Genomic DNA, 72,089 nt, shown 5'->3' with positions numbered 1-72,089 from the left:
ACTCTATCCCCACAACAATTTTATCACCACAATTTTACCCCTCCTATAATTAACTGGACAAATTTACATGTGTCTCTGTTGGGAAGGATAGCAATAATTAAGAGTATAATTTTCCCTAAACTCACCTACCCTATGCAAATGCTCCCTATAGCACTTAGTAAAACAGACGTATTGAAATGTACTGCTCTTTTTAGTCAATTTGTATGGCAGCAGAATAAAGCTAGAATTGCTAGATGAAGAAAGCCTACCGAAACAAAATGGGGGATTGGACTTCCCTGATATACAGGTCTTCAATAAGGCAGCAATCTTTAGATACACATCAGATTGTTTGGTACATCTCAAGCATTTTACTAACAGAACATTGGAGGAAGAGTATTTTTCCCCATATGCATCGGCTGCACTTCTTCATTTACTTAGGACATTGGTCCCCTCTGACCTGGCACATAATATCTTATTTAAAGATACATATGCCGCATGGTTAACAATAAATAAGAACCTGAATAACAACTCGAAATATACTAAGTACTTACCAATCTGGGGCAACCCAGAATTTATTCCGTCACTTACAAATAAGAGCTATAAAATTTGGAGGGAGAGAGGTATCTTAACCGTGAAAGATGTTTTTGATCCTGGGGGTCTGATTTATATGTTTCAGCAATTACAGGAGATGCATGCGCTCCCACACTCCCATTTCTATTAATATTTGCAGGTGCGCCACTATGTCACAAGTAAACAACAAACTATATGCCAAAATAGTGATAATACCACAAGCAGTCTTGAATCTCTATTGGGGTTCTTTCATATACATAAATTTAAAATCACATTTTTATACAGAGACCTGATTGATACGGATACATTGTCTGTGTGGTTTGGGACTTGGGGGTCCTGGGCACGGGATATACCATATCTCCACCCCCAGAAGGAATACTAATTCATACAGAAAAGATAATGAAGGCACTGCATTCAGCAAGGTTACAAGAAGTACATATTAAATGGCTCAACAGAGCTTACATATCCCAGATGCAAACATGTCAATTAGTGGATTCTGAATCAGGCCTGTGCCCAAAATGTAGAAAAGAGAATACTACATTAATTCTCAATATTTGGACCTGTCCAAGATTACTGACATTTTGAAACAGGGTGGTCACATTCTTAAATTTCACATTTCATCTACAATTACGCCCACATCGTGAGGCATTATTATTTGATTCCTGTAATATTTGGAGAGAATATATATATACCAGATCCCCAGATTATACCTGTATTATTAATATTTGTTACTTTGTCTAAGAAAGCTATTCTGGGCAAGTGGACAGTGCATGCGTAAAGGTGGAATTGTTAGAAACTTTATATTTTGATAGACACTCTACTTTCTCAGACCTGGAAAAAGGGGTTAACATTTTTTATGCCAAATCGGGCACGTATATAGAAACGCTGGATAATCAAGTGCAAACGCATATCATGCAAGTGTTCAAAGGCACAAAATGGTCTGTGTTAAGAAGGTTGTAGATGCTTCTACAAGCATTCAATATCGACAAATAGGTTTACGGTTTAGTCACCACAGGACCGGACTGGCCATCTGCCAGAAGGGCTGATGACTAGATGGGCCGGCCTGACACTTACTGGCTTCCTGGTGGCTGGCTCCTCCCCAGGAACCATCCACCTCTGTTGCTCGACGGATGAGGGCTCCTCCGCTCCCTCCCCCCTTATCCTCACCTCCTTGTTCCCTCTGTCAGTGCTGAAAGTGTGCCGGCACTTCTAAACTGGCACTGTGCCCTGCAATCTGAACACAGGGAGGTGGGGGCTGGCCGGGAGGCCGGTGATGCGAGTCTCTCACAGGGGGGTTGCCTAAGAGGTGTGAGAAAGCCTGGGGAAAGGGGGTGCAGGAAGAGGTGTGAGAGAGCCAGGGGGGAAGGGGGTGCATGAAGAGGTGTGAGAGAGCCAGGGGGGAAGGGGGTGCAGGAAGATGTGTGAGAGATCCAGGGGAGAAGGTGGTGCAGGGGGATGTGTGAAAGGAACAGAGGAGAAGATGGTGCAGGGGCATAGATAAAAGAAAGTGTAAAGGGAGAAACATCTTAAGAATGAGAACGTCAGGGAGACAGCCATCATAAAACACAAGTAGTAATGAAGAATGGGAATGCACAGAGAGGTGTTATGTGCGTATTGTCGCTAACCAATAATGATTGTCGAACCTCGATTTGTGTTTCCAAAGCACAAAGATTTATTCGCAATAAGTAGAATAATATGCTCAAGCGAAGTAATAGTAAATACAGCCGTTACTTATCGCAGGCGCTCTGGATCCAGTGCAGTCATTCAATCCTGAAGTCTGGGGACAAGATGTCTGCACTCTGGATCACAAGCTGCTGCTTATATACACAATTAAATACAGTAATACAATGAAGATGGTATAGCTTGCATCTATTGGTCCGGGTCTCAGGAATGTCCAAGGGGTTGTCAGTCATTGGCTGGTTCATCCTAAGGAATCCAAAGGAGGGGGTCATCTCTGCAGGGGGTATGCTCTGCTCTTCCCGCCAAGATTGCTTAGTCTTAAGTAGTTCATAATTCCCTATCATTCATAACTTGTATATGCACTCTGCGATTCCCTCGCAGAGTGAATCAAACAGTAGGATATATAACAAGGTTCATTATGATACCACTCATGATGTTATTCCTTCAACCCGTTCCGTGTATTTCACTAATATGCATGTAACTCTGTTATAACATATAAATACTACTATATTTCGACATAACTGACTATGTGTTGCAACTACCATTAATGTGTACTATTTTATAAGTATGCGTGTTTATGCGAATGTATGGTAAAAGACCAATTACTGTTGCTGCCATGTGTAGTGGATGCGTACGCCATTTCACGCCGTAGCGTGCCCTTGTACGTCGATGCGTACCGTACGCATCTTTTCAGACAAAGACAACCAAGTTTGCTAGATTTTAATTGAAATGACTTTATCCAATTTGCTGACTTCGACAGCTCCACTCTTTGATAGTGTAATAAACTATCACCCAATCACCGTTTCAAGTTCAGGATTATACAATACTTCTCCACAGACCATGATCTCGGTATCTGGTACCACCCTTTCAGTCTCTTTCTCAGTGTTACTCCTATGAGACCGTTTTCAACACTTCAACACAGTAGGAACACATTTGACAACTAAACCAATTGCTAAGATGACACCCAGTATAAGGAGAAGGAGCTTACCTACACTAGCAACCATTTCCTGTACCCACTCCCCCAGACCGGAGAACCATTTCACAGGGTTCAACCACGAGAACCAACCCGCCACCTTTTCCCCGACCTCATATAACGAAGAATTATGGCTCTTTCGAAATTCCCATTTCAGCTGTAAAATTTCATCCATCTTCCGGTCTATTACCTCTTTAGGGTCATCCGTATTATTAGTAATGTACGTGCAACATTTGACACTGAACTGGGTGGCCAGTGTCACACAGTACCCACCAGTAATAGAGGTGAGATAATTTAGTACCAGTCTATGTTGCACCAACTCCTTCTTGTATGCTTGTAGCTCCCTTCCAGTATACCTGAAAGTGTCATCGTACATCTCGGTGATATTATCTATTAATTTAGCTAGGTCTTGGATATATTTAAAGTTTAATGTTCCCCGACCGGTCCTGGTGAGATCTAGAGCAACAATAACTTGGAAACCAGCAGTTTCACTAATCAATTTTGTAGCTATGGGTTCCTCACCAGGAATCATATTTCTCTTGCCACGGTGTTCATACTGTGTGTGTATGTATGGTGGTGATGTAGTCTTGTGAATATCAACCATTTCTTCATGAGTAATAGTCATGATTTCAGGAACCAGTTTAGCTAAGAAACACAAGCCCTTGGAACTCGGAGTCACCCAGGAATAAGCTTTCCTCCCACAAACAAAATACACACCATCAGGGAGAACATAAGGGGCAGTATGCCCATGAATTATATCACACAGAGTTTTGATAAAACTACCCATGCCCAGTGTCTCCATTTGTTTTAGACACTTGTCGGCATTAATGACATTTTTACATTTATCTGTAGAGACTTTTCCAATGAATACCTTCTTATGTTTGGTTATACGCCCTAATTTGTGACCTCCATCAACATTCCTGCCTAGTAGTGACCTTGTTAGTCTCCCTCTCAAATGAGTGTGGCGAGCCATGGTCTGATCTGATAGGTCAGCCTCCCAATTCTCCAGGCACTTTGCATGAGCTATGTTTAGGCACAGCAAAGATCTGCCTATGGAGTATTGTCGAAGCGTCAGACTAGGGGACCTAGTGTTATTGTACCTCCCTTCTATGGGCCTACCACCAATCAATTCGAGTATTTCAGATATGTTTAGAGGGAATGGCACTAGTCCTATATTATGCTGCCCTTGAGGCACGTGAGAGCACACCCAACACTCGGTTTGGTTTAGCACCTTACCCACCAGGGAGTGATAATCCTCCAAAGGATGCCCGCCTATATTCAGAGTACTGGGGGACTGGCATCGTTGGATGCATCTCTCTTCAACTAGGGAGTCGCAGAACTTGCAGATACAATACTCATCAGACAATAGCCCCTCACACTGCCTCCGAGTTCCTGAGCTAGCAGACCTTTTCATAACCCCTGGACCAAGTTTGATAATGGGCTGCTCTGAGTATCCTATTAACTTTTCTTCAGCTTCCGTTTCATCAGTATCACTCCCAGAACTCTCCTCCGTCCTCCATCCTCCTTCACAAAAATAGAATGTCCTAGAAAGAGTAAAAACAAGGAAAATACTGGAACAAAAGAAAAACCACAACCGCCACTCCATTGCTGGAAAGATAGTTCTGAGGCAACGTCTCTAGTTCAGATGTCTCGACTGCAGGCTTTAGGTCTCCCGGAACAGGCTCACAAGTGACAGATCTATGTCGTCGGTCTCAGTTTTATCTTGCACTTTCTCCGGATTATGGACTCTCCTGCAGTGGGTGGAATGGACCCAAGTGTCTCTCTCTGCAACCTTCAGTGATGTCAGCAGCACTTGGTACGGGCCTTCCCAACAGTCTGTTAAACAACCTGAACGTAAGAAATTGCGGATCATAACATAGTCTCCAGGTTCAACATCATGACAGTTCGTCTCTGGCATACCAGGTGACAGCATTTTTAGTTTTTGTTGTTGTTGTTTTAGCTGTCTACTCATTCTTATAAGATATTGTACAGTCACTTCATTATTACACTTCAAGTCGTCTTGTGGACTCACGATCAAATGAGGCTGTCGTCCGAACAGTATCTCAAAGGGGACAGATTAAGAGGAGGTCTAGGAGTGGTTCGAATGCTATGGAGGACCAACGGCAAAGCCTCAGGCCATGCACACCCAGTTTCAGCCATTATCTTACCCAGCTTGTTCTTTATAGTACCGTTTACTCTCTCCACCTTACCACTGGCTTGTGGTCGGTAAGGGGTGTGAAGTTTGCTACTGATTCCCATGAGTTTACACATATTTTGGAAGATATCACCAGTAAAATGGGTACCCCTATCACTTTCAATGATTCTAGGGATACCGAACCTACACACAAAGTCTAGTACAATTTTCTTTGCAGTGAACACAGCAGTATTAGTGGCTGCCGGATATGCTTCTACCCAACCGGAAAACACATCAATACACACTAACACATACTTTAAATTCCTGCACGGTGGTAATTGGATATAGTCAATTTGTATTACCTGGAAAGGTCCGTCTGTAGGAGGGATGTGGGATGGCTCAGTTGGAATAGTTTTCCCAACATTTTTCCTCAAACAAGTAAGACATGACATTGCTTTCTTACCAGCCTGAGAGGAAAATCCGGGAGCACACCAGTATGCTCTCACCAATTTGCACATACCTTCTTTACCCAGGTGAGTCAGGCCGTGTGCTGCTTCAGCCAGGCTTGGATAGTATGTTCGGGGAGCTACCTTGTCCATCCCTCCAGAGTCCTGAGGACTCTTGACCACATCCCTTTGCCTTCCAGACCGCCTTTTCCTGCAGGGAACACAAATCTTGCATTTCAATCAATTTCTGCATGTCTAATGTCTGAAAAACCATCATAGTCTCGGTCGATACAGTCATAGGTTGCCCTGCTGCCCATTTAGCAGCTTCATCTGCCCTGTTGTTGCCCAATGACACTGGGTCTTCTTCAAAGGTATGGGCTTTGCACTTTATGACAGCTACTGTTCTGGGTAACTGTATCGCTGTCGGAAGTCCTTTTATGTGTTGTGAGTGTGCCACTGGTGTACCTGCTGCTGTCGTAAAGTTACTAAGACGCCAAAGGGTCCCAAAATCGTGCACTACCCCAAAGGTGTACCTAGAGTCAGTATATATATTGGCTGATTTACCCTCTGCCAATTCACACGCTCTCCTTAGTGCTACTAGTTCCGCCACCTGGGCTGAGTGAGGTGGGCCAAGGGGTTCAGCTTCTACCCCATCCTGATCGTCTACAACAGCGTAACCAGTACATAGCTCTCCTGTCTCTGTCTGTCTATGGCAACTTCCGTCTGTATAAAACGTAAAATCTACATTTTCTAAGGGGGTGTCATGTATGTCGGGCCTTGCAGTAAAGGTCTGATTCAGGTGTTCCATACAGTCATGCGTGTCAGTATTCTTGCCTAACTCATCATCAACCAGGGTCTCCTCACCTCCCACCCTTTGTGTCTCTAGAGACACATACGGAAGGTATGTAGCTGGATTTAAGGTGCTACATCGTTTGATGGTGATGTTTGAGGGTGCCATCAGGGCTAGTTCCCACTTTGTGAATCTAGCTGAAGAAACATGTCTGGTTTGGGCTGAATTTAACAGAGCTGATACAGCATGGGGTGTATAGATAGTTGAATTATGTCCTAATACTATGTCCTCGCTCTTACTCACCAGAAGAGCCGTTGCTGCTACACTCCTGAGACATGTTGGGAGTGATCTTGCCACATTGTCTAATTGTGCACTGTAGTATGCTACCGGTTTGCTAGCGTCACCATGTTTCTGTGCGAGGACACCTGCTGCACAACCATCAGCTTCTGTACAAAATAGCTCAAAAGGCTTTTCATAATCAGGTATTCCCAATGCAGGTGCTCTCGTCAGACTATCTTGAGGATTAAAGAACGCTTGCTCTGACTCTTCTGTGTGTACAACACGTTCTGGTTTTGAGGAAGAGACTAGCTCCTGCAATGGTAATGCCAGAATAGAAAAACCTGGGATCCAGTGTCTACAGTATCAACACATCCCCAAGAAAGTACGAATCTGCTTCTGGCTCTGCGGCAGAGTCATGTGTTGTATGGCCTCAATTCTGTCGGTTGTCAGGTGTCTTAGCCCCTTAGTGATGCAGTGTCCTAAGTATTTGACCTTAGTCTGACATGGCTGTAATTTATCCTTTGCCACCTTGTGCCCTGTTTGTGAAAGATGAAGCAACAACAATTTAGTATCATGTAAACATGACATGAAAGAATCAGAGCACAGCAACAAATCGTCCACATATTGAATTAGAACAGACCCATTGTGGGTTGAAAGGATTGCAAACAGTCATGTAAGGCTTGGGAGAAAATACTGGGGCTGTCAATGAACCCCTGGGGTAGTCTGGTCCATGTGTATTGCACTCCATTGTAGGAGAATGCAAAAAGGTATTGGCAGTCAGGGTGAAGAGGGACTGAGAAGAAAGCAGAACATAGATCAATGACAGTAAAATTCAATTTGCTGACTTCGACAGAGGTCAAGTGTTAAAAAAAGAAATCAAGCCTTCATACTCATTCACTTATATTTTCCATACCCCCCCACTTCTTAATTTCCACTTCGACCACTGCCCTCTGTCCCTGCTCCCGACTGCCTGTGTGAGCTGACAGCTGCAGATCACTCCTCGCCCAGCGCGCCCAGTCGGAGAACAGAACACAGGATGCCATAATCAGGTAAGTTCATATATTTTTTTGTGTGCAATGTGTTTTTGACCATCCTGTCTTGAACTGGGGGCACTACTGTGTATGGCATAATGATTTGGGGGCACTGCTATAGCATAATGTGATTTGGGAGCACTACTGAATGGCATAATATTATTTGTGGGCACTATTGTGGCATAATATGATTTGGGGGAGCTATTGTGGCATATGATTTGTGGGCACTATTGTGGCATAATATGATTTCTGGGCACTACTGCATGGCCAAATATAAATTGAGGGTAATACTAAATGGCATAATATGACCTGGGGCACTACGATGTGACATAATATGAACTGGGGGCACTACGTTGTGGCATAATATGAACTTCTGCCAAAGGCAAGTCTCTCATTGTTGAATATGAAGGGGGCCCAAAGAAGTTGCTCTACCGGGGCCCAAAATTCCTTATCGGCCCTGCCTGTGAGTCAAGGGGGTAAACATCTCCAGGTAACTAATCTAAATGTTTCCTATCCAATCAAACTGATAGATCAGATCCAATTATCTCTCACCCACCTTCTCTATCCCCCTTAATTTATATACTGTGTTATTTAAAATGAATAGAAATAACGCACATCATCATCATCATCATCATCATCATCACCATATCCACTTACTGTAGTAAACAAAATATTTTCCTCTGACATTTTCTGTAGATGGAAATACATTTAATGTAATGTAATATGGGTTCAAATGATCATTCGATAGTTATGTTTTTTTCTGATATATTTTTTATCGTTTTATTTTGTGTGGAATGATTCATGAAAATTCTGCCATTACTATTTAATTGAGGGAAAAGGGTACCAGTTAATTATATGTGTGTAAGTACTCTGTTGTTGCTATCTTGTGGGAGATTTGAAAAAGCAAAACATTGGTTTCCTACAGTGGCGCCTGTATAATTGGTGGTATTACTGTAGTATGGGGTGACATGATGGCAATGTTGTAGTATTTGGGGCTTAGTATTGCTAATAAGTAGAAGAGGATTTTGCTGTAATGTGGGGGTGATGCTGGTTGCTGTAATGTGGGTGTGATGCTGATTGCTGCAATGTGGGGGTTAATGCTGGATGCTGTAATGTGGGGGGTGATGCTGGATGCTGTAATGTGGTAGGTAATGCTGGACGCTGTAATGTGAAGGTGATGCTGGTTGCTGTAAGGTGGGGAGTGATGCTGGTTGCTGTAATGTGGGTGGGTATTGATGTAGTATGTGTGTGTGGGGGGGGGGGGGTTATTTATTACTGTAATGTAGGTACTAATAATGTTTTGTCATGGTATTTATTGATGTAATGGGGGTGCTAACAATGTAATGTTGAGGGTCATAAATACCCCCAACACACGTAAAAAAAAGGGATACAGAAATAGCACAAAGCTTGAGATCTTATAAAAAACAATTTAATAGCTAATATATAGCTTGTTAGTGCATGAATAAAAATTGAGACTGCAATACAATCTTGTAAAAGGACCAGAAATAACAATATTATTGACACAATTCTCAATTAGAGAGCCTATTGTATAATGGAAAATATCGAATCCAATAAAAATATGATCCAGCACAATATGATATAGCGGTAGAATGCCAGTTAATCAAGCTGGCTATGGTGACCGTCCACACAATAAAATGTGCATAACCACTTGTAATTATAAATGCAAGGTATGTGAGAAAAGATAAACACTAGTACCATAGTTGGAAATGGCTAGTTCATATCTATCTCACTAGTATGATAGTCCGCACAATTTGAAGTGCATATCCATATAGATTTGTATAACAGGTATATGTAGAAGAGCAACTTGCTCAATGTTAGGTTTAAGAAAATGTTCCAACCTGTAAATAACTCCGATGTAATCCTGCTGGAATCCGCCCACGAGCACTTAGTTCAATATGATGAAAAGGAGGAAGAGTGAAAAAATCAAACCCCGGGGTTTATAAACTGGTCCATAAAGTACTAATTTCCAAAGTAGGCAGCTCAAGTGAGCTGACGCGTTTCTCGGCGTTCACCGCCGTTTCATCAGAGGTAATAATGATCAATCCTCAAGGGGTTTATTAAGTACTGTGTTGTTCCGATCATGTGATGTAAGATAACCAATCCACATTGTGATCGTCATAGGGAGTGTTAACCCAATTAAAGACTAAAGTCATTCATAAAGATATTAACTCACAGCCACACCCAATCATGTGATCGGCTTACACACAATTGAAAACATAAGCGCCCATTTGTGTGATAGATTAGAAACATACAAAATTGTACATAATTATACATGCCGTTATTGAACGGTAAAGGCGTTTTTAACCTCTCCTCTAAAGTATTGAAACAAGCAGATTTATCACTTCTTCAGAAAGGTCTCAAATTTGCTCCGGTAGCTAAACCGAACTTGTTCGATTTATTTGTGGATCTCAATAGATACATTAGAACCCTCAATAGAAAGAGGTATTTTGCGATCAAATCTATTAAAAAGAATAAACATGAGTTTAGTCTCATTATTTTGGATACACTTGATCAAGTAGCTTTGTCCCATTTGGAGTCCTTAGAAACAGAGAGTGGTGGTTGTGATCCTCCGTCTGAGGTGATTCTGTTTGATATTCAGGCTAATAAGTCTGTACGGAGAATCTATCTGAATTTTATCCCCTCCAATATAGGGGTTCGTACATTGAGAGCTTCTATAAAAGCACCATGGAAGACTTCCAGAAAATATGCGAATCAACGTCCCACAAGCCGGGTAGAGACAATCTTACCCATGTGGAGAGATTGGCTCTAAACATGTTAACAAAAGATACATCCATTATAATCAAGCCCGCCGATAAGGGGGGGGGACGACGACAGTGATCCAGAATACATCGGACTATCTTGAGGAAGCTAGAAGACGACTCAATAATGAATTTTTTTATTCTAAATTAACATTTGACCCTGCATCTATTTTTCAATCTAAGCTTCGTGATCTATTAGATGATGCCCTTATTTCGGGCATTATCTCTAAAGAGACTTTTTGGTTTTTACTTTTGAAGTATCCTGTAGTACCAACGCACTACCACCTACCTAAAATCCATAAATCTCTCGTGTCACCTCCGGGGAGACCCATTATCTCTGGAGTGGACTCCCTTACCAGTAACCTTTCCTTTTTTGTAGACACTTATCTCCAACCATTTGTTGTGTTTTTGAGCTCACACATCAAGGATACCACAAGTTTTTTGAAACTTATTCGTAATATAGTCTGGGAACCCACGTTTTACTTTTTGGCCTGTGATGTCGAAGCCCTCTATTCTAACATACCTCATGATAAGTGTTTGGACGCCATTAAATATTTTTTGGATAAGCAGGAGGCTAAGGATCAGTTATTATCAGATTTCATACTTTCTTCTATCAAATTTATACTGGAGCATAATTATTTTTTGTTTGACTCTCAATATTATTTACAGGTTCAGGGGACGGCCATGGGGACCAGGTTCGCCCCGAGTTATGCGAATCTTTATATGGGTCTTTTCGAAGATCAATACATATGGGATTCAGCATTTGGGGCGAACCTGGTCCTCTATGGCCGTTACATTGATGATCTTTTTTTTATTTGGAATGGGGATTTATCTACTATGTCATTATTTCTGTCTCATCTCAATTCAAATACTTTTGGCTTAAAGTTCACTACTAATTACCATTCATCCACTATCAATTTTTTAGATGTAACATTGAAATTGTCAGACAATAGGATAGTATCTGAAAATTATTCGAAGGAAGTCGACACGTTAAATTTTTTGCACTATAACAGTAGTCACCACAAACCCTGGCGGGACAACATTCCCAGAGGCCAGTTCTTACGATTTAAAGAAATTGCTCGGAACCGGAGGATTACGATCTCCACTCACATAAGCTGTTCAAGGCTTTTCAAGAGCAAGGATACCCCAATTTCATTATGAATAAGGCACTTCTGGAAGTCAGTGAGATTGATAGGTCCCATTTATTTACCCAGACTTCAAGACACACTAACAAAGATAAGTCTATCCTTTGTCACTCAGTTCAATTCAGCAGCAGGTGCTATTAAGCAAGCTATAAATAAAAATCTTTCTTTATTAGAATTAGACAAATTTATAGGTCATGACATTAGGACTACTAACAATGTGGTGTTTAGGAGTGCAAAAAATCTTAAAGAGAAGCTTGCTCCAAGTTTCTTTAGAAATCCTACTGTGCCAGATTCTACATCTAAATCTGTTCAATTTGCAGATCGATGGTTAAGTAGACTAAATGGCTTTTACAAATGCGGCAAACTTAAATGCATTACTTGTGGCTTTGCAGATCATCAGATCAATGAATTTCTCTCCTTTACATCGGGGGAGAGATTCCCCATCAAGAAAGTTCTTGATTGTCAATCGGATTTTGTGATTTATGTAGTAAATTGTGCCTGTGGCGTCCAATACGTTGGACGCACTATTAGATCATTAAATGTGCGTTTTTTGGAACACAGACGCAACATTTTGAATAAAGTCAAGACCCACAGTTTGTCGGTGCATGTCAACACCTGCCAGGGTGGAATTTTTTCTGGCCTTAATGTCAGAGCGATTGAACAAGTATTTAAGACCAAAAGAGGGGGAGATAGATATAATTTACTCTGTAAACATGAGGCATTTTGGATTTACAAGCTTAAAACTCAGTCTCCTCTTGGTCTGAATGAGAGTATTGAACTCAATAATTTATAACCCTGCATTAGTTAGATATGATTGATTTGTGGTCATATATATATATCTGTCTGAATACACTTTTCATATTTATATAGCTATAGTGTCAGGCTATCAACATTTTAGCTGGGGAATATTTCTTATCCATTCCCATCTTTAGTCTTTCTCTTTATAGAATGGTAACCTTGGTGTAAATTGTGTTTTCATGTGTATTATAATATTATGTTGTATTAATTTGTTTTAGTGGGTTTATCCTCTAGGGGAGTATGGTGTTGTTTCCATTAGGCATGCATGTAGAATGCAGTTTGTATATTAGTGAAACACCAATTATGAGAATGTAGTCATTCACACTGCTGTAAATGACAATAGTACTAATAATAATTGTCTCACATTGTATAAGACCTCTATTTTTGGTCAATCCTAGATGAGAAGCTTTGTGCATCCCTGAATTCCAATATATAAATTATCAATTAGACACTATCCATTTATTCATATTTGTGTTCTAAGAAGGATTGAGCCGTATAATGGTTTTTGATGATGCAATTAAGAATTTATCTCACAAGCTTTCTGCCCCCTATGCAATGCCCTGCTAACAGTGAATGACAATGTGATAAGCTTTATTGCGTTTGCAAATGCCTTTTATCTGGCTGATATTTATTATACAAATGGGCGCTCATGTGAGCTATTATCTTTCAGCTCGATTTTAATTTTAAATTGATATAAGATCTTATACATTCACTATTAAGTTGATTGGTTATTTTATATCATGTCATCGGGGCAATACTAGATCACATTATAATAATACACCAAGCTTTAACATTATAAGCGGGGAAAGCGTCATACAGCCTATCTGCCTCTGTCTCAATGTTAAGACAGGATTTGGTGAGATCTTCATCAACAATGCTGTATAATTATGTACAATTTTGTATGTTTCTAATCTATTACACAAATGGGCGCTTATGTTTTCAATTGTGTCTAAGCCGATTACATGATTGGGTGTGGCTGTGAGTAAATATCTTTATGAATGACTTTAGTCTTTGATTGGATTAACACTCCCTATGATGATCACAATGTGGATTGGTTATCTTACATCACATGATCGAAACAACACAGTACTTAATAAACCCCCTGAGGATTGACCATTATTACCTCTGATGAAACGGCGGTGAACGCCGAGAAACGCGTCAGCACACTTGAGCTGCCTTCTGTGGAAATTAGTACTTTATGGACCAGTTTATAAACCCCGGGGTTTGATTTTTTCACTCTTCCTCTTTTTCATCATATGGAACTAAGTGCCCGTGGGCGGATTCCAGCAGGATTACATCAGAGTTATTTACAGGTTGGAACATTTTCTTAAACCTACCATTGAGCAAGTTGCTCTTCTACATATACCTGTTATACAAATCTATATGGATATGCACTTCAAATTGTGCGGACTATCATACTAGTGAGATAGATATGAACTAGCCATTTCCAACTATGGTACTAGTGTTTATCTTTTCTCACATACCTTGCATTTATAATTACAAGTGGTTATGCACATTTTATTGTGTGGACGGTCACCATAGCCAGCTTGATTAACTGGCATTCTACCGCTATATCATATTGTGCTGGATCATATTTTTATTGGATTCGATATTTTCCATTATACAATAGGCTCTCTAATTGAGAATTGTGTCAATAATATTGTTATTTCTGGTCCTTTAACAAGATTGTATTGCAGTCTCAATTTTTATTCATGCACTAACAAGATATATATTAGCTATTAAATTGTTTTTTATAAGATCTCAAGCTTTGCGCTATTTCTGTATCCGTTTTTTTACATGTATATGCTTTAGCAGGACCCAGAACCTGCACAGAACAGCTGCAGCTTAATTTCATTGTCCAAGGTCGATTAGCGCCTGCACATTTTGTTGTTTGTGTGTACCCCCCACACACACACACTCATACTACATCATGTTGTACTGCACCAGCAACGTGCACTGCCCCAGCATCAGTGTGCAACAATATAGTGCATGGAGCCCACAACACGTGGGCCTGTGTGCTTTAAATGCCAGGGCTGATTTTTAGTCCCAGTCTGGCTCAGAGTCACGGTTACCAATCTTAAAGATTATTTGGAAGCTAAGATACTGGACCTAAGAGGGATATCTAGTTCCTTTCTCTCTCTCCCACCCCCACCCCTTCCTGAATGCTGTTTAAATGCATGATACAGCATCCAATTTGGTTTGTTATTTAGGAATTTTAGGCTGCTGTCTGCACTGTCTTCTCTACTTCTAATACACTCTCTGTCTTTTGCTCTTCTTATGTCCTATCTCTATTACCTTCTTCAGATTTCTCCATAGGGTTAAATAAAGCAGCCACCACCTCTCCCCAGATAACTATGCATCTTGTCATGTATATCTAGTGTCTTAAGTGCACCAAGAGTGGAGCTGCCACTTTGGGCTGTCTCCTGAGCGCACTGTGCCAAATTAGAGTTTTCTGTCTGGTGAGGCCAGTTTTGACCATATTTAGGTTCTGGTAATTCAGCAGTGTTCAAGTAAGTCAGTCTATCTATATCTTGTACTTTCCCCGTACCAGTTAGTACCTAAAGGTAGAACTGGGCCTGGAGCAGATCTAAAAAGACAGACATCAACATACATGCTCAGATAGCCAAGCCACCTGATCTTTACTTTGTTAGTAACATTGCATTGCATCTTTTCCATTATAGCATGTTGCATTTTTAAACTGTTGATGTAATTTACCTTTTATTGGCATGCACTTCTCAAAAGACTAGCATAAATTGTACAACCTTACAATCAGAGCCGTAACTAGGGTGGTGCGGGCGGTGCCGTCGCCCCGGGCGCAAGCCCGAGGGAACGCAGCAGCCACCCGCTACCTTCCACTCTGTGGCACTTAGTAAATGAAAAATGTTAAAAAAATAAATAAAATTGTGGCCCCTCCCCCGACTCGCCGCACCCCCCCCGCGACTCGTGCAGGGGGGGTCAGCTGCCGCGAGTCGTGGGAGGGGGGGGTCGGGTGCCGCGAGTTGTGATTGGGGGGGAGGGGCTAGTGTGCTGGCCGGATATCAATCTATTTAGCTCTCATACACTGACCTGCAGGAAACGGCAACGTGGACTGTTAATGAAACAAGTGAACACTGGAGTCCTAAGTTAAAATCAGTAACAGGTTAGAGACGATTTGCAGAACTTGTTCCTGTGTCTCTCCAGCTCTTGGAGAACTACAAATCCCAGCATTCCCTGCCAGTCTGGAGATGCAGGTCTTGTAGTACCATATCAGCTGGAGAGCAGCAGTTTGCATACATCTGGTTTGTGTATACTCCTGTGATGAAAGGAAGATAAGGGGTTAATGTATTCCCACAGCCCCAAAGCAGAACTCTGTGACTGTGAGATAGGGCTGCAAATGATCCCATAGCACCTGACATGTCTGTTGCCGAAGGTTGGGCATTCTGTCCCTGGAATGCTGTTTCCTATATATTGTTACATTACATAGTGACAGGCAGTAATCACATGGGGGGTATTCAATTGTCGGCGACATTAAATTGTATTAAGTGCATTAAATATTATAATATCTATCGCTATATATTTTTTGCATACTTTAAATGGTCATTAGGCCAGAGAGCCGGTTGTTAATTTATTGGAATCCCACCACTGTGTTTCCTGATCATCATCTTATCGTATTGGAAGGTTCCATTTGCCATCCAGGCTTGGTACAGATTTCCAGTGTCTCTAGCAAGAACTGTATTCTATTTGGCTATCAGTTTACCACCATCTGGTACGGGTAAAAACCTATCTTTGGAATTGCATTTGCATTTTTAATCCTTGTAATGCACTATGTTGGCGCTCCCTGTCTCTTTTTGTGTTCCAATTACTAGGTCTGACACTTGCAGACAGGTGTTGAATGACCGGGGAGCTGCCTATTACATATAAGTATTATCTTTATTTTTTCACATTATATAACTAAGCGCTCTTGGCTTAAAGATTTTCTTTGGTGTTTGTTGTCACTGTCTGCACTTTAAGCTGAGCTGCTATAGTATATTTCAATATGTTTAGATCTGAAAATATTGAAAATAGAAGAATTGAATATTGTCAAAAGATTTTTAGTGATACTGATAATGTACCTATTGAACATGAATCATTGGACAATTTCTTTTGGAATTTGGAGAAAGTGTTGGCTAAAGAAATTAGGATATGGTGGGATATAGTTGGTCTGGAAGAGTATATAAAAAATAAAAGGGTGCCTAGAGGTTTAAGAATTAAAAAGAACCCTTCGTTTGGCCTAGATAACCCACAATTTATAAAGGAGTGGGATAGAACATTAGATGAATGTTCTATTAATCTTATGAGATTGATTGTCTCTGAGAAACAAAAAAATCTGATGTCTGTTCAATTGGAGATTAAAGATAAAGAATCTAAGGCTGAGATTTTGAAATCTAAGGAAGACTATAAAATTAATGAGAAGGTGCTACATAAAAAATTGGATAGACTTGAGTCTGAGGTGGTAGAAAGGAAAGAGAGGAAATATGTGAGAGATAAAAAAGACTATGCTAATAACCAAGTCTATCGTTGGACTAAGAGACAAATTGTTGAAGGTCTTGAGGGACTATCAAGAGTACAAGGGGATGAAAAGAGCTTTGGCTCTAGATTTAGAGACAGAAATGATTGGATTAATGTTCCCCAAAAACATCGTAATGTCTATCGAACAAGACCACCTCAATATCTAACTCTTAAAAATAGATTTTCTCCACCACAGAGAGAGAGGTTTTGGAGTACTGAGGAGGATTTTTTATCCCCTACTCCAACACCCAAAGAGGATACGGTGTACAACAAGTTTCATCTCAGAGAAAATATAAGAATAGCGTCTCCTATGAAAAGGAGATATATAGAAGATGAGGGACACGAGGGGGATTCAAGAGAAAGAAAGAGAAGAAACTATTAGAAAAATCCCCTGCTCGCCAAGAACCCCTTAGCCCTAAATCATTAGGCATTTTTAATTTGTCCGATTGTAACCTTACCCAAGATGAGCTTCAATTACTCAGTAGAGGTCTTTCCTTTGCGCCTACTAGTGTGTCCAATGATTTTCATTTATTTCTAGATCTGAATAGATTTATTAGGAGACTCACGCTCAAAAGACACTTTTTGAAAAAGGATGTAAACATTGCTGAAGTTGAAAACTGTAAAGTATCAACATCCGGCTTAAAATTGCCTTCTAAATTTTATCCCCTTGAATCCAAGGGTAGTAATGTAGACACATTCTTTCAGTTAGTTAAGAAGGATCTCTGTCAAACTAATGTTACAACGAAATTTAAAAGGAATATTTCCCTTTCTGAGAAAAAAGCACTGGATGGTTTAATGGAAAATGACAAGATTGTCATAAAGCAGGCTGATAAGGGGGGAGGGATTGTGATTTTAAATAGGGATGACTATATTGTGGAAGCTATGCGATTACTGAATGATGAAAGTTCTTATAAAAAGTTAGAACAAGATCCCACAGTCACGTTTGTGGAGGAGTTAAAGCCAATGCTATATGAGGCGCTTAGTGGTAACATAATAACTCGAGATGAGTATTTATTTCTTCTTCAGGAGTCACCGGTCATTCCTATTTTCTATTATTTGCCGAAAGTGCATAAATCCCTTGATAAACCCCCGGGGAGACCCATTATAGCGAGGATTGGTTTCCTTACGTCGCATTTGTCACAATATGTAGATTCATTCATCAAACAATATGTGGTCACTTTACCCGCGTATTTGAAGGATTCCACCTCCTTATTACAACTTTTAGGTGACATAGAATGGGAATCTAGTTTTAAATGGGTAACAATAGACGTACAAGCATTGTATACTTCCATCGACCATGCTAGAGGAATAGAAGCTGTGAATTATTATCTTCAGCTAGATGGGAATTTAACTGATGGACATAAGAACTTCATTTGTAAAATGATTGTATTTATCTTATCCCGGAATTATTTTAGCTTTTTGGAAAAATTCTACCTGCAAATATGCGGGACGGCGATGGGGACTATATTTGCCCCCAGTTTCGCCAATTTGCTAATGGGGAGATGGGAATCCAAATTTATTTATGGTGAGAGTAATCCTTTCTCTACGTATATTATTTTTTATCGTAGATACATAGACGATATTATTCTAATCTGGGATGGCCCCTTTCAACCTCTGGAGGATTTTTTGTGTTTTATAAATGACAACGATTTTAATCTGAGGTTTACATCTAAGATTAATGATAACAATATAGAATATTTAGATCTGGTTCTCGAAAGTGAAGGTTCGGAGATTCATACAAAAACCTTCATTAAAGAGGTTGATATAAATAGTTACCTACATTATGATAGCTGTCATCTTATGAAATGGAAGGACAATATTCCCAAATCACAGTTTAATCGTATTAAACGCAATTGCTCAGATGACAAATCTTTTAAGGAACAATCCCTCATCTTTACTGATAGATTTAGGGAGAGAGGATATCCTGATTCGATCATCACAAATGCACTAACCAAAATAACTGATATGGATAGAAAAGAAATGTTAGTTTATAAGAACAAAAATCAGGAGAGGTGTAAAGATAGTGTACCGTTTATTACAGAATATAGTAAAGATGAGAGGAAAATAAAATCTGTTCTAAATAAACATTGGAAGTTGATCTGTATGGATCCTATTTTGGGATCTGTGGTTCCGTCAAAACCAGACATCATTTTTAAGAAAACTAGAAATTTGAAATCTATGTTGGCACCTAGTCAATTAAAAGAGGTCAAGACAAATAAGGGTACCTTTTTGAAGAACCTGGGTAAAGGTTTCTTTAAATGTAATAGTTGCAATATGTGTAAATTTACTTCTCCGCTTAATAAAGTTTTTTATGATTCAGCACATCAGAAGGAATATAACATTAATGATCGTATTGATTGCCGTACGACGTCAGTAGTTTACCAATTGGAATGCCCTTGTGGCAAGGTTTATATAGGCAAGACTAAGAGAGCTCTTAAGCTTCGTCTTCAGGAGCATGTCAGGGCTATAAAAAACAGATCAGACCTGCACACAGTTTCTAGACACTTTATTTCTTGTCAAAATGCTGATCCCAGCGGTCTTAAATTTAAAGGGATTGAGCATGTGGTGTTGGGATCACGAGGTGGAGATTTAGCTAAAAGACTTACCTGTAGAGAAATGTATTGGGTATATAGATTGGATACTATGGCACCCAAAGGTCTTAATGAGGCATTTGAGATGGCCTCCTTCTTAGTTTAAATTATATTGTATATGAGATCATTAATATTGGTTTCTTTCCTTCCAGGCTATTCCTCACATGTATGTATCTATCTATCAAATTAGTCAATTTGTTGTATTAGATAGTTCATTGTTCCATGTTAATGGTATATTTTTTGTATATTATGTATATACTGGGCGTTGGGTCCAGTTTTTTGTACCTTGTGATTTAAATACTTATATATTGTCACTTGTTTCGGGTTGCTATGGAAACGTTAAAACCGGATGTGACATATCGGACCTTAGACCTCATTCCCTGTGGTCCGGGTGTTGTAATACCTCCGATACCGGAAGTGACAAAACCGGATATGATGTATTGGACCTAGGAGACTGCCACCCTCTGATCTGACACTGCACCTGGATTGGCTCTCGTTAAGAGGACTTGAGTATTTAGGAATCCGCAGTCATGCTGTTGTTATTACTCCTTGAAAAAGTCTTACTGATAAGACGAAACGCGTCGGAGAGTTCTTACTTACCATACTGCTTCCTGTAATCACTGTCGGATGTTAGAGGTGTTGCCGGCTGGAACCCTCTACGGCTGTGTAACGGGCGCAGATAAGCTTGTTTTTACCTATTTTATGTACGGGCATTGATTTTACTTAGAAGCATCTGCTTCCATCTGCTGCTATTAAATTTGAATTTGCCTTGAGATTTTGTAGTCTCTAATGTTATGGTATCACACTATTGTGGCTATATTTAAGTCCACAGGTGTTTCCTGATCATCACCTTATCGTATTGGAAGGTTCCATCTGCCATCCAGGCTTGGTACAGATTTCCAGTGTCTCTAGCAAGAACTGTATTCTATTTGGCTATCAGTTTACCACCATCTGGTACGGGTAAAAACCTATCTTTGGAATTGCATTTGCATTTTTAATCCTTGTAATGCACTATGTTGGCGCCCCCTGTCTCTTTTTGTGTTCCAATATATATATATATATATATATATATATATAAGAATTCTTTCAGTAAAGTGCTAGCCACACCCACACATTAGGTTGGCCACACCCACTTGTCAAATGCCACTCCCACTTAGATGGGGGGCGCCGGTGCCCTGTCTCGCCCAGGACACTAAAATGTCTAGTTACGGCACTACTTACAATGCTTGTTATAAGAAGCTACACAATTGTGCTACTCTCTGTCTTCTACTGTGTGCAATAATGTTATAGGCATTATTTATATTAGCTATTGTAGAGGGATGAAGGTCCTGTGACTTCAATTCCCTGTGAGCTGAACAGGAACCTGTCTTGAAAGCTGTAAAACTTTTACTAGCGTTTAAAGATGTCAGAAAAAGGGCCTCAGCTGCAAAATGAGCATAAAATAACACATATGAAATAAACAATGGTGGTACCACAGACAATAGGAAACTAATAACAGTTTCTACCAAATATTCTGATACAAAGTCCAAATAAAAATTATAAAATCCAAATACACAAAAAAAAAATATATAGAGAGAGATCTTGTGAAAATAAAAACAAAATTTGATGATCTTAAATTATTTATATTGCAGTATATCATATGTGAAGCCCAGGGCCGGATTAAGGGAATGGAGGCCTCTGGGCTAAGGGGGCCTCCATTCCCCTGTGAGGTCTCCAATGTGAGCCGCCCGCCGCCCCCTGTGAGGCCCCCCAAGCGCCTTCCTGTCACTGTAGTCCTCCTTCCGCGGCGCGCTGTAAGCTCCTTACTGAGGAGGTCTCGCGAGATATCCTCAGCAAACAGATTACTAAGCGCCGGGGATGGATGACTGCAGTGAATGTGCCGGACGGACCGATCAATAATGCTGCTGAGGATTTTGAAGGGCCCCCTGGATGCCCGAGGCCCCTGGGTTGTAGCCCAGTTAGACCTCGGGTTAATCCGGCCCTAGTGAGGCCATAGTCTTATTGAAATAACACTGCATTCTGTATTTTAACCGATTAGTTCCTTTTGCGTTGCAGCCCAAAACTTTCATGCGATGAACATAAAAATACAAAATATAAGCAGAACCAAACTATATAAAACAGTGAACAAATGTTACTCCTTTGAAATATACAGTGTACATGACAAAGTCTTTCTGTTTATAGAGGTGATTCATGAACGAGGCATGTATCATGTGCAACAGTATAATGCAAGGGAGTCACATTTGTTCAGTTTTAAATAGTTTGGTTCTAACTATATTTGTTTGTTTTATTGTTATGCACATTATATACAATTTTTGAGCTGGAACACAAAGGGAACGATCAGTTAACGTGCAGAGCCAAGTGCCCTTTCAATAGATTTGTGGCTTTACATATGATTTAGTTCAATAGGATTAATTTAAGATCAAGTGTTTTTACAAGAAGATCTCTCTTCATATATATTTTTGGATTTGGACTTTCTAGCAAATATTATAAAAAATCAAAATTATAAACAATTATTAGTTTCCCATTGTCTGTGTTAGCTCCATTGTTTATTCCATTTGTATTTTATTATTTATTGGTATGGCATTTTGATAGAACCCTAGGAATATTCCGGCAGCCATCACTACAAGTGCTATAGGAACAAAATTCTGTTATTGATCTGTGATTTTCAACTATATTTCTTCCCAATTAGTACAATAAGCATGTTCCTTCAAGTGCATGAGCATGTTTACTGTGTTATTAATGCTTGGCCACATCTGAGCAGCTACAGCCTTATGCAGACATGTGTAAAAAGGGAATTTAGAAGAAGCTAAACAATAAATGGAACATTTTTAATTATGTTGCCTGATTATCTGTGTCACATATCTGACCTAGCATCCCCTTCCGCTTCTCTGCTTTTTATTAGTGTCAGTCAGTATGCTTGATTTAAATCAGATGTGCCCAGGGGTGTAGGAACCAGGGGGGCAGTTGCCCCCCCATGATTTTTGTTGGGTGAGTAAAGACTGTGTATTGCCCCCCCCATGAACTTCTACACAAAAGCCTTCATGCTACTTTATAAAGTCATAGTATCTGTTCTAAGCTTGCAAAACTTTTATAATTGATAGATTGTCTTAGTAAAACTACAAAATGCTCTTTAAAATAAAGTAAAAAAAAAAAAGTTTTTAAAAGTGATGGACCATACTACTAACAGTTGTTTCTTTTTACCCTTGAAAGAACAACGCACGTTCTAATACAAATAGAAAACTACACAGAAATTAAAGGGTATCCAGCGCTACTGCCTGTGTTCACACCTCTCAATGTACACAATTTGAAATTCTTAGTGATATTAATGTGGAAAACCAGTATTAATATTCCCTCTATATTAACAATGTGAACTATTGACTAGAACAATGTGCAATTGATACAAATATATATATAAATTGTGAAAAAATATCAAAAAAGTACTTATATTCGATTGAATAGTGAATCCATATGTCACTGTATCACACATTGCACCAGTTAACCTGCATTTTTGTCACTGTTCTTAGCTATTTCCCTTGGTTCTCACTCCCTGTATTCACTTGCTGGTCTGAACTAAGCATGCCCACAGCTGGTCTTTCAAAAACTTTCTGCATTCTCTTGATTGGCTAATTGCCTGTCAGCTCTGTCTATTTAAAGCACCTGCTTCTCTACTAAGTTGCTAGATCTTCAGGTCTCCTTACCTGTTAGGACACTATTCGCTCTGGCTCCAGTCTGCACATCGGTATTCTGTCTTACCTGTTCCACGATCAAGACCTGTGGTATTATTGCAAGAACCTTGTGTATCATCATCGGTCCCATTCTGTCAGGCGCGTCCCCACACTCACTATCGGTGTCAGGCACGGATGCCTTCCTCTGCCGGCAGCGCTGTCTGTTGCTAGGCAGCTGGACGCTGTCCTTTCTCCTCAGGATTTCCGTGTGCATGTGTGTCTGTTCGTGTATCCATTTCCTAGCAACTGGACGCTTCTCTGCACTTCCTGTCGCCGGTCAGCTGTTCTGGCCGCCGCCTCCACTGCCACCAATCAGGAATAGAGCTCCACTATTTTAACCTGTCTCTTACACTAGGTAGGCGCCAGAGTATCTAGGTCTTCCTATGCTCCAGCGTTCCAGCCTGTTTCCCTGCTCTCTGACTGACCTCCTGTGTACCGACCTGGCTATCCCTGGTTCTGCTTCTGGATCTCCCTTCAGCCTGACCTGCATGTCCCTTGCAGCAAACTCCAAACTCCCTTGCGGGGGTCCCTGGCGAAGACCGGGGGCATGTGTAGACTCCGCGCTTCCTAGTTTAGCAGCGCAAATATCAGCATTGGCCTTCAGTCCCTGTGACTCGTGACACATTCTCAAGCTCTTCGCTTTCCAGGGATCTCAGTGTATCAGTTCTCTGCAGTTCGCTGCCTCTCAGCTGGTATCCTGTTGTAAAGACCTGTAGTATTATTGTAAGAACTTCATGCCTCATCATTGGTCCAGTTCTCAAGCTATTTGCTTTCTAGGGATCTCAGTGCATCAGTTCTCTGCAGTTCACCACTTCTCAGCTGGTATCCTGTGTTACTTGTTCCACGATCAGTACCTACAGTATTGTTGCAGGAACATTGTGCCTCATAATCAGTCCTGTTCTCAGCTATTTACTTTCTAAAGACCTCACTGCCGTTCACCTCAACCTCTACATTTATCGTTCAGCAGTCCTGCACTCCACGGTTCCATCTCACCCTGCTCTAATTCCCCTTAGAGGGCTGCGACCTGCGACTAGAGAGCAGCTAAATCCATATTCTCTTGCGGGGATCCCTGATCAATACCTCTCTACCATTAGACTCCGTACCTCTCTGGGGGTAAGTCTATCTAGAGCGAGACTTCGAGGTCTACTCCAAACTCAGGCTCCGTGACACACTACTTTGTGATCTCCCCTCCGTAAATATTCAAGGTGATGTATAGCATATAAAAAAGAATTGAAAATACAACATAGTGTGATCATTCAAACCATAATACCATAATAACACAAAAAACAATAACAACACAAAAAAATATAAAAACATTCCAAAATAATAATAAAAGTTGTTTGTGTAATTCAATCCAAATAATTTATTTCACCACGGTATCTCTCCTATTTGGCTCCACTTACTAGAAAATCTATTTAAAATCACCTTCACTGCTCAAGTAGATAAATTCCAATGTATTAGATTGGTTGATCCTTCACCACACAAAACCCCTTTAGTGATAACACTTACTAGAGGAAAAATTGGAAAAGGCGTAGTATCAATATATTGGGATCTTTCTCTTCCCTCTTTAATGTTGTTGAATATTTCTCCTCGGTACAATTTCTCAGTATGAATATGGGAAAATATATAAAAAAACAAAATTGATCTAGCGTGATACTGTTTAAAATTGAAAAATACATTTAATGCACATAATATCTGCACATATAAATAAACATATATAAAAAACATTTAAAAACATGGTGTAATATGAGTATCCCTACCAGATAGAGACAGATATGAGAATGATGTAAAGAATCTCCAGAGTTTCTGCACAGTCTCTGCTCCTCTGGTTCTTTAGGTGGTATTAGTGGGGTCCTTCCTGCTCCAGAATTCACAGCCCTTTCTATTCAATACATTTCAACCTAATAACACAGGTCTTTTTCAAGGATAGGGCTACTACAGACTGACTCCCTTTTATAGAAGAAGTCTACCTAATTCAAGTTCATGGGTCAAGAAAGTATATTATATTAATTATAAAACTTACATAGTAAATTTCATATCACCTCACTTAGTTAAAATATAGATATTAATAACCTATACTTTAGCCTCTTTAATTTCATATACTTATACACATTGGTATATACCTAATTTACTACCGATAGTGATGTCTATCCAATTCAAAGAAAACATATATGTATAAACGGCAAAATAATACAAATATTAACTTCAATTAAATTGAGCTCACAAATTTAAAAAACAGGGTGTTTATTTAAAAGATTCAATATATAACTTTTGCGGAGCTTCATCTGTATTTCAACCGCTACTTCCTGTTTGAAGTTCAAGCCTCAGTGTGGATGCTCTAAAAGATAAAACCAGAAGTGGTGGATGAGTCTTGCGTTCCACCACCACTACATTTCAAGACTCGTTGCAGATCTTTTCAATCAAAATTCATTAACGAAACACGGAAGGTGGTAGGTGATTCTTGCGTTCCAACATAATTCCTATTTTGCATTTCAGCACTCGCTTCCAAATATTTAATTCGGCACTCCTTAATATTGTTTGATCACTATGTGTATAATGAACAATAAATATATCCATACAATAAAGCAGTGGGTATAACTACCGTTGATAATATTTATAAAGAACATAGTAAATCAGTATAACAATTCAACATCCGGCTTGGTACTTTTGCATGCCCTCGGAAGTGAAAACAAGGAAAAACATCATTGTTGTGTCATTGAATCTCGCGAGTTTTGGATTCTATAAGTATTGACCTCCACGGCAATCTGGCGCCATTTCACAGAGAGACACAGAAGGGGTAGCAGGGTTCTTGGCAGTCTCTAGTTCAGTTGGGCACCGTCATATCTAAAACAGAAAGAGGAGGGGTGGCAGTTTTCTTAAAAGTCTCCAGTGACATTCTACTGAGTTATAGCTCACACAGAAACAGGAGAGGTCTTAGTGTTGTTGCCAGTCTACAGTCTACGTGCCATTGCTCCATTGCTAATTGTCATTGCTGAAATAGAAATAATGGGGCTGTCAGTGTTCTTCAAAATCTGCAGTCACAATGTACTGTTATTATAGCTCAAACAGAAATAGGAGAGGTGTCAGTGTTTAGTGATGAAACAGAAATTCAAATAATAGGACTGGCAGTGTTGTTAAAAGTCTCCAGTCACATTCTACTGTGCCATAGCTCACCCAGAAATAGGAGAGGTGTCTGTGTTTAATGCTGAAACAGAAATTCAATAATTGGTCTGTCAGTGTTTTTAAAAGTCTCCAGTCACATTCTACTGTACCATAGCTCATACAGAAACAGGAGGGGTGGAAGTGTCCTTGTCACTCTCCATTCCCCAGTCACATTGTTCTTGTCACTCTCCAGCACCTGCAATCTACACTGTCATCACCCTCATACAATTCTAATTCATCCCTACTGGAATCCACCGTTACAGAAGTCTCTGTACTTTGATGTAATTGCCGGTAATGGCCTTCCCTGTGGAACTTGTAGCTCATTTTACAACAGAGATGTCACAATTTTTGGGCAATTCTTTTACACCAGACCAAATGTCAAAATGTTGTGCTGACTCATCTGCATCACCACTGGGTGTCTTGGGAAAGCTAAGTTTTTTTCCTAGTAGCAGTTCCCAAAGAAACTGAGGGAGGGTGAGTTGTCGTATCATGTACCACTTGAACTGTCATCTTGCTGACCAGGAGCTCATTGCATCTCTTGAGATCTGGGTCAGCTGGAAAGAAAGAGAAGACATAGTTCTTAAAACTAGGATCATGCACAGTTGCCAAAATGCAGTAATCTGATTTCAAGATAATGATAAATCTCGGATCCTGGCGAAGCAAATAAAGTACTTGATCTACAAGTTCTACATAGTTAGCGGAATTGCTTAGTTTCATCTCCTCCTTCAATTTCTCTAGCTGCTTTTCCAAAAGTCTAATTAGGGGAATCACTTGACTCAAGCTAACAGTGTCTGAACTCACTTCACATTTGACTACTTAGAGTGGTTTCAGCACCTTGCACAACACGGAAAGTATTCTCCATTGCACTGGACTAAAGTAAATTCCCCTAAAATGCAATTCTTCTTGCAGCAGCTGCAATCTCCTACATGCTGTTACAAAATAACCCTAATTATTTCTGCACACAGACAGCATCTCCTGCATGTCACTGTCATTTTTTAAAAAGCTTGGTACCACCAAGTTGATTGTGTGAGCAAAACAGGGAATGTGATGGAATTCTCCCTGCTGAAATGCTCTCGCAATATACAAACAACATCATCCTCATGAACATCCTCATTAGCGCCATTGTCAGATACACAAATATCCCCCACACCCTGTTGCAAATACAAAGTGGTATCCTAAATTTGTGTATCAACGGCTACACTAAGAGACATACCGATGACAACCTATTTGAAAATCTAAGATATGTCATTGCAACATGACTTATCCCGTTTGGACTCTACTGAGGATATGTCATTTATGATAACGCCAAAAATATTGTGAGAGCATTACAGCTGGGTGAAATCCATCGCATTCCCTGTTTTGTTCACACAATCAACTTGGTGGTACAGAACTTTTTGAAAAATCACAGGTACGTGCAGGAGATGCTGTCTGTGGCCAGAAACATTTTAGTACATTTTCAGCATTCTGCAACAGCATGTAAAAAATTACAGCAGCTGCAAAAACAATTTATTTTGCCCTGGCACCAACTGAAGCAAAAGGTGGTAATAAAGTGGAATTCCACACTTTACTCACTTCACAGTTGAGGATGGAGGAACAGAGAAAAATCCATCCACGCTTACTCCACAAACCATGACATTGGGAAAGGAGGGGGAATGTATTTTAGTCCAGTGCAGTGGAGATTACTTTCTGTGTTGTGCAAGGTGCTAAAACGATTCAAAATAGTCACCTGTGAACTGAGTTCAGACACTGATAGCTTGAGCAAAGTGATTCCTTTAATTAGACTTTTGGAAAAGCACCTTGAAAAATTGAAGGAGGAGATGATACAAAGAAATTGCACTTAGTATGTCAGACTTGTAGATCAAATCCTTTAATCGCTTTGCCAGTATCGAAGAGTTATCAACTTCTGGAAATCATATCCCTACATTTTGACATCTATGCTTGATCCTAGGTTTAAGAGCTATATCTTTGCTTAATTTTCCACTGTCCCAGATCACAAGAGATGCAATGAGCTCCTGGTGAGCAAGTTAACAGCTGATGTTGTACCTGACATAAAAGCGTACCCTCCTTCAGTTTCTCAGGCTACTGCTGCTAGGAAAAAACTAAGCTTTTCTAAGAGACGAAAGGATGATGCAGATGATCCAGCAGAACATTTTGACATTTGGTCTGGTGTAAAAGAATTGCCCAAAAATCATGACATCTCTGTTGTAAAATGAACTACAAATTCAACGAGGAACTGGCATTTAGATCAAAGTACAGAGACTTCTGTAATTGTGGACTCCAGCGGGGAGTAATTAGTATTGAGTGATGATGATGGACACACTGATGAGGATGATGACAATGTAGATTGCAGGTGCTAGGATCTTGCTGAAAGAAGGAAGCTAGCAGATGCTGGAATGCTTATTAATATTTGAGTAAAATGACATGTTGCTAATTTTATGTTTTTCTACAGTAAAGTTTCACCTTTGTTAAAGATGTGTTTTTTTCTTTAAAAAGGTAAAAGCCTTTTTCTTTTACATTTTTGTTTTTGGCATTTATGTTACAGAGACTTCTGTAATGGTGGTTTCCTGCGTGGTTGAATTAATATTGTGTTAGGATGATGTACGCACTGATGAGGGTGAGGATGAGGCTGAAGATTATGATGACAACAACACCTTGCAACTGTAGAGTTAATCGACAGCACTGCTACCTTAGCTGACTTAAGCCCATTGTTACCTTGTTTTGTGGGAAGCCCAAACAAACCAAGCACTTCAGCCACAAAAGTGGCACTGCTTGTCACTATAGTGCTTGGTTTGTTAAAGTGTGCATGTCCTTTTTAAGATCCATGATAAGGTGGGTGGGAGGGTCCCAAGGACAATTTCATCTTACACCACTTTTCCTTTCAGCTACCGCTGTGTGAAATGTTACTTACATGTGCTATAAGTGCTGAAGTTTGTTTTCAATCATCTTTTCCATTGCTTCTCTCCCGTACGTGTGACCACATACTTTGTTTTTCACTGGGTTCACCATCTCCAATTGTGTTATAGGAGTGCTCTGGGTGATGGCGATCTCCTCGTCTTCATCTTCCAAATCTTCTTCTGCGGGGGCCAGTGACAACCCCCTTTGTTTTCTCAGGTCTCTTAGCGGTTCTTTAAACTGGACATATTTATCATCATGCCTCAGGGTCTCCTCTGTATTATTCTTCTGAAGCGCAGTGTGTCTCTCGTGTATAAGCTCTCTTAAATCTGGGATCGCCTCTAGTGGGTCACGTTTTACTTTAAGTACGATCTACTCAACTGCATCTATATATTGGTTTAAATCTCTGTTCAATGCAGCGTATTTCAAGATGACGGATTCCATGCTGCCCACATGTTCCTTGTCACAATCTGTCTGAAGCAGATATAATGCCACTCCAGTTGTAATATCCACTCCTGTGTCTATATTAATTTGGCAGTTCTTCAGGAATGAGAGGGAGGTATCCAGAGAGGAGAAGGAAATTAAAGATGCAGCACGAGCAGAATTGGTTTAATAATGTAGAGTTCATTGACAGCACTGTTGTGCTTAAGGCAGCTAAGCTATTGGTAACTTGTTTAGTGGGGGCCCAAACAAACCAAGCACTTCAGACCAAAAGTTGCACTCCTTGTTGCTGGAGTGCTTGCTTTGATAAAATGTACATGTCCTTTTCAATATCTTACATAAGCCTGGGTGGGAGGGCCCATCTTTCACCACTTTTCTTTTCTGCCACTGCTGTGTGGCAATGTTTATTGAACTGCAGTTTGTTTATGTCATTGCTCTGCTGCTTAGCATCCAGCCAGGTCGTTGCAGTTTTTGTCCGAAAATGGATGAAAATAATATTATGACCTGTGAGGTGGTCAAAATTGACTGGAAATGACTGGATATTAGTGTTATTGAGGTTAATAATCATTTAAGAACAAAAAAAGAGCAAAATTATGTTATTTAGCTAAAAAATACAGATCCAAAACCAAAACACGTGAGGGCGGTTTTGCCAAAACCAAAACATGAACTTAATACAGATCCAAAACCAAAACATGGGGGTCAGTGAACATCTCTAATTACAAGTAAAAAATTCATTGATTTTATAAATATTTCCTTTATATGTAAATTCTTGAATTTCAGAGATATTGTTCTTAATTGTTTTGCATCCCACACAATCACCACATCTGAAAAACACTTTTGTTGTGATGGCATTCTTTACTGGATTATCTTTTAGAGGACTTCTTACTAATTTATTTTTCAAAGTGGGCGCCCGTTTATATGTAAAGGATGGTTTTTCTGGTAATATTTTTCATAATACACAATCCTTGTACAAGAGGTTCCAGTGTTTTTTTACATGCTTTTTTCAAAATCTCTATAATATTTACTATGAGTGGTAACTGCAAATTCGATTCTTTTTTGATCCTTCTCTTCCGGAACCTCTTTGTTTGTATCTTTTTTATCTCCAAGTAAATCTGATCTTTCTATTCCCATCATTTTAGTTCATGCCTTTTTTAATTCTTCCTCTATATAACCCTTATGTTTAAAGTCTAGTTCCATTTCATCTAATTGTTTTATTAAAATCTTTTCATCTGTACAGTTCCTTTTGACCCTTAAAAATTGGCTATACGGTATCCCCTTAAGCCAATTCTCATGGTGTTCACTGTCTCATAATAAGTAAGAATTGACATCTGTTGGTTTCCTATAACACTTGGATTGAATTTTCCCTTGTTTAACGTAGATATTTAAACTGATTCTTTACTGATAAGGAATGTAAATATAATGTTATCTTCATTATCACTGATATACTTACAGAAGGAGTCTAAAACATGAGAATCTTCTCTCCAAATGAAAAATACATCATTGATGTAATGATACCAGGACACCAGGTTTGCCCCAAAGGGGTTGTCAGTCCCTAAGAAACAATGTTCTCAGCTAACCATAAATAAATGTGCATAGCTAGGGGCAAACCTGGTGTCCATTGTCGTTTCTGTTTTTTGAAGATAAAACTTTCCATCAAAATAGAAATAATTATACTCAAGCATGAAACGGATATCTTTCAACATAAATTGAGTTAAACTACTAGAGTAATTTGCATTTTTCAAAAAGAGTTCCACAGCTTTAATGCCTGCATTATGTTCTATAATGGTATATAATGCAGTTACATCTGCTGTGACTAATACAAACTCGCCTTCCCATGTGATGTTTGATCATTTATTTAAAATGGCACAAGTATCCTTAAGGTAGGTGGAAGTTGTCACTACTAAAGTTTGTAAATATGAGTCGATCAATGTTGATAAATTAGTTGTAACACTATTAATACCTGAGATTACAGGTCTCCTGGGGAGATTGATTGTACTCATACACTTTGTTCACATTGTTAATATAGAGGGAAAATTAATACTAGTTTTCCACATTAACATCACAAAGAATTTCAAATTGTGTACATTGAGAGCTGTGAACACAGACAGTAGCGCTGGATAACCTTTAATTTCTGTATAGATCTTTAATATAGAGTGTCTTTAGTATAGATTTAATACAGATTGATTTATTTATTTAAAAACTCTAAGGGGTATATTTGGATAACTGCAGGTTTTAGTGGAGATGTTGCCTATAGCAACCAATCAAATTTTAGCTACCATTTATATAGTACATTCTACAAAAATTATAGCTAGGATATGATTGGTTTCTATAGGCAACATCTCCACTTTTTCAAACCCGCAGTTTAGTAAATAAACCCCCTAGTGTTGCATTCATAAACATCTGAACAATAACCTGTATTGATGATGAACAACTATTCACTTTACTTTTAACCTGAATTTTGTTTGGTGTGTTCAGTAACAAACATGAAATATAGCCATTTTAATTTATAGCACATACCATAACCAGTGAGGCAGTGGCTATAGATTTAAAAATACTCCCAATCAAATGAGATTTGCCTGCTAACGAAATCTGAATAAAAAATAGATTAATGACTGAAAAATGTAAATTTTAAAGATAAACAATTGAATGTATTTATATTCCTAACAGCCATTGTACTAATTGGTAATTAATATTAATAATAATAATAATTATTTAATAATGTATACATTTTTGACCAACTCCTGAAACACTGAGAAAAAGTAACATAGGATTGGGAGTCTTTGTATATTTACAGCTACTGTAATTTCACAACTGTTATAAAATTAGATACCAAACGCAAGAAAAGGGTCTCCAAGCCCTATAGTAGTCCTTGGCCTTTTGCTCTTCTATGAAAAATTTCACTCCTATGCCCCTGAATGTGCCTATTTAACCTTTTCTGTGCACAGTATTAGACTACCTTTCTCCTGTGCTCCATTTCTTTATGATTACAAGTTTATTGTACTTGTTATCTAGACCTCAGTTTCGCTGATTTGATACCCTGCTGTGCTCATCTGTGATTTAGAATTTGGCTTGTCAGACAATTCTTCCATTTGCCATTATGGTACCCCTGATCACCAGTGATTCAGACCTGTCATACTGCTCTTCTGCTTACTGATTCGGTATCACAATTTCCTTGGCTACCAGTTTATTACACCTGGTGGCCGAGGGCTGGGGTGTCTGAAGAGTATGTATGGTGAATACCAGGGGGTCCGTCAGACAATGCGCCTCAGTTCTGCCATCACAAACCTTGGTTGGCAATAGACAATCTGCAATCTTATGATCCTATTACATGATAATCTCTCCTCAATCAATTGCTTGCAACTCTTAAGAATTAATCAATGAATCGGGAAAGACCTGAGAATGACTGTATTAGGGATCCACAATAAGAACATTTGACTAGTAAGGTAGTAAACATTATCAATTAATTCACTGTCTCATCTCTTTTATTTTACAGGTTATTTTTTAGCAAAATAAGTAAGCGTTGCATTACAATTATTATTAAAAAAAGAAAAGAAATGAATGTTGCTCAGTTAACCATGTAAAACAAAATATACAGAATTTTGATAATCCACAAAGCAAGCAAATATATATATATATATATATATATATATATATATATATATATATATATATATATATATATAATGTGACTGGATCACTGATAAGTAACTAAACATTTATTTAAAGGGAATAACACAGGGAGCTTATTTATATATTGATATATGAATCTTTATTTCTGAGACCAGAGGAAAATTTGCTTTTTCTGTTTTAACCTTGCTAAAGGAAATGCTTTCTTTCTGATGTATATATCTGATACAATAAGCCTTTGTTTTGAAAGCCTTTTGTATATCTTGGTGTAAGGAAATGTCTTGTTTGGGGTTTACAACTTTTCATGGGGAATTCTTTTCTTTGGAAGAAATGTGTATTCTGCGACTGTCTGAAGAAAGGATTCATGTTGATTGGATCTTTTGATGTGTGAGGGTCCACTTGAAGACAGGAAGGTTTAGTTAAAAACGTGCTGCTCGATTTCCTGCGTCTAAAAACAAGATCCAGGACATCACAGCATTTCTAGAATTTCACAGATAAGTGTAAATGTTGTTAGCTTTTCAATGCATGTAAATCCATGTGTTTGTGTAAACACATTGCATCCGGATTCTAAAAAATAGCCTGTGCCCAAAATCAGTATAAAAAGCACTGTCTTGTGCACTGAAATGTATCATTCTGATGTTCCATCTGACCTGACCACTGATACCTTTAAATCAGTGGAACTGTCCTTGTCAGGGCACCTGAGCTAAATAAAACATCACGCTTTGCTTCAAGACCCTGCTTGACAACTTCTTCAATATTGCTGTAATCCTGTGACCTGCAGATTAGACCCTAAATCTAATCCGTTCTACGGCTGTTTCTGACGTTGGACCCAGCTCTCCAGTACCACCACTCTGCCGCTACCCAGCAGCTTTGGCCAGTGTGATAGGCCAGGTGGGATCCATCCACAGCACACTGATCCATAGTAAGCGGTCCAGGGTATCAGCCCAAGTGTACCAGCACGGGAGCACACTAGCACCGACAGTTACTCAGAAGGAATGTTGTTCTGGGCACCATATATGAGCCCAGTGGTGGCAGGAGGCTCCTCCTACTGCGACAGAAGGAGCGTATTCAGAATAACGAAAGGGGACGGTGGCAAAGTAAGTCCAGCTGGTTCCCAGCAACAACAGACAGGGTGGGATAGGCGGTCCGTCCTGTCACACACACAAATATATATTTTATATATATAAAACAAAATTATAGGTAATTTAATTTTTACATTGCTAGACCATATCTGATGGTTTACTACTAAACTCGATTTCAGGTGGAAAGATATAATATTTAAAAAAAAAAAAAAAAATGTATATCACACACAGCAATTTCATTCTTGTTTCCGCCTGGATTTTGTGACATGTTCTTCAATAAACTTTGATAATCCCTCTAGATCTCAGTCACTACCTTGGAATTTAATTGGATTGTGTTTATTGCTCTGTGGTGCAAAATATATTGTAGAAAATCCTTTTACTTTATATTTGTTACTTGGTATGTTTTTGGCAGTAGCATCCATCTTGGCTATAACGATGTTTTGCACAGATTTGTATTTTTACCCAAGTCATTGTAAATTGGTTTAAGGGCTTTGCAGTCAGTACACCATGGGGCATAACATTCTAGGAGTACATCTGATTTTGGGTCCATTACAATTTCTTCAAATGTTTTTCCACCCACTATTTTTACAGGGCCTTTGTTTCTGGATACATGTTGGGACTTCAGCACTGTATAAAGCTTGCCTACAAAAAAAAGAGAAAAACAAACAAAAGGTTAAAAAGGATGTCTAAATAAATGTTAACACAAATCAAAAAATAAATGCAATGTTTATATTCATAATGTTACTCAGAGAAGATACTCCATGAAATTGTACACAGTATATAGACAAATCTCAGATTAAACCTTAATTTATATAGGATCAACATGTTATGCAGCACTATCCCGAGATGCTTCAATCATTCACATCAGTCACTGTCCCGGTGGCACTTACAATCTACACTCATTACCACACAAACATTAACCTACTGGTATATTTTTGGACTGTGAGAGGAAACCCACGCAAACATAGTGAGAACATACAAACTCCACGCTGAAGGAAAGCAGATATGACAAAAGCTCACATGGCAATTATAAAGGCTTATTTTGCCTTTGAGAGCTGATAGTTGGTTATGTGTATGGCAATAGTAAACAGGAGTACCTACTGGCTTAGTTTACCATTGTGCAGTGTATTACTTAGCTGTTATCAAGTTTCATGATACTGATGCTTTGGTCTGCCATTCAAACGTGAGAGCTGGCTATGTGTTTAGCCATAGTAAACACGTCAGTACTGGTTCTACCTGACATTGTGTCAACTATTTTCATGCTTAGTAATACTAAACCATTGAATGACTTCAAAAAGGTGAAAAGCAGATTTTGTGTATGTCTATGCTAAGAAGAGTTATTTGCACTTTCTTGTTTGCCCATACTACATGAGAATCATCAAAAAATAGGCCTTATGGCGATCTATCTTTAAACCTGAAGCATGGTGTTCATTTAAAATAGAAATGGACAGCACAGTTTGGTCTGTAATTCATACTAAAACAGAAATCTCACTCACCTAATATAGATGTTTTTGGCAATGTCCTGTTTGATATAAAGTTTTCTCTCATTTATGTAAAGAGACTCAAAGAGAAGATAGTTGTGCAGTCTAGAAGCAAACTGTACTTGGCAGCTTTGCTGGAACCATGTGATGTCAAAGATTTATACCTCACAAGAGAATTCTGTCATTGGTCAATTTACTCAACAGACATGGAGTTTAAATTATTAGCCAATTGAAACATGGTGACATGCAAATATTGAAATACACCAGTACAGATTATGCCATGCCTCTGTGGCAATATGAGACAGCTGCTATTAAGTTCTAAATTTGTGTAGACTACCCCAGAACTATTTTAAATCTAAGTATGTTTAATATAGTGCCTTTGAAGTGGGAAAGCTGGCTGTTTGTGATACACTTAATATAAATAGGGAGATGAAGCTGGTACATGTTACAGAGCTGCTCAGAAATCGGGTAACATCAATAGCTTGTTTTGCTGTTGAGAGATCGATATGTGTATGGCCATAGTAAAGATGTGTATCTACTGGCTCCCTCTACCATTGTGCAGTGTTTTACATACCAAGTCCTCTGCTATCTAGACCACATCAAACCATTCTTCCATTTCCTGTATTGGTACCCCGATGTGCTCACCAGTGATTCAGACTTCAGCCTGTGATACCTGTCTTACTTACATACATAGCTTGGCTACCAGCTTGTTACACCACGTGGCTCAAGGTTGTGGGCTTCCTGCAGCAAAGCCCAAACTTCCTTCTGAGGGTGGAGTAGGTGGAAAATGTCTCTGCTGAATACCAGGGAGTCCGTTGGACGCGGGTTCTGAGTTCTGGCTTCACAAATCTCGGTTGGCAAAAGTGAATCTGCCATCTTCAGATCATACTACATGACAATCTGTCCTCAAACAATACTTTATTGTTTGCATCTTTAAAAATATGAATCAATCATTTGGGAGAGGCCTGACATACTGTATTAGGGCATTCACAAATGAGTTGATATGATTAGTAAGGTAGTAAACATTAACAATTAATTCAGTGTCATTTCTTTTATTTGACAGTTATTTTTTGGCAAAATAATTAAACATTACATTGTAATTATTAATAAAAAAAAGAAACGACTGTTGCTCAGTTGTAACATGTAAAACAAAATATCATAAAGACCTCTTACTGCGATTTTTGATAATCCACAAAGTTAAGAAAAAAAAGCACAGGCACAGTTTAATTTTACAGTGCTAGACCAAATCTAATGAAGTTTACTACTAAACTCAATTTCAAGTGTTGGCAAGATACTCATAACAGGGTGATTTGAGTCACATTTCCAGTAATTGCATATAACACTGGTACATATGATGGAAATTTTAAAAAACAATTAAATATTTTATCACACACACAATCTCAAAGTTCTTCTTTCCGCTTTGATTTTGTAATGTGTTCCTCAATAAACTTTGACAATCCCTCTAGATCTCGATCACTACCTTGGAATATAATTGGATTGTGTTTATTGCTCTGTGGTGCAAAATATATTGTAGGGAATCCTTCTACTTTGTATTTGTCACTGGGTATGTCATTGGCAGTAGCATCCATCTTGGCTATAACAAGGTTTTCAACAGATTTGTATTTTTTACCCAAGTCATTGTAAATTGGTTCAAGTGATTTGCAGTGGCCACACCATGGGGCATAAAACTCTATGAGTACATCTGATTTTGCGTCCATTACAATTTCTGCAAATGTTTTTCCAACCACTATTTTTACAGGGCCTTTATTGTTTCTGGGTACCGGTTGGGACTTCAGAACTGGAGTAAGTTTACCTAGACAAAAAAAAAAAAGTTAAATAGAATGTCAAAATGAATCTGAATACAAATGGAAAAAATGAATGCAATATTTACTTTCATACTTTAATCTTACTCATAGAAAATACTCCATCAAACGTTATAGTATATGGACAAATGTCACAGACCGTGGCTAAAATTATTATTAACCTGTGGTGCTTACAGTTCACACTTTACCGTACAAATGTTTTGGACTGTGAGAAGAAACCCACACAAACATAGGGAGAACATGTAATCTCCATGCTGAAAGGATGCAGATATGACAGAATAGGTCATGTGGTAAAAGTAGCATGTACATTGACATATCAGAATTGGCAGTAATTATCCACTTTTATTTCAAAACAGTAAGCCTTGTAGACTTGGTGCTTTCTTGATCTAGTTTCACATATATACCGTGCACAAACCCACCTTTCTAAGCAGGTATTTTAGAATGAAAAACAAAAGAACAAAAAACAAACACACACACACACACACACCTTTCCTGTGTCAGCATATATGCAACATAATTAATTTAACCCATTAACGTTGATTAAAAAGGGTTTCCACCAACTCAAAATGATTAAATTCTTTATTTGGGAACTGTACAGTTCAGTAGAGCTACAATCAGGCCGTCAGATAAGCACTTACTCACACAGCGTTTAAAGTCTCCAATCGGTCTCAAAATCCCAGTGAAAGACTGACAGACTAAACTGCTTTTCGTAGGTCGCTCTACGCAAATGCCCCTCACAAGCCAAATAGATCGCAAAAGTCTAATGAGGTCCCAGGCTTCTACAGTTCTACAATTTTAGGCCCTGACCACCAACTGAAGGCAAAAACGACTGATTTGCCAAAAGTAAAATAGGACTATATGCAAAATTTTTTAAAAAAAGCATTTGAGACATAGTGAAACTTTTCCCACTGGCATCTAATGAGAAATTTTATAAAGACAATTTAAAAAAATTTTTTATTTTTTTTTCCCCACTAAAAGGCACATTGAGGAGCACAACTGTAATGTTTTTGAAGATATCATACAAGTCCCAGCAAACCATACGATCTGTAGCAGAAAATGATACACAAAGTCTAAACATGAGCAGATTGCTCTTAATTCCAGAGCCATCTATCCAGACAGAACAATAGTTGGCAGATCCCAAGATGTATGGGTCTAATATATTTCCCGGTACAGATTACATATACACCCACAGATATACATAACCGTTAGAAACTCGCAGCTCTAACTGCAGATAAAGTTGCTTCTAACAAATATTTAAATGGGGTGAAATACTTCCATAATGAATCTTCTGGATTTTAATTGTAATCAAGAAAAATATGTTTTTCTTTGTTCAGAGTATTGTGTGTGTTGTGAACAGTCTAGCTGATCAGTGGCAAGAATGCCCAATGAAATCCATTATTCATACTTGTCCTTTTAAACCCCCCCCCACCCCAAAAAAAAATAAATAAAAAATTACATTTTCCCACTAGGAAGTAGGAGGGATCTGGGGAAAAGTCTGCACCCCTGGGGGTCCAGGAGAACTACCCAAAGTTTGAGTGCTCCATGACTATAAAAATAAATATGTGATGAATGAAAAAGGTGTGACTATTGTTTGTCAGCCACTGTGTATTCCCGAGTCCCAAACTTTTAATAAATATGTATAAATTTAGAAGTTCTGAATATTGTATTTAATCACAAGTAAAGTAATATCAAAACTTTGTCAGGGAAGTTACTGTTGAATTTGAACATTTCTTTTCATTCCATTCTCAATCCTCCCACCTCCCACCCCAAACCCTCTGTCCACCATCAGTGCCCAGGATCTTGCTTCCTATTTCAAGGACAAGATTGATAAGATCAGACTAGAATTGGTATCCTCTTCCTTGACGAGCAATTGGTTCAATTCCTTCACACCAACCTCTGACATACTCTTCATTTGACCCCAGAAATGAAGAGGAAATTTCTACTCTCTTCTTATCCTCCTACTCTACCTCTTGATCCTATCCCCTCGCAAATTGGTAGATCCCTGTCTCCTGTGCTCATCTCACCTCTAACTAAAATCTGTAATCTCTCGCTCTCTACTGGCATCTTTCCGTCACTATACAAGCATGCAGTGATTACTCAGATTCTAAAAAAAAAAAAAAAAAAAAACAAGATTCCGACCCAAACTCTCTATCAAATTACTGTCCCATCTCTCAGCTGCCGTGCCCCTCCAAGCTTCTTGACAGACTTGCCTACACTTGCCTCACACGCTTCCTTTCCACAAACAACCTGTTGAATCCTCTTAAGTCTGGCTTTCGTTCTCAACACTCCACAGAGACTGCGCTGACCAAGGTTGTCAATGATCTGATCACTGCTAAAACTGAACGCCATTACTCTCTCCTAATTCTCCTGGATCTCTCGGCTGCATTTGACACCGTTGACCACTCTCTTCTCATACAAATGCTGTAATTCCTAGGGCTTAAAGGCACTGTTCTATCCTGGTTCTCATCCTACCTTTCTAATCGCTCTTTCACTGTTAATTTCTCTGGAGCCACCTATGCTCCTCTTCCTTTATCAGTTGGAGTACCGCAAGGCTTAGAGAACAGCAGAGGACCTAGCACTATCTATACCGCTTCTCTTGGAAATCTAATAAGTTCCTTTGGATTTTAGTATCATCTCTATGCGGATGATACCCAAATTTATCTATCCTCTCCTGATCTCTCGACATCTGTGTTGTCCCGTGTAACTGACTGTCTTTCTGCCATATCATCTTGGATGTCCTCTCGCCAACTCAAACTTAATGTTTCTAAAACAGAGTTAATAATATTCCCACCCGCCAACAAGAGCATACCTGACATTTCTATCTCTGTTGATAACATGACCATAAATCCCACCCCACAAGCTCGCTGCCTAGGTGTAATCCTTGACTCACACCTATCCTTTGTTCCCCACATTGACTCTATATCTAAATCATGTTACATACATCTCAAAAACATTTCCAGAATTCGCACATATCTCACACAAGACACTGCAAAAGCCTTAATTAATGCACTCATCTCCAGCATTGACTATTGCAATTCCCTCCTTACTTGCCTTCCCAAAAACAAACAGACTCAAACCCCTACAATCTATTTTGCACGCCGCGGCAAGATTAATTTTCCTTGAAAATCGTTATTCCTCTGTTGAATCACTCTATGTCTCTACACTGGTTACCTGTTTTCTACCGAATCAAATATAAAATACTCTTACGAACCTACAAGGCCATCAACAAAGCTGCACCAACATACATCTCCTCTCGTCACAAAATATCTCCCAACTCGGCAACTCCGTTCTGCGTCTCATCCACACGCATTACATCCTCCCATTCCTGGTTACAGGACTTTTTCCGGGCTGCACCCACTCTATGGAATGCTCTCCCTCGCACAATAAGAGACTTTCCTCTAGTATACAAGCTTTCAAGCGTTCTCTGAAAACCCACCTCTTCAGACAAGCTTCTACTATTCCTCAACCACCCTCTTAATCTCACTACACTACCCTATTACACAACTACCCCATGACCAACATTGTTGTGTGACAGGATCATTTAGCTTATGAGTCACTTTTACCTTTGCAGTCTGGCTGGGCCGACTGCAAATGTAGACTTAACCTCATGTGTCAATCTCCCATTGTCCAATAGATTGTAAGCTTGCGAGCAGGGCCTTCTCACCTCTTTGTCTGTTTTACCCAGTTTGTTTATTAGTTTATTATGTTTGTCCCCAATTGTGAAGTGCTACGGAATATGTTGGCGCTATAAAAGTAAATGATGATATTCATAAACATTATTTCTGTTTGTGTGTATACATAAACTCATAATAGAAACAATATTTCTAACTGTTATAGGAAGTTACAGCTTACCTTTCTTAAAGGCTATCACAAATTCGCTAAGTGAATCTGAATCAAACTCTTCAGGATCTTTAGCATATTTTTTACCATTTGCATCTAGAATTGCAACATTTACTTCCTCTCCACTGTCACTTAATCCAAGGTCTTTTAATTCAGATGCATAATCATCCTCATTAGAAATAGCAAAAGTATACTCTGGAAAATCTTTTGCGACAGCCAAGACTTTGTTTCGCCAATATTGAGTTGCTGAAATTAAATATATAGGGATAGTCAATTTGCTCAAAGTACAAAAGAAATCATAGCTGTAATGTATGCATAAATTCTAAATGGTTTGAGAAACTATGAAAAATATATCTCCTATGCTACTTGAGAATATGATTTTATGTAAAGAGCTTCAATAATTTTAAGTGCCACTAAAGCACAAATACAAGTTTATGCATTACAGGAAAGGAGAATATAAATTTCTCCCACAAGTACTTTATTTGTATTTAGTAATGATAAATACTTGTTAATATTCACATAGGCTTGAACTCAATTACCAATGTGGCACGGAGACATCGCTCAGCGCACATTGACGGCAATTACGGTAGAAATCTCCATTTTTCAGGTGTGAGGAAAAAGGAGCGGAGATTTCTGGCAAATTCTTCACCGTGAATTGTCTTTGGAATGTCCGCAAGACAGTTTGCGGCTAATTAAAATCCCTCCCATAATGTCTGAAAAAGTTTCATTTATTTATAAAGTAACATTTATGTGGATCTTAAATATATCTTTCAATCCAATTTTACATTTAAAAAATAAGGTTGTCAAAATATTATGATATAAAGAATTGTATATAAAAGATGGTGGACTATGCTATTCTCAGTTGCTGCTGTTACCTCTTAAGGGAAAAGCTATTTGATGTATGTGAACACACTCCGTAGCGCAGGATACTCTTTATCTTATGCAAAATATTATGATGTTGACTTACCAGTGCGATGGTCAAAACTAAAGTCTACTGTGTAATAAACAACAACAAGCGGGCGTTTTGTATATCTTTTAGCTTCATTAGAGTTTGACCTATGGCCAACCAGAGGTAAAGCATGCTTAATGACATGCTTCTTAATATCTTCCTCAGTTGTGGAATCCTGTAATAAAGTTTAAAAAAAGACAAAACCACAAAGTTAAAAATAAGATTTTTTATAATAGTAATAATAATAATAATAATAATAATAATAATAATAATAATAATAAATAAAAAATGTTTTGATGATTTATTGAGTAGATTATTTTTATTTGTCTCTAACCTCCAAGTCACTGCACAGCCCCACTTCCAACTGTGCACAAGGATGGTGTCTGGTCCAGTAACATTCCAAACACGTCAATTATATTTTTTAACACAGATTCAACTACGAATGATAAGATGACTGTATATTTAGTACAGCAACCGATTGCAGGTTGAACAAAATCTCTAGGCAGTAACACTCATAACACATGTAAAGGTTTAGCAACATGTAAAGTGCCTTAACCATTCTATCTACAAATCTATCATCTCTAATTCACTCATAATAATTTACTGGCATGCCCAGAATACAAGGTAGAAGGTAACCATTAATGGCATGTTTGGCAACCACACTAACAAAGTTTTCCCAGGATGAGATCCGACCACATGGTCAGAGCGCAAAAAAACTTCATCTCATCCATTCTGGCCACCAATGGGTTGAAAAGATTTGTTCAAACAAACAAAAAAAAAGCAACTATTTCAGTTAAATACTCTTGAAGGACAACAAACTAATAAAAAGTATGACCCTATCCCACATTCCATCCTTGAAAGACAGCAGGCTCTGTAAATATTTTACAGCTTATTTGAAAGCAGCCCACTCACCTACTTTAAGTGATCATTAAAAGAATGTGGCCTAATAAAGGAAGAAAACAAAAACCAAGAGGGACATGCCACAGGGGAAAATTTCCATTTCCTTAATTGGGGCAGAGCATTCTAAAATGTACATTCACTCAAATGTGTTTGCTATGGTTGGTTGACTGACAAATAATTACTTCATACTTGCCAACTTGGCAGTATGTTGTCCGGGAGAGGGCTCCAACATGGGGGAGTGGCTATGTGGGTTGCGTCATTAGGCCTCGCCTCTGTCAAACTTTAGCAATATCCGCCTATCACAACAGGGGGCATGGCCAGGACACAGTGTTTAGCCCCGCCCAAATCCACTTCACCAACGAAGAGGGCACAACGCGGGAGGTTTCCTGCTCTCCCGGGAGAACTTCCAAAGATTTGTGAGTCTCCTGGACATCCGGGAGAGTAGGCAACCAAGGATTACTTGTCACAGACATAACTATGACAATGATCAATTGTCTGGGATGCAGATAGGTTTGTTCATGTTCAGATTTCTGATTTGGTTTGGTAGATACTCCTGGAAATGTCATAAGATGTTACTCAGAGTTTATCAAACATACATAAAGTTGTCCCAGCATAAGAGTTATAACAATTTAATTTAGAACTACTCAAAAGAGCTAGACAGGAAAAAAAAAAAAAACCACCATAAAATGCAAACCCCAAATCACTTACTTTGATTGTAAAACTGTATTTTTTTGGCTCATATTTTGACTGAAATCGGTCAGGATGCATGACAGCAAACTGCCCAGCTGGCACTTTCAGAAAGTTTGCAATGTCTGTGCTGAAGGTGTGGTGCAACTTAAAGTCTTCTCTTAAAGCATTTGCTGAAATATAGATTAAAACATAAAATAAATTATAAAACTAATACAAATCCAAAAATAACCAGATCATGTCTTTCAGAACCAACCTTAAATATGCACAGTTTAGACAAAGTAAATTTGCCATAATGATTAATTCACAGACTAAATACAGCAGCCCATACACACACCATGCGCACATTGCCTGAAATTACGGTAAGAATTTCCGCTCATTTTCCTTCCCACCTCTATGGGGTGCGAAGAAATATGAGCACGGATGTTTATCAAAGCTTTGCCACAAGGTGTCTTGCGGACGTTCCGGAGACACCTCGCATCCAATTGAATCTCCCCCTTAGATTCCAGATCCACTGCAGCTGGTTAGTGCAGTTGGAAGGTATCTGCACAAACAGACCAATTCTGGCCCGCTTATAACTGCATTTTCTGGCACACACTATAATTCAAAAGGCATCTGCATCATTCTGAGCCCACAACAGCTAATTGCCCAATATTGCCCGTGTGTGGCACCTCAAGGTACTGTTGAAGATTTGTTCATCATATCTTTCTGATCTTCTTAGATTGCCAACTTATGATATGGTATGGATTCTCTGCCTCTAAAATATAGTTGTTAGGATTCTGATACATTTTAAGTACAGAAGATAAATATAAAAGCGGAAACATTCTTATGGTCTGGTGTTCAACAAGTGAACTTTGGTTGACTGGTATACTGCAGTCTGAATCAAGATTTTTAACTCCATCTGTATTGTATCCTCAAGAAATATCCATTTTGGGAGGCTCTGCAATAAGAACTTATATACTTGCATGCTTGGGAAAGAAAAAAAAAAAAAAAAAAAAAAAGGCGCTTTTTAGTTTTTTATTTGTTATTCAGCAAATAAAAAAGTGCATTATTGCAACGTGAGCAAATTGCTGACAATAGTTTACACCAATGCATTTTTTACATGTTTACAGTTATTTAACATTGCTCAGGTTTTATTGTTGAGGTGCTAATGACATGCTTTAAATGCCATGAGAAGTTTTTGCAAATGTGCACAAAACGTTACTTTTTTTAGGGAAAAAACCCAGCGTAAGTATGGGAATATTGCTTCACTTCTGGTAAATCAATTTAAACAAGCCGTGAAGTAAAATGTTTAAATTGGGGACAGTGGTAATGAGGAAAAAAAAAACCAAAAAACAGTACTGCGTAAATATAATAGTTTTCAATATGGATTGCATTTGATAAACACAGTCCAATAAACTGCACCTTTGCACGAGCATACTAAAAACATCTTACCTGCATCTTGATAAAGTTGAAATGCTTTTTCATGGTTGTCAATGAAAACTCCAATGACCACAACATCATCGCCATCTCTTAAGAATTCCTGCACCTGTTTCACAGTCTGGACTTGCTTAGATGGTGGACCAGCCTGTTCAATCATGTAGTCAATTATTCCTTGATAAATAATAAACAGAAATAAAGTAAAAAAAAATGTCCACTTGGGGATACTAGAAGTTTCAAAAGCAAACAGGCCGGTGGAAATGTAAATAATATATATATATATATATATATATATATATATATATATATATATATATATATATATATATATATATATATATATATATATATATTACACACACACACACGTAGTGGAAAAATACATTTCATATAGATAAGTCTTAGCGAAGGTGAAGCCATGAATTCATCCCAGTGACGCACACATTTTAAACCCTGGCCTGCTTACATTACTGATCGATTGAAAGGACAGTAACTTTGGAACATGTATAACAAAATTCAAGAACATCTTTACCATATTTTTCTCTTGGTCCATTGTAATCATAGGCTTTGCCCTTACGAAAAATCTTTAGGGTAGGATAGCCAGTAACATCATATTTTTTTGCAAGTTCAGCTGCGGCAGTGGCATCAACTTTTGCCAATGGTATTGCTGGTGTGCGCTTGCTTAGCTCCTGAGCAGCCTTTTCATATTCTGGGGCAAGCTTTTTACAGTGTCCACACCTAAAGACAATTTTCATGTTAAAAATGGCTGTGACGATTACAAAGTAAGGTCTTAATGATTAACAGTTATTAATTTTGAATTGGACAAATTGACCATCAAGAGTAATCGGCACTTGTGTGTAATTGCACCTTTGTTGTTGAACCCTATAGCTGCATAACACATTGAGTAAAATACACATGTAAATGGTTTAACATGTAATGGAATCTTTCCTTACTGTGCATCCTAGCTCAACTCTGAAGGGCAGTGTAAAAAAGTAAATACAAAAAAAAAAATAAAAAAAAAATCTGCTATATAATATATATATTTCTTTATTTTTTTTTACACACACACACACACACACACACACGAGTTGAGCATGACTATACCAAGGAGCGAGAAAAGCAGGAGGAAGGAAAAGAGAAAAAAAAACAAAAAACAACAGATGTGTTGGACCCCTGCAAGGTCAAATTTTGTATTGGGGGAGAGGGGCTAGCACAGTGGTTCCCAAACTTTCTCAGCGAGAACAGTGGATGAGGATCTGGCGCTGGATGGGTAAGTTTCTGTTTTTCTTCTTTTTTTTGGAGGGCGATCGCGGCACCCCTGTGACAGCGCCGCGGCTCACTTTGGGAACCGCTGGGCTAGCAAAATAAGGTATGTTACTAAAAATTGCCCAGTAACAAGAAAAGTATACAAAAAACTGTTTAAATGCTTATGGATCTTTTGGCTTATGACTAACTTCAGACCGATTGGTAAAAAGTAAAAGCTATAACAGCTGTCACCGTGATACGCAATCCACAAGACCGCTCTCTCGAAGAAATATGATAAATCCTAAATGTAGGACAGAAATTGCAGAAATTCACTGTGGCTGTAATTAAAAGGTAAGCATTATTATCTTTTATTCCACTTCCTGATTTATGAGAAAGTTTTGTTTAATTTTAGAGATACTGTCATAGTTGGAAAACGACCCTGGCTTCTCTGGGCAAGACTGAAAATGTTCTTTTATTAATACACAACAGCAGATATCAGTTTTACTCTTTGTGCCATCAGAGTTTGTGTCTAACTAATACGTTTTTATGAGTCTTGCATTGTTGAAACATCTGTTGAATGAAAGGAGACCCCCGAGTGTGACAAGAAAGAAGTGTGTTTGTGGGGAGACGAGGAAATAACTTTCTCCCGATCAATGAGGAGCCAGTAAGCAATCTTAACGGCGTTCGTGTGTGAAAAAGGTCATTTGCAATTTCATGATCTGTTTGGCAGCTGACACAGTCAGATGACAGATTAGGGAATTTTCTCACCTACCGTCAAAGTCACCAGAAGACCCAGATAGCAGAGCATGCACACATGTGATTGTTTAATAGGGAGTAGAAAGCCCTCTTATTGGTTGCAGTATCAAAGTTCTGGTAAGTGCAGAGCTAACTTGGGCAACGTCCTACCAGGACACAGACACTCCTGTCTGACAAGTTGCTGGTGTATAAAGATTTTTTGCGGTTCACAAAATGTGGGAAAGCTAAGCATTGATGGAACTGCCAGAGGGGACACCAGGGACAGCAAATAGAATAAAATTACTCAAAGCCATGCTAACTTTCCAACAACAGGTTCATTTGACCTTCAAATTTTGGGACAATTAAAGACTGCGTTGGGGATAGCTGTAAAATAATGGAAAGCTTATACTAGTTGGCTTCAGAAAGCACAGTGTCATACCTACCTGTATGTAGCACACAGACCATAGTGATAACTAACAAACCAAAAAAACAAAGACAAAAAAAAAAAAAAAAGAAGGACATATTGCACCCCGATTTGCCCACTGCCCCTGAGAAAGAAATTATGCCTGTTTTGGCAGCTATGGGACACCAGAATACGTTTTTACCCGCCTATGGAACTAACTTTAATATCGATGCAATTGGCTTGTTTCTCGACAGGAAATCGCCCAATGAAAGGATAGGGGATGTATCACTAATGCCCAAGTATTGAGGTGCAGCAAAGAAGAGCACCCAAGTCCCTCCTACCCACACTGTCTGAACTGTCAGACGCATTAACCCATGTAGACAAGATGGGCATGGTAATTCTAATAGACCTACTGGTTTGCCCCTGGATTCTCCACCTTTACTACTAAACATTGTGAGAGCTGCCTAATATGTTTGAAGAGCAATTCAGGCAGGCCAGTGCATACATAACCTTCTCATCTCCCATCTGCTGAAGCACCTTTTTAGGCAATACAACTTGACCTCATCAAACTTCCTAAGATGATAATGTAACGGTATGTACTGGCAAGCGTACATTTGTTTTCAAGGTGGATTGAGGCCTCTCTCACTGTGTCACATACTGCTAGTATAACCGCAAAACAAATTGTGCAAGAATTTGGATACAGGTATGGGATAACACAGTTTATCCCATCTGATCAAGGCACCCATTTTACTGGACTTGTGTTTAAAAAGATGTTTTATCTTTTAGGGGGTATGCAGTTTAACCCCTATCACCCAAATGCTAGTGAGAAAATTGAAAGATACAATGGATCTAGCAAAATTAAACTTGGCAAAAAGACCCAACAGACAGGTCCTACCTTTTCCTATCAGAACAACGCTAAAAGGGTCCCTGAACAACTCCCAATATGAAATCTTATTTGGAAAACTCCCTAATCTAGTTTTACGCCCAGCCATTGACTTGATTACAGGGTAAGATGTGACAGGAAAATATCTGATAAAAACGACTAATCATTTGAAGGAGTTGCAAGCATGTGATAGGCACACAACCAAAGCTGCCTTTCATATTGCACTCCATGATATCGGGAGACATGGTAATAAGAACTTTATTATCTACTGCCATGAAAGTTAACAAGCCTCTCACTGTAAGAAAGTAACCCTTCCTAAAACTATTGGCTCAAATCGGACAAAATCCTGTCCTACAGCCAAGATATGCTCAATCCTGCAGTTCCTTTTTGGTGACATAATGCCACCAACGTTAAGACGACAACAGGCTACAACTGGGGGCTCAGAATGGGCCCTGCCGTGAAAAGGATAATTGCCTTTTGTCTTCTGATATTGAGACAAACAAAAACTAAAAAAAAAAAAAAAAAAAAAAAAAAAAGAAGGAGTATTATGGCCACTCCTTTGGAGAGAACTCTGTATTACAGATACAGACAAAGGTTGCCAAGACTATGAATCAAACACACGTTTCTTTAAATGCTATGGATGGTATTCCCCTGGTGGAAATCCCGTTATCTTGCGGATAAATTATGAAAATTGATTGGAGAAATGTTCCTTGAGCCTATGTGGCTAACAGATGAATGATATTCACCCCATTGAAAGTCCCACTAATAATTGCTAATGGCCCACCAGTCTACTGTATGAGGTATAACTGAACAGGTTTTATAAGACATGTGAGAAAGTTTTGGCCACATGAATATGAAAGGGATGGTAATTCAAAAGAGGTAGAGTGGTGAGAATTTTTGATACAGTCAGAATGGCAGAGATTCCGGTTTTCCCTTTAGACTTCCATGGAAGACTGTATACGATAGCTATATAAAAATTCAAGATGTCTATAATAAAAGAGTCAGTACACAGATGAAGGTAATAACCCCAAAATGTTTTTGGGCAATATGTATGGGTATGCTTCTACAAGAGGACAACCTCTTCCTAGAGGACTAAACTAGTTTTGTGGTAATGGTGCCTATGCCTGGTTGCCAAAGAGAGGTGCAATTGCCTGCACCTCTAATAGCTAAAGTAGCCCCTGTGGTAAGGATCACCAAATACCTTGAAAGTAGACCCAGAAATATCCCCATGGAAGTAAATATATTCCCCAAGAGCCTGTTTCATAATTGGGAAAAGAGATCATGAGATGAAGTTATTCAGTATTCCTTCCTCAAGTAGGTAAAAAAAAAAAATAAAAAAAAAAATTGTCAGATAATTTGGATGAGGAGCGTTACTTCCTGACGCAAGCGCCCTTTTTTTAACGTGGTTTTGTCCACGTCACCACCTCATCATTTTTCTCCATCACCTCATCCTTCATCAAGCTACTTAAGGTGTTAAAAACTCCCCACTGTCACCCCCGGCAACCACCAACCACTCCCAACTGTCACTTCTCCTTCAAGAAATATATAGGTCAGTGTATAACTCTGCCCAGCAGGTGGCGCTGCAGCTTGGTTTTTTCCCCCCCACACACGCCACTAGGCAGGTATATATATATATATATATATATATATATATATATATATATATATATATATATATATATATATATATATACACACACACACACACACAAATATACATATATTTCTACTTTAAACAGTTAATTCCAGTTAATATCTTGCAGGGAAGAATAATAGTCTCATCCACTGTTCCTAACAGATGGAGATAAGACATTCTTTGTGCTTGACTGTACCAAGGTACAAGAAAACTAGAAAAAAATAAAAATGATGTGTTGTGGAACCCTGCAAGGTCAAATTCTATATAGGGATGGGAGGAGCAGATAGTCCTAAAATAGGGTGTGTTACTAAAAACTGCCAAGTACCAAGAAGGGTATACATGACTGTTCAATTGCATTGTCTCATTCACAATGCAGAAAATAAAGGAGCTCACGTTTGGAACTTTTGGCCTAGAACTGGCTTCAGACTGATTGGTATAAACTAAGCTATAACAAGGCCCATCATGTCTAGAATATTTTATACCAGCAGAGTTTAGAATACTGGTCTGGATATGGGATTAGCCTTTATTATTTTTCCTCTGCCTCCAACAAACCAGGGGGAAAAGGGTGGGGGAGAACGGCTTGTCTCCTTGTCCATAAAACTACAGTGGGTGATCAAAACTGTTTGCAGTATGTAGCTAAAATCCATTTTTTTGGTGACCAAGTTCATGAATGGACAAGGAGAATAATTTGTCTATGGACAAAAAGTTACATGGCAAATCACCATTTGTAATATGTTGGTATTTAAAACAGAAATTTTATTTAATGCAAAGCCTGCTGATTGATATATTTACCCCTCAGTTTAAAGAGGTTTTTAGCACTTACCAGGGTGCATAAAATTCAACAAGTATGATATCTGCATCGTCTACCATCTCATTAAAGTTTTCTCCAGTTAATGTAATTGTTGCTTCAGGAGGCATTGTCCAATTTGGGTGGGATACTTCTTTCACTTTTGCCACAATTTCTGTAACAAAAAAAAAAAAAAAAAAAAGAAAAAAAGTTTACAACATATTTTTAATCTGGTTATATTGAATAATTTATCACTCGTTCCTACAGCCTCGTGGTGGTTTCATAGATCAATCATGCCCTTTTATTTACATTAACGAAAAGTTACATTTATCACTATAAGTGTGATACAGTTAGCAATGGATTATCCCATTTTAGTTAGATCACAAAGCTCAGCACACCCACTATTCTAATGTTCAGATTTATGCTGATCATCATTCCCTAAGCCACAATTCAATTTATATGCAGCCAAAAGGTTAGATCAGTGATTCTAGACCACTGTATGTAATGACATGTGTCACTAGAACTGGCTGGATGTGTCGCAGCTTTAAAAGAAGTTAAAATATGTAACCTTAGGATAAACAAACTATATGTTGTTTTAAAGTTCAGCCACAACGTGTCTTATTTTTAAATTTACCCAAACTTGTTTACAGTTTTGTTTATTAAAACAGCTACACCATCCTCTGTCCATCAAAAAGAGGTTCACTCAAGTTTACTGCACTGCTTTTTCACATATTGGTCAGATTTATATTTTAAAAATGTAATGCTCCACATAACCACCAATAATGTTTTTTTTCCTTCCTACTTTTTTTTAGCAGTGCAGATTAGAAGATAATGTTTAATTGGTTGCTAGAGAATACGACCTTTTCTACCTCCAACAAGATAATTAGTCATGTGTTCTCAATATGCATTGCTATTAATTCACTAATAATATTTAAAGTAAAGGTTTGAGAGATTTTATTGTTTGAAAAATGACTTCCCCAAAATGTACTGTTATTTTGGAGATTTTTTCCTGCTCAATCCCAACGTACTACCATTGGCATAGAGAGATTCTTTTTATTAATACAATATTATTCTCTCATGAGCATTTCCACATTACCCTATTTGTAACAAACATCGGACTTTACATTTAGACGCAAATACGCTTCTTTTTTTCTCTATCAGCTTGCGGAAATGAGGCATATGGATACACCTAAAACTGAGCTCCTTAAGAAGAACCCTGGGTACTGTATCGGCATCAGATGTCAGAGTACAGGATTACAAAATATATAATATAATATAATTGAGAACTTCACTAGTACATTATTTGTTAGGGGTACATTTATGCGGTTGCACCAATTGCATCAAGTTAACTATGCAAAATGTTTTTATCCTATGAGTGTTTTCCCCATTTTAATGTATACAATTGTCAAAATAAGAAACGTGCAGTCAGATGTTGCCCCTCTTCAGCTCAGAATGTGAGAGGATGGACCACCTATGCCACCCTGTCTGTTGTTGTTGGGAACCGGCTGAGCTTACTTTGCCACCATTCCCTTTCTTTATCCCAAATGCGCCCTCTAACCTCAGTAGGAGGGGCTTAAGCTGCTGCCACCACTGAACGGCTTCATGGCATCCAGAACCACATTCCTCTGGGTAACAGTTGCTGCTAGTGTACCCCCTTGCTGGTGCACCTGGGCTATTACCCCTGACCTCTTCCTAGAGATCAGGGTTGCTGTGGATGAATCCTCCTGTCCTATCACACTAGCCAGAGCTGCTGGGTAGTGGGCAGAGCGGTGGTACTGGAAAGCTGGGTCCAAACCTCAGAACAGCCAGAAACAGATTAGATTTAGGTCTAATCTGTAGGTCACAGGAAATACAGCAGGGAAGAAGTTGTCGAAGCAGGATCTTGAAGCAAGTGATGTTTATTTGCTCAATTGTCCTGATAAGGACATTTCACACTAGTTGAAGGTACCAGTGATCAGAAAGTCAGATGGAACAATAATGATACATTTCAGTACAAACCAGTGCTGTTTTATACAGTTTTGGACACAGCCTATCAGGGTGTAAGCCAGCCCCCTGAACTTTTTGCTGGTCCCAAGATGTCAGAGTTATTTTTAGTATCAGGATGCAATATGTTTCTCCAAACATAGCATTTAATGCAATTTATACTTAACAAAATGTACACTTAACGGATATCCTATATCACGTGCTATTTTCAATGTTCAGACAGGTTCTAACACACTGGACAAAAGGCTACTCAGGAACACCAGTAACCTGTGGTGCATTTAGACTAAAAACGAACATGTTGGCTACTCACATGAATATACTTAATAGGCCTTAATGAGGACTTTGTCTTGAAGTTACACAACAGATTCCTCAAACAAATGCTTACTGCGTTAGACATTTACCTCAGAAATGAATGCCTTGTCTATACAAAGTGCCACACGATACAACAAAACCAGTACATCTGCAATTATATAAACGTCCTGCGCCATTTCCTTTAAATAAATGTATACAATAAGTTATTTATAAGTGAACCAGCCACAGCTCTCTTTCCCATTCTTAGACACTTCCTTACTGACCGCTAATAAATGGATTACATTTTCTTTCTGCTTTGCAATGAACGGTAGATCCAACAGGTCTATTACCCTTCATTTTAATTTTTTTTTTTTTTTTTAAATGAATAACCTGTAAAGCTGGGTTCATCAGATGGAATATCTGTAACAATTTTACCAATGGCTGAAAGTCCAGATTAGAATGCCAATTCATGCTTACATGATTTGCTGTCCGATCAGTGTTTTTGATCCCTCAAACATCTGCTCAAACAATCGTAATTCCATACACACTCTACTAATATCTGAGGTCCCTGTAGCAATACGTAAACCCAGTTTAAATAATGAGCTGATCCTCACAGCATCCAAATATTCAGGAATTGAAACTAGCATCACCATTCATTGCTTTGTGTATCGTGCACGTTCAGTTAACTCCCTTCACAACTGTACACAAGGTAGGATTTTTTGCTATAAATTATTTTGTCAAATAAACAAAAATCTCCTGCTTATTGCCATGTCAACAAAGCTGCAAGCAATTAACCATAGGGTAAGGAAAAGGCATAAACACAGTTGTAGGACCAAAGACTGGTTGCGGAGGAGAGACTCCTTTTCGCATATGCCACTGCTACAGGAGATATGGGACAAGCATCCTTATGACTTTCCTGCGGATGAATGATCAGACATTTCTAGGAGCTGCTTCAACCTGTCACCCCACTCATCCAAAAGGAGGATATGTATATCTGAGTGCAGAGATTAGTTGCTACTCTCCGATTTTTGGCTACTGGCTGATCTCAATTACAGCACCGCTATTTTACAGCAAGCTCTGGGTCTGATTATTCCAGAGTCTTGTAAGGCATTGTACAAGTTCTACAAGAATAATATGATAAAGTCACACATCTTCTAAAAAGGTAAAGGTCAACATTTTCTAAGTAGGAATTACTTCCACTGTATTGAAGTATACTGCCACTGTTGGTTGGTGTTGAAATACTACAGGCAAAAAGAGTACTGGACTGTCTTTCCATCACGCAATGTTGCCAGTGGGGAGGGAGTGGCAGCAAATGAGGGGACAGGGCTGGCCTGAAAAAGTCTTGCCTTTGGCTCGGGGGGTTATGGAACCCTTTTCAAGCCAGTGTACTGTGTGCCTTCCACCTCTGTGCCCTATAGAGCACATCCATAATCAAACATACTGCCTCTAGCCTGTTGTCGACTTGCAGACATTTGAGTTTTTGATCTATTGCTACACTATCAGGTCATGCTCGTCATCCTCAATCAGCTTGTTTGCCAAGTCTAGGATTCTATGAATCAGGACTTTAGTGTGTTCCAGCTCCCATGCCCTCTTCTTCCCACTTCCTGCCAGATTTGTTGCCGTTGTTGCTGGGTGGGAGGCAGCATCTCCACCGGATTATCTACCACATCATACAATCCCTCCTCAATGAAAAAATAGGTGGCTGTATAATGAAAATACAAGTTTAAAAAGCTAACTTGATAACAATATATACATTTATTGATTTAACAATACAAAAATCGTTTTTCAGTTCTCATTGAAAGTTGATGAAGGGCAAGTTATCCCAGAATAATTTGACAAATTGTGGAATTTCCCGAACTGTGGCGGGGCCATAGATGGCAAACATGTCTGAATTATGTGACCCTCCAATAGTGGTTCCTATTTCTACAACTACAAAGGGTTCTTCAGTATTATCCTGATGGCCGTAGTAGAAGCAAAATCTGAATTTATATTCATGGACATTGGAAAAAATGTCAAAGTGTTAGATGGTAGGGAATTGGAACAGATGCCCTTCTATGACAAACGTAAAACCAATACACTGAATTTGCCAAACACATACCTAAACTAAATGAGGTCTTAATTTTGTATTTGCGGCTGATGAAGCAAGCAATATTTTAAAACCTTACCCCCCAAAAGTAGCGACACCAGAAAGGAGAATATTTAATTATAAATTATCAAGATCAAGGCGAGTAGTGAGTGGAGAATGCTTTTTGGCATATTGAGTAACAGATTTAAGATTTTTCATACTGCCATGAATCCTTGCCTTGACAAAACTGACAAGATGGTGATGGCATGTTGTGTCCTACACAACTATCTCAGGTGGAAAAGCCCCAGTGTACGCAACTTCTACTTTAGAGCATATTGTAGAAGTTGAGGAAGTGGTAGGGCCGATAGCCCTGGAATCTTCCCAAATGAGAAATGTCAGCAAAAAGGTCAGGTCAGGGTAAACGGTGAGGGTGTCATATCATAGCAGAATGACATGTTATAATGTATGTACATTGACATTCTAGGTTATATTGAAACACTCAATTTTACCAATATGTAAATAAATATTTGAAGCATTCATTATTTTCGTGAACCCCAGGAAGTCAAAGTCTTTTTGATGCCTCTGACTTATTGAGTTCCTTATTGAACACAGTCCTCATGTTTTTGATCTTCCCTCTGATCCAATCTGCATTAGCTTCTGGATAATGGGGAAGGCTTACTTTCACCATCTCTTCATAAGCCTCAACCACTTCTGCCTGTTTGAGTAGTCTTTTGACTTGGATTGCCACAAGCAGGGATGGGATCTGTAGGCCTCAATGAAATCCTTCATGAGCGCCACATTTTTTTCAGATGCCATGATTAAATTTCTTTAAAAAAAAAAAAAAAAAGTGAAGAAAAACCCCCAATGTATTTTAATATTTCCATCTACATCACTTATATCTAAACAAAGTCTGATGTAATAAAGTACTTACCTTGCTATAATAGCAATGACAAGAGGTATATAAATTGTGAAATTTGTTCATAAAGTACCAAAACGGCAACAATCTCAATGCTGAGCAGGAACAATCACTGCGGACGACCGCTACTGGCAAATTAACGTTTGCCCACTATGCAGCTAGAGCTGCTGTAATTGGTATATACCAATTGTTAACGCCCACATATGCACGGTAAACATCTAGATAAACAACCAGACTGTCTCCAGCAGTACAGCAGAACATTGAGGGAGAGAAATAAAATAAATATAGATAGTGAAGGAGGAGTGGAGAGGGGGAGTAGGAGAAGGGATGTTCACTGAACAGGTTAAAAGAGCCAAACCAATTAATCAGAGGGGAAAGGAGATCATAGTCAAAGTGCTGGACCAACATGACAAAAATTATCAAAAGGATATAAAAGTGCACATGTGGATTAGATGCTACAAGAAACTTAGCTAAAAAAAAAAAACAAAAAACAAACCAACAAATTCCAGATACGGAAGGTGGACAGATTTGAAAGAGGAGCAAGAGAAGTTGAAGGGAACATTAAAAAAAAAATAAAAAAATTGGATATTAAAAACTCTCTCAAACTTGTTAGTAAACGGTGTTAATAATTAACAATAACAATTAGCAAAACAGTTGATAACACATTTTTCTTTCTGTAAATATATTACTAGCTACAACACAGAAATTATAATATATATATATATATATATATATATATATATACACACACACATACATATATATATTCACATATACACACACATACATGATCCTATATGTATGCCCTTTACCAAAGGTTATATTGGGTTGACAATAGTTAATCTGCATGCTATATGTATAGTTTTGATTATGTAGAGGTTTATTGTGAGACATTTATAGTTTTATAGATATGTATCAATCATTGAATGCTGTAATCATAAGAACTATGAAACCTCTGTTTATACAAATCTTTTATGTGTTGGAAAATAAAAAGAAAATTGGAAACAAATTCTGGTTTCTTTGGTGGAAGTGAAATAAAAGGCCTATAAAGTTAACAAATGCTTTGGAACAGATGCAAGGTGTACACAGGTGTACTGAACCTAAGGACTTATCCCATATGCTTTACAATGGCCATAATAGGGGTGTAGTATCTATTTACAGTACTGACAACGCTGGAATGCAGATGTCTTCAGATGACGACTCGCTGTCTTCCGAAAAGGACATCATGCTCAAGCGCGACTGCCCTTTAAGGCGGCGATGCCCAGAGCCACCTGTCATTTATGACAGGCAAGTACTATTTTAGGGGTTAGTGGTGTTAGGGATATTAGGTTACCCTTAGGTACTACACCCCTATAAAACAGGCAAAAATAACATACTGGTAGATAATACAGAATTTAAGAAATGGATACATGGCACATCAGTACTTAAATGAGACTTTATTGAAAATATGTATTTGCACATGTGTTAACAAGTCATGTTGCATACAGGGACACAGATGACATCGCATGAAAATTGAGAATTATTATTGTCTTTTCCTTGACATACTTAATGGCAGCTCTTACAATGGGTTAATCCCCTGATCACCGAGTGTAGACAGGAAGAATTTTGTCTCACATGGCCCCTATATAAGGCAACTCCTCCCTCTCCATGGTGTCTTTCGTAACTTCCCAAGTCATCTTATACATAAGGGTGGGAAAATATAGGGCTGCCATGGAGAATTTCAAGGAAATGAAATTAACGGTGAGTATAATTCTCAATTTTCCTTTCCCTACTCCATGGCAGCCCACACAATGGGATATACCAAAGCAGTACAATAATCGGGAGGGCAATAAAACCAACACCTTAATACGGTCAAACAGATAATTTATTTACAGCGCTTGTTGAAGAATCCTTCTCCCAAACAGTGTCTCTTTAAAGACTGAAACGTCAAGATAATGGCTAGAGAAAGTGTGCATTGACAACCATCCAGCTGCCTTACAGATGTCGGTTGCCGATGCATGGATTCTATGTGCCCAGGAGGTCGCTACCGCCCTAGTTGAATGTGCCTTCAGTATCCTAGGTATTTTCCGCCCTTTCTCCCCTGTAGGCCTGTGCAATCACTTCTCCGATCCACTTTGTCAATGTGGGTTTGGATGGGGCATGTCTTTTGCGAGGACCTTCAGGAAGTACAAATAGTTGCTTTGTCTTCCTCAGATTTTTTTGTCCTTATGATGTATGTAGATATAGCCCTCACCAGGTCTAGAGTATGGAGACAGGTTTCGTCACTATTAGTGGGATGAGGGTAGAGAGATGGCAGAACCAATTCAACCTTGGGTAGATAATCCGGATTCGTCCTCAAAATTGCTTTATCTTCATAGATATTCAGGAAGGGTTCTTCACACCATAACGCATGTATGTCCCCTATTCGACGAGCCGAAGTGATTGCCACCAGAAAGAGCACCTTCAGAGTGAGACACCTGAGAGAGATGTCTTGCAAGGGTTCAAAAGGATAAGCTGTTAAGGCGTCCAAGACAACATTAAGGTCCCAAGGGGCCAAGAATGGTTTCAGTTGTAACCTCTTCAGTGCTTGAAAACACTGGAAGAAGAGACCGAAATCAAACGGTGACCAAAATACTATATACTAGCGTCATTAAAAACACACATTATATATATCTATAATATAAATGTCTAGTGGCGTGTGTTAGTCTGTGTGTGGAAAAAATAAAACCAAGCTGCAGCGCCACCTGCTGGGCGGAGTTATACACTGACCTACTAAATTCTTAGTGTGTGGAAAAAAAAAAAAATTCAAAAAGGGCTGAAATTTGGTATACTAAGATGTTTTTAATTTGTTAATTGTTAAAAGTGTTTATAAAGATTCAAAAAAATAAATATATATATATATATATTTCTTGAATAAGAAGTGACAGTGGGGAGTGGTTGGTGGTTGCCAGGGGTGACAGTGGGGAGTGGTTGGTGGTTGCCAGGGGTGACAGAGTGAGAGGAGTGTGATACTCAGGACCGCTGAGAGAGATCCCTGTGTCTGGATAGACATCTGGATAGATGTGGCGATGAAAATGAAGGATGAGGTGATGGAGAAGAATGATGAGGTGGTGACATGTGGACAAAACCACGTTAAAAAAGGGCGCTTAGGTCGGGAAGTAACGCTCTTCCACTGAGGAGGCCTGGGCTAGGCCCAAATGCATGACAAGAACCTTTTTAACACCTTAAGTAGCTTGATTTGACTAGAATGCATGAGTATCATGCACGGGTTAAAATATATATATATATATATACACACACACACACATACATACACACATACATACATACACACACACACTACAGATTTTATTCTACAGGTTTATCACAACCTAACGCCGAGAGGACTGCTATCACCTCCACCTTCTCTTTCCTTATTTTTCGGAGTACCTGAGGGATGACTGGAAAGGGCAGAAACACGTATCCCAGCTTGAAGTTCCACTGCATTGACAGGGCATCTATCCCTAGGGCCCTATTGTCTCTGTAGCAGGAGTAGAAGAGGGGTACCTTGGCATTGCTTCCTGTGGCCAGCAGGTCCAACTGTGTTGCTCCAAATCTGCGTTGTATAAGTTGAAAAACTTCTTCGTGCAGCTCTCACTCTCTTGGGTGGACTTGGTGCCTGCTTAAGTAGTCCGCCACTACGTTGTCTTTGCCTGCAACGTGAAGGGCCGAGAGAGATTTCAGGTTTGCCTCTGCCCATTCCATTAATGCGGTTATTTCGGCCAACATTGCCCTGCTCTTGGTACCACCTTGCTTGTTTATAAAAGGACACCACAGTCTTGTTATCGGAGAACACTCGCAGATGCTTGGTTCATAGATAGGGCTGGAAGTACTGGATCGCACACCAGACCGCTCTCAAAGATGTTTCCTTAAAGAAATCTCTCTTCGTCTCGCCAAGTGCCCTGCATGACCATAGCTTGCATGTGAGCACTCCAGCCTACTAAACTGGCGTCTGTGGCAAGGACACACCAGTCTGGTTCCAAGAGAGTCACACCTTGTTTTCTCATGTCTGGGAGCTGCCACCAACGTAAGGACTGTCTTGCCAGTCTTGAGAGGTTGACTTTGAAGTCTAGAGACCCCACCGTACAATCCCATTGCGCAAAGAGGTTAATTCATGCACTCATCTCCCGCATTGACTATTGCAATTCCCAACTTACTGGTCCTCCAAAAATAAGACTCAAACCCCTACAACCTATTTTGCATGTAGCGGCTAAATTGATATTTCTTGCAAATTGTTCTTCCTCTACTAAGCCACTCTGGCAGTCTCTACATTGCTTGCCTGTTTTTCAAATAACCCAATATAAAAATTAATCCACTAACAAACAAGGCCATCGAGAAAATTGCACAAACATACATCTCCTCACTTATCTCAAAATATCTCCGAACAAGACACCTCCGTTCTGCGTCTCTCATCACATCATCCCATTTCCGGTTACAGGAATATTTTTTTTTATTTTTTTTCCGGGCTGCACCTACTTTGTGGTACTCCCTCCATTGCACAATAAGACTTTCCTCTAGTCTTCCAACCTTCAAGCATTCTCTGAAAACCCAGCTCTTCAGACAAGCTTATGATATTCCTGAACCACCATCTTAATCTCCCTAGGTTACCATATTACCACCCCTTACACAGCTAACACAAAACAACAATCCTATGACCAACACTGCTGTTTGACTGATCCTACAGCCCACTCAGTACAATTACCTTTGCATTCTACCTGAAAAATATGCAATATGATGTAGCACTTACCCTTGTGCATCAAACTCCCATTGTCCCATAGACTGTAAGCTTGCGAGTAGGGCCCTCTTACCCCTATGTCTGTATGTATTACCCAGTATTGTTTTATTACTGTTTGTTCACAATTGTAAAGCGCTACGAAATTTGCTGGCGCTACATAAAATACATGTTGATGATGATTAAAAAACAATTAGGCTAACAACATTAAGCCACAGACATGAGACAACTGGCAGATCGTAATGGAAAAAAACAATGCTAGTAAATATTCTGTGTCATAATATCCAATGATGTGCATGGGTTATTATGTAATGTTAAAGTGTCATTTTTAATGAATCGATATGATTGCATCTTTAATCTTCAATTCATTGTATTTTACTATGACACTATCTGCCCTTAATAAATAAGTAATTTATCCAATACAGGAATCTTGTTTTTATCCTTTCATTCAGTGTGTGTTAAAATTAGTTACTTTGAATGTTAATTAAGGGTCTCATTTATAACTAGTGAAATTAATCTATATGCAAAAATCTAGATTTGCACATATATTTAGTATAAACAGTCTTTTATTGTATTCACAGTGTTCCATATGTAAACACAGTACAACTAGCAATACATATGAAAACAATAGACACCGATTAACATTCTCAGATAGACTGAAATCAATGTTCAATAACTTCATACGATAAGTATTATGTACTAGTTTTAGAATCGTGGAAAATGTCATCATCATATCTGTTGTGAAATTCTTTTTAATTTAAGACTAAATATGACTTCAGTAATTGGAATTATTTCTATTTAAGAGTTACCTGTTCTAAATGACCAAAAAAAGCCAGATGTCAACATTGCGTGAGGGACCGAAAACAGCAAACGGCATTTTCATCCACCCAGAATGGACAGAGATTACTGCATATTGTAATCGATTTCTTTTTGGAACATTGTACAACACTGTTATCCTTTATGCACAATTGTGAACTGTTTTACATTGCTCAAATGGTATAAAACCTTCCCTTCGCTGACAATCAGTGGAGAATTCAGTATTGAAACGCCATACAAACATGTTGGCTGTCATGCATTAATTCAATCTTAAAATAATGTTTTATTAAATAAACACATTAATTTTCCCTTTAGGAAACTGGATCGGACAATCAATTATTGGTCTTTAATAATAACTACAGGTATGTAAAAGCTAATGAGTCCAATGGTGCAAAAGCTAACAGTGTCCATTGTGTGGCAAGCAAACTAAGGAATTCATGACTTACCTTTTTCTGTTCGTGCACCATCATAGTCAATAGCCTGGCCTTTCTTTAGAATTTTTATTGTGGGATATCCACCAATGTCATATTTCCCAGCAACTGTTGTTGCTACAGTTGCATCTATTTTAGCAACTGGTACTGGTGGATCATTGTCCTTCAATGACTTTGCAATTTTTTCATACTCGGGAGCAAACTGCTTACAGTGTCCACACCTACCAAAAGAAATATATGCAATAAAAAGTTACAATATTGTATATTATATATTACACTAACTTTAAACTTAGGTACTCACTCTAATCTTCCTTACAGATCAAAAGGGTATTAATTCAGAATAAAATTATATGGATGAAAGACTCCAGGGAATAATTAGGGCCGATTTCTGCAAGTCGCCAGAAATTGTAAAGTTTGCAGTGAATATTTAAAGCGGTAATGGTTTTAAGGGCAAGACAATGCCTTTAAAGCCATTGCCACTTTCAATTTTCACTACAAACTCTACGATTTCAGTCAACTTGCAGAAATTGACCCTTAATACATCTACCCCCAGATCTGGTAGTTTCCCTGGAAGAGATTTGACTCCAGTCCCGAGAACGCAATTAGTAACACTCAACTCCCATACTGACCACTGTGACCTCAATGCAGAATTATCACTACTGCACTGGAGTGGCTATGGACACCCAGGAACACAATTGCATCTCAAGGACGAGTTAGACACAATCTAGGCATACCCCATACCCAAATAATAGGTCCGTTGTAATGGGGATCTAGTAATATAAAGAGGGTAAAACCAAACAGAAAAATAAGCCCTATGCGAGTTCCAGCATATCTTCCATTAATTAAATGAAGTTAAAACTAAACTATATACCTTTACCAAATATGTATACTATACAAAAGTGCCAACATGCTTGTAATCAAGAGAACATGTAGGTTACGTTTTGGAGTCAACCTCTGAATTACCATAGTTGTGCTAATATAACTATGAAAAAATCATGGTGAGTTTCCACCCCCACCCCCCATTCTTGACTGGTTTATTCTATATAATGCACATAGAGTAAATATGTTTTTGTTCTATTATGCCAAATGAATCCCCCATACTCTCCACCAAAAAAAAACAAAAAACAGAGTATGCCATGAAATATTTTCATAGTTGGTAAAGTGGCAGGAATTAAAATTCCAGGTCATTAAGGGGTTAAAATGTATGCAACACAAACAATAAAGCACACTCTTAACCTACACAGGCAGAGGCATCAATTTTGCGAGTTGAATGAAAGTGTACTCAGGGAATGCACTAGGGGGTGTCCCTCAAAAATACAAGGCAAGCAGTACCACAGTTATGTCCCTGGTTCATAGAAAATGGACAGGCTGCATACTAGTTCAGACCTCATATTACAAACCCCTGTTGTGTGTAGGTGACGGATCCACTTTATAATCATCCCAACACATGAAACATTTGATACTCCAGAGTGAAGTACATATATAATTTTGTTTTTATAAATGAAAACTGGTTGGCAACTATAAATAAGCAAACTTATATACTCAGTTACACAACAGTAATTGCCATGGTTTATTAGACACTTTTCTGCAATGCTATACAGGATGGCTGTTAGATGTTTTTGCCATTTGAAATAAGCCCTGTACTAAAACCTCTTAATTGTCAAAAAATAATACTTTCCAATGGTACCCCCACGATTTGTTTTATTTAGCAGAATCCCAGAACTCATATAGCAGAGACTTCTGCTGGTCACCGTAGCAGGAGATCAGATGCATGGGTTTCAACTGCAAGCTTTAGACCTGCCGTGTCAAATCTCTAGTTTTTAGAAGTCTCTGCCCAAAGCTTACTCAGAGTTTAAATAAGGGACTTTTTGTCCAAAGCTAAATAAAAAAAAAAACAACAAAAAAAAAAACAAAAAAAAAAAAACAGGGAATAGGACTGTTGAGTTACCCGACACCCATGGACATAATTCATAAAAAGAAAAAAAAACAAAGGCAAGCAAGATCATTAACTGTAACAGATGCCATCATATCTGAAGAATATTAAGATAAATAAAGCTCCAGGTCCAGATGGCATACACCCAAGGGTCCTTATGGAGTTAAACTCGGAAATAGCTAGACCGCTATTCTTAATTTTCAGAGATTCAATCTCATCAGGCTCAGTACCAAGGGATTGGCGAATAGCAGATGTGGTGCCGTTGTTTAAAAAGGGGACGAGATCACAACCAGAGAATTATAGACCTGTAAGCCTGACATCAATAGTGGGGAAACTACTGGAAGGTATTTTAAAGGGACAGTATTCAGGATTACTTGGTACGCAATAAAATTATTAGTGGGAATCAACATGGATTTGTGAGGGATAGGTCATGTCAAACTAATCTAATTAGTTTCTACGAGGAAGTTAGTGGGAACTTAGACCAGGGCAGGACAGTAGATGTGGTCTACTTAGATTTTGCAAAGGCCTTTGATACAGTGCCACACAAGAGGTTGGTTTACAAAATAAGGGAACTGGGTCTAGAAATCAAAATTTGTACTTGGATCGAAAACTGGTTAGAGAATAGGGAACAGAGAGTTGTGATAAATGGAACATTTTCTAATTGGTCAAAGGTCTTAAGTGGAGTACCTCAAGGTTCCGTGCTAGGACCACTCCTTTTTAATATATTTATTAATGACCTTGGTGATGGTTTAGAGAGTAAAGTTTCTATTTTTGCAGATGACACTAAACTCTGTAAGGTAATAAAATCAGAGCAAGATGTAGCTTCTCTACAGAGGGACTTAAATAAACTGGAGGATTGGGCGGCTAAATGGAATATGAGGTTTAACACAGATAAATGTAAGGTTATGCATTCAGGGATCAAAAACAAGAACGCAATCTATAAATTAAATGGAATTAATTTGGGAGAATCTATAATGGAAAAGGATTTGGGAGTGCTCGTAGACAGTAGACTTAGCAATAGTGCTCAATGTCAAGCAGCAGCTGCAAGGGCAAACAAAGTATTGGCATGCATAAAAAGGGGCATAGATGCAAGGGAAGACAGTGTAATTTTGCCACTGTATAAATCATTGGTAAGACCTCATCTTGAATATGCAGTACAGTTCTGGGCACCACTCTATAAAAAAGATAATTTGGAACTAGAAAGGGTTCAGAGAAGGGCGACAAAATTGATAAAGGGTATGGAGTCATTAAGTTATGAGGAAAGGTTAGCCAGTTTAGGCATGTTTACTTTAGAAAAGAGGCCTCTAAGGGGAGATATGATTACTATGTACAAATATATTAGGGGTCAATACAGAGAGCTTTCATGGGAACTTTTTACCCCAAGGACCATACACAGGACACGTGGTCATCCCATAAGGTTAGAGGAGAGGAAATTTCACAACCAGCAAAGGAATCAAGATATGGAATTCATTGCCAGGGAAGGTTGTGATGGCAGATTCAATAGATATGTTTAAGAAAGGGTTAGACAAATTTTTAGCGGAAAGGTGTATCCAGGATACGACCGTTAATTTAAAATAAAGGATAGTAGTGGATATAGGGTAAAAATTGGATTGCAATATTGAGTCTGGGGGGATTTTCAAAATTTAAACAGATGGGTGGTTGCCTACTCTGGATTAATTTCAAATATAAGTGCAGGATCGCAGGAGATCCAAAATAGGTTGAACTTGATGGACTGGTGTCTTTTTTCAACCTCATCAACTATGTTACTATGTTACTATATAGGGCATATCAAACATTATAAACTCACTGATATCACAGAACATCCTTTATAACATCAATTATCACATTCTATTGATCAAATTGAGCACACTAAAAAAAACTAATTCATTTAAGGACAGTATGTAAAGCTGTTGTATTACTGTCCATTTAGAATAGTATAATGTATGGTTTATTTATCAATAAAAGCAATTAGCTTTTGTCCTGTGCTGGTTAGACAATAAAAGTGAAATATCAGGTTGACTGATAGAATGTCAAACACAAATTCTTACAAAATCAAAGTGTTTACATACCAAGGAGCATAAAATTCCAAAAGTACAGTATCTTTATCTGCAACAAAACTATCAAAGTTTGAATCAGTTAGCACCAAGACTCCATTTTCTTCCTTAACTTCCTGGTCATCAAGGTAGGTTTCTGAAAAGCCAAACACATACAATTCTCAAACAGTGCATAGTTTTGTTTCTTCCATGTTCATAGCTTTAATCTACTGTCACACTGGTCAATGTGGTCAGAAGTCAAAATGAAAGTCTGACCAACCTACATCCAAACAAAGATTGTTAACACACAGTAAAATGACAATCACATTTTTGCTGTTCTTGTTTAAGCAGAAGAAATAAGCTTAGTTTTAGTACTCAATATCCAGCAAAGTGCCAGGTTTACCAGACTAGTAGGTGTTAAGATATGCTACACATTACACATACTACCAATAGAGCAATTATTGGTGACCCTTCTGTAGTCTGATTACTCAATAGAATGATTGCCAATTAATATAACATATAGAAGAATTTAGAACAATGTGACCTTTCCTTTTCCAAACATAAACATATGCACATTGCATGAGGGTTCCAGAAAATTATTACTTCAAATCAAGTCTCATTTAATTTCATCCTAACCTGTAACACTACGAGTATCTAAAAACATTTTAGAGTTATATCATAACCCTGGACATGTAGTATCTCAAGAAAAAACACAAAACAAACACCCCCTAAAAAAAAACCTCTAAACTATTTATAAGTAAAGTATTTACTTTTATGAAGCATCAGACAAGCTGATAAAGACAAGTTAAAAGGATGACTGATTTGTTTGCTATTACAGAAGATAAATAACAGGTCTAGAGGGAATTTCATATAGTATTGACAGAATGAAGTCCAAAACATGCTAAAGTTTAGGAGTTCTACACACCATTCATATGAATACTCTCACTGATACTAATCACTGCAAATAGAGATAAGGTGAAGAGGCACCCAGACAGTTCTGGGAGTGTTTAAGGAACTAGTGGCATTTGAGTGGCATGTGGAGAAATCTGAAGGTCAATTAAATGTGGGATCTATACTTAGCATGTATGTGGTGATTGCTTTTTTTTTTTTTTTTTAAATTAAGTGTATTGTTTTACCTTTATCTACTGATATAATAAGTATTGTGCAGCCCTTTTGACTGTTAGAGGATTGCATATGTGGCCCTTGAAGTGTACCAGGTTGCTCATAACTGATCTATATATTATAATGCCAAATTTAAATTAGATATATTGTGCATGTATCTAGGACGTATTTTATTATCACCATTACAATTTGGGCTTTACTAAAAAAAACAAAACAAAAAAAAACCCACCAAAACCGACATTATTTTATCTACATACAATGTGAGTCGTTGTATATTTTAGATTTCCAATGCACTGCCTATAGAGGAGCTGTCTGGAGATGAATATCGGTTCTATTAGCGACACTTAAAACTACAATAGTATATTTAGCTCATTGTTAAAAATCCATTATTTGCTAGTTAACTGCAACCACTGGAGCATAGTGCATTTCTGTATAAAGAATGATCTGAAATAACATTTAACACCTTGTGTGACATCGTATAGCTCGATCCACTGATAAATCACTGCTATGTTGGAACGAAAACGTGTAGGTTTCTTTAAAAAAAATTAATTAACTCAGTGTAATGACTAGTATACCATTACCTGGGATGCAATCTAATGATTGAAGTTGAATATAATGGAAGAGGTCTTTAGTCCTAATGCAAACAAAAACCTTTCTTTTAGACCTGCAACTAACTTGCTTTCACATCACTAGGATACAGGACAATGCTTGCATGAAAATATTACAAGGCTTACCTTCTCCATCTTGGTCACAAACCACTAGCAGAAGATGTGTTAACCCAAGGAAGAGCACAAAGCTCATGGATTTCAGCGAACCCATGCCCATTCAAATAGAATTACTACGATTATGCTTGGAGCACTGTCCCACTTCCCCACAGATATATCTGAAGGCACGCCCCTATCACCAACTCTTCCTGTGCGACTTGCTGGAAAGCAAACCATAGTGGAGTTCGTGGACAAATCACTACTTCATTCCCTCTTACTCCGCCCATATTTTGTTAGCCCATTGCTACAGACAGAAAATAGGCAGTTTGTAAAATGTGCATTGTTCAGAGAATACATTCGCTACATAAACATAATGCATTACATTTTAATAGCTGCTTTGCATGCCAAAACTATTCAAGCATAAAAAAATCTGAGCTGCTATTCTGTCATTGGTTGTACAGATAACCGCCAATTGCACTTTGCCACTTCTACAAAAGAAGCCGGAAAACTCAGAAGGACAGAGTCTACATAATTGACTAGTCACTACCAGATTGGTTAAAAGTTTGTAAAGGGAGGAGAAATATTGCTCACACATAGTCGAAATTCTGAGTAGAAAAAAATATATAAAAAATATTTATTCAATTAGTGTACTATTGAAGTCACAGCGTTATACTATCTGACCCTCCAACCGATAGAAAATATTTTGTTCTTTGACGACAGGTTTATTTTACTATTGCAGTTTTTTTTATTCCAATGAAATAGTTCAGTTATCCCAGAGTACTTGAGTAGGAAGATAAGTTTAAATATTGGGAAGCGAGCATTTTGTACCTGACTGAATTAATTGGTAATGCTGAAGGGGCAGTATTATTTTTATTATTATGTACAAAAATCGTAATTCCCAACTGTCCCTCATTTTAATCCCTGTTCCTGCAATGTTCCTTTTTTCAACACTGTTTCATTAAGCAGTCCAGGTGACGTTTATTGCAGAGCAAAGAGAGAAAGGGGCCTATTCATTAAACTTGATCTTCATGGCAATTCAGAGTTAACGGCTGTTTTTGGGGAATAGATGCAAATTGAAGTATGCTCCTAATCTATCAACAGTGCATTATCTGCTGCTTTGCATTTTTTTCCGAAATACATAGCAGTCCCCATAGATGTCTATGGGGACTGCTATTTAACAACTATTGAAAATACTTTTACACATACAGTAATGTACGCCACATTACCATATGTGTAATTTTTCAGGTCTGCTCTATGGGTAGAGCATTGCGGTAGAGGGAACTTCGGATCCCTCACCGCATCTTACTGCCCCCCCACCCTGGTTTTCAATCCTTATCGCATTGACAAGGATTGAACTATTTCTCATATTTATGAAAAAAAAGCTACACAGGTACAGCAGTTCCGATAAACTGCTGTTCCTGTGAAAATAAAAAACTTACGGCTCCATCTTCGTAATGCGAGCCTGCGTGACTTCTTCGTTCCTCCTGTCAAATCCTGTGCGCATGCACCGATTGATAACTCAGGCATGCGCACAGGCATCCAAACAGCACTGACCCGAAGGACCTGGGTCATGTGACAGGACTGCACATGCGCTTTAAAGCTCTGGTCTTCGGGGCGAGCCCTCCCTCCCTGTCGGTGGGGATGTGGAATGCAATAAATCTTTATTTCCTTTTCAGGCCTTGCTTGTGACCAGCTTAATAATACAACCTTGAAACATGCATTTAAAAATGTGTCTGAGATAAATAGTGCATCAAAAATCACCCAACCTGCATAAATATACCATATTTTGTTATTTCAAAACAACATTTTTTGGTATAGAATTGTTGTAAAAGGGGAAAAGGTAGAACAATTAATGGTAACTCAGTTCATGCATGCTAAAAGCAGCACATACACATGACTGCGGGATACACCAGGGGAAGGATATAACAGGAACTAGTTCTACTCAGGTTTTGCTGGCCCTTTGCACATATGGGAAAGATCGGCAATACCATTTCACTACCATTTGTCAGAGAACTTGTCCCAAACCCTTGTATAGGACACCTCTCATACCAATACCTGTAGTTCAGGTCCCCTTTGAGCCTATATATATGAACCTTTTGGGGAATATTGTAGTAGTCTGCTCTGGGGCACCAATTAGTGGTGCTTGCTTATGCAACATAATATTCAGACGCAGTTCCCCTGTGGAATATCAAGTCCAGCACAATATCTAAAGTATTGATGCCCACTGTGTCCTAGGATGGACATACAATGGCGTTCTCCAAACAGATCTCTGAAATGTAAGATCATAAATACAGAGACAATAATAGTGTAGTACGTTCAGGATAACAGCTGTTAATAAAGAACACTCCCATGTAACTCCTGTGCGTGGATATTTCTATTGTGCACCCGTGTCTTCACTCTTTCTGTGAGCCCCAAAGGGTATGTGCTTACTAGAATATAGACGGTAACACGCCAGAATAAGATCGAGTAGCGCGGAAACAAAATCAGCAGTCACATGGGTTCCTCGAACTCGAAAAAACAAAACATAAAAGCGCTCTAGCGCATTATCTTTTAATAAAAATGAATAAGAGCCGGAGACAAGCGGACTCGTACCTGAGAACAACGTTAACAGTGCATGGTAAGTAGATAACCCAATATCCTCACCGCGACCTCTCCGTCTGTTCGCTTGCAGCGTCCTCAGTCCCGGTTCCAAATGTATATAAAACCAACGCGTTTCGACTCGTGAAAAGTCTTTGTCAAGGTTATGTTCCCCAATCCAGTGGTCATCTTTTTATAGTCGTTTCCTGATCGTAATACAATCCAAAACGAGGCTTGAATCTTTTTCCGTTTAAAAGCAGTTCCGGTATTACTTTACTCCCCGATCTGGACGTGAATGCGGTTTTCTAATGTTATTAACCCTTGCAGCTTGAGATGTCTTATCTAATACAAACAGCAACTAAACTACATAACACATGCTAATGCGATAGCCTCCGCAATAGGGGTCCACGGAAGTAGATCTCTCCCTCAGTTGAAACATGAAATGGGAAAAAACAGATGATATATATTCATGAACTGTACAAGGAACAATCTCTTCACATATTACTATACAAGGAGGCCAAACTCACTGATTTGGAAAAAGTATTAACATATGGCACTCAAACTTCTATAATGGGAAAATAATTCACAAGATGTGGTAATAGGCAGTATGATCCCCGATAAGCCCATCTTCATATATAGGAAGGCTCCCAGTCTGAAAGACAAATTGATTAGGAGCCACTTGCCGGAAGATAAGAGAACATCCATTAGAACCAAAGGTTTCTATAGGTGCGCAGAATGTGTAGCATGTAGAACTTGCAAAATGGAACAAAACAAAACTACGGTTCTAGTTCTGAATAATAAAGAGATCCATATAGATCAATTTATTACATGTCATTCCAACAATGTGATCTATGCCATCAAGTGTAGTTGCAACAAAGTATATATAGGGAGAACAACTCGCCCTCTCAAAATAAGATTACGCAAACACTTCTATAATATAAGAAGGGGACTAGAGACACATGCATTGTCCCAACATTTCAAGCTTCATCATTCATGTTCAGAAAAACATGTGATAGGTTTTTGGGGGC

General features: G+C 38.6%; 1 protein-coding gene across 1 annotated transcript; it reads right to left on the bottom strand.

Moving 5' to 3' along the window:
• Nucleotides 1-37,169: 37,169 nt before the first annotated feature.
• Nucleotides 37,170-68,666, bottom strand: PDIA4 (protein disulfide isomerase family A member 4). The gene is made up of 10 exons (XM_075212720.1): nucleotides 68,515-68,666; nucleotides 66,695-66,815; nucleotides 62,708-62,913; nucleotides 51,477-51,615; nucleotides 46,284-46,489; nucleotides 45,767-45,925; nucleotides 44,354-44,505; nucleotides 42,764-42,920; nucleotides 41,809-42,042; nucleotides 37,170-37,946 (listed from the first exon to the last, which is right to left on the bottom strand). The coding sequence occupies exons 1-10, from the start codon at nucleotides 68,603-68,605 to the stop codon at nucleotides 37,534-37,536; spliced, it is 1,878 nt and encodes a 625-aa protein (XP_075068821.1). The 5' UTR covers nucleotides 68,606-68,666; the 3' UTR covers nucleotides 37,170-37,533.
• Nucleotides 68,667-72,089: the final 3,423 nt, after the last annotated feature.

This window comes from Mixophyes fleayi, chromosome 5 (genome assembly GCF_038048845.1).
Source record: "Mixophyes fleayi isolate aMixFle1 chromosome 5, aMixFle1.hap1, whole genome shotgun sequence".
NCBI classification, from domain to species: Eukaryota; Metazoa; Chordata; class Amphibia; order Anura; family Limnodynastidae; genus Mixophyes; species Mixophyes fleayi.
The sequence above is the reverse complement of the archived record's forward strand: the minus strand, read 5'-3'. Positions and strand labels throughout refer to the sequence as shown.

Excerpts from the sequence above, each read along its gene's own strand:
- PDIA4 (XM_075212720.1), bottom strand. The coding sequence starts at position 68,605 with ATGGGCATGGGTTCGCTGAAATCCATGAGCTTTGTGCTCTTCCTTGGG. Across the intron at positions 46,490-51,476 it reads GTTGAATTTTATGCACCCTG|GTGTGGACACTGTAAAAAGC; the intron begins GTAAGTGCTAAA and ends AATTGTCTTTAG. Across the intron at positions 45,926-46,283 it reads TGGACCAAGAGAAAAATATG|GAATAATTGACTACATGATT; the intron begins GTAAAGATGTTC and ends TTATTTATCAAG.